Source organism: Urtica dioica, chromosome 10 (assembly GCF_054948205.1).
Source record: "Urtica dioica subsp. dioica isolate 48M chromosome 10, U.dioica_male_clone48M_v1_H2, whole genome shotgun sequence".
Lineage (NCBI taxonomy): Eukaryota > Viridiplantae > Streptophyta > Magnoliopsida > Rosales > Urticaceae > Urtica > Urtica dioica.
Window position 1 is genome coordinate 906,931 of NC_142765.1, and position 70,600 is coordinate 977,530.

Genomic DNA, 70,600 nt, shown 5'->3' on the forward strand with positions numbered 1-70,600 from the left:
AAAAACCGTTTTTCATTTTTAGTCGAAAATAATTCATTATTCGTAAAAAAAAATGTCAATAACAAGAAACTATTCCAATCTCCCTTTCCTAGTGCTCACAATATTTGTTTCACTTTCATTGGCTATCGCCCTAGACGAGTCTAAAATTAGAAAGACTCACACAACAACAAAGACAAAAGTAGTTTTAGTTATACATATATCTTCCCGGTAGAATATAATAAGAAATTTGAGACAAGCGTTCTATATATAATGACAAAAAGGTTAGTGGAGATGATTTGTATCTAATCAGACTTGCTCCCCCACTAGCATATTATAACAAGCTCCCCCACTAGCATATTATAACAAGCTATGTGACAAAATGTTAAAACAATAAGTAAAGAACTCATCTAAACTTTGTTGACCTCCACTTGATCAATCTTTTCTGTAAGCTCTCATAAGTGCTTTTGTCTGATTTTCTTTTGGAGAGATCAAGAAATCATCTTCTACAGAGCAACTTATGGTAAAAATAACATCTCAATTGCTAAAACGACGTTAAAAGGACAATTTAGTCAAACGGGCTAAAAATATGCTTGACTAAAGCCAAGCAACAAGCGACAAGCAAATTTGTAACAAGCGACGAGCGAATTTGGGACAAACGACAAACGAATTTGGGACAAGTGACAAGCGAATTAACGACAAGCGAATTTGGGACAAGCGACAAGCGAACTCGAGACAAGCGACAAGCGGATTTGCAACAAGCGATAAGCAACAAGCGAATTTGCGACAAGCGGCATGTTTTCCCTATAAATAGCTCACTCACACAAATCAAAATTGAATTCACTCTGAACTCAGAATTCACTCTGAACTCAGAATCCTCTGAACTCGGAATCCTCTTAACTCTCATTTTTCTCTCAACCTCGAAATTCTCCTAACCCATAAACGAAGATCAAGGACCCAATTGTTCTTCGAGAAAAAGAAATACAATGAGTGAAACCTGACTACCCAATATAGAGAACAAAGGAAAGACGAGAACAACAAAGAAGGCAACAAGAAGACATCTACCAATATCAGAAGCTCTCAAGAGAATAAAGATTTTTCACCACCCTCTCAAGAATTCAAGAAACACGACCCCGACAACAAAGGATCAAGACACGTCGCAAGCTCGCACCCCGACACGTGTCCCATAAATGTTATCCGAAAAATCGCATTAACAATAACCTGTGAGCAAGCAACCGTGAAAACACAGATAGATAATTCTATGAAATATGGTCTTACTCTAATTGTATCTTGTATTCGTTAGATAAGTGAGAATCTTGACCTGGGTGAGTGATAGATATGGCTGAGTTGGTTGGAAGAGCGTTTTGATTCAGCAGGGACATAGTTGTCATCTTTCTGTTTTGATTTTATTTTTGTGCTCGGATTGTAACCAGGTTTTGACAGAGTAGGATCCTGTCTGCCTATAGTTTTACTTTTATCATGGGTTTTACTGAATATGTACGTTTACGTGTATCGTATTTTAACATATTTAATCCGATGATGACAAGTACAACTCGAATTCTGTTGTCTTTTCTTAGGTTACAACGGTGGATAAATTTCAGGGTCAGCAGAACGATTTTATATTGCTGTCACTGGTGCGAACGAGATTTGTGGGTCATCTTCGAGACGTGAGAAGATTGGTGAGAAATCTTCCATTGCTCAACATCTCATTATTGTTTCCGCGTGAAAGGAAAAATCAACATCTCATTCCATTGCTCTTTGCTCACAATTCCGTTGCTGAGAATTCTAGAAATCATCTTCTTCTGAAAAACAACCTCATCTCCATGTGAGTCTTTTATTTATTTGTAAATATTGTATATAGTTCTATAAATTTTATTTTATTGTTTTGGTAGTTTGATAAGAAGGCAACTTTGGAATAAAAAATTAGTTACTCTATAAATGTTGTCTTACTTTTGATTCTATATATATATATATATATTGTAAAATAGAGAACCCTTGATCTGTTGGCAGTTAGACATGGCTGAGTTAGTTGGAGGAGCGTTGCTTTCTTCTTTTCTTCAAGTCTTGTTTGAAAGGTTGGCTCCGAAAGAGATCCCAGCCATCTTGTTCCGTGGAAACCAGCCCGTTGTTGATGTTTTGGGTGATCTGAGGAACGTCGTGAGGTCAGTGACAAAGCTGGTCGACGATGCAGAGGAAAAGCTGATCACTGACAATAATGTCAGGGAGTGGCTGGATGACCTCCAAGACATGGTGTATCGCACCGATGACTTGGTTGATACCATGAACAGCGAAGCTCAGAGGCGTGACCTGAAACCTCACCAGCCTTGTTGTTTGAGTATCCCAAGTGGTTTGTTCGCTACTATTGGATTTGATAGCATGGTCAAGAGTGAAGCTACGGAGATCCTTCATAGATTCAAGAGTCTTTTAGGCCAAAAGGATAATCTTGGTCTGAGAGACGGTCTTGGAGAAATGCCTTCCTATCAAAGGCCACCCACTCCGTTGGTTGAAGAATCTAGCGTTTACGGAAGGAAAGATGATAAAGAGGTCATTGTTGACTTGTTGCTCTCCGGCGATGGCGATGAGGAAAAGTTATCAGTCATTCCGATTGTGGGGATGGGTGGTATTGGAAAAACCACCCTTGCTCAGCTCGTTTATGACGATGATAAGGTCAATGATCATTTTGATCTAAGAGCATGGGTGACGGTATCAGATGATTTCGACATCTATAAGATTACAAAACTAATCTTGGAAAAGGTCACATCGCAAGAGTGTCGTTCAGAAGAGTTGTTTGAGATCCAACAGAAACTAAGGGATTCCTTAAGAGGGAAGAAATTTCTTATGGTTCTTGATGATGTTTGGAATGAGAATTATATTCTCTGGGACTCTTTGAAGAGCTCTTTTGAATCTGGAGCAGAAGGATGTAAGATCATTGTGACAACACGAAGCACAATAGTCGCCTCTCATATGGCAATTGGAAAGACAACTACTTATCAGTTAACTGATTTGTCGTCTGAAGATTGTTGGCTGTTATTTTCACGCCATGCTTTCAGAAACAACGAAGACGTTCATGCACATCAAGATTTGCAAGCGATTGGCAAAGAGATAGTGAAGAAGTGCAAAGGCCTTCCTTTAGCTATCAAATCTCTTGGCGGTTTATTACGTTCCGAACGAAATCCAAAGAATTGGGAAAACATTCTCGAAAGTGATGTGTGGAATGAGTTGTATAGTAAAGAAAAAAGCATCCTCCCCGCTTTGTGGTTGAGTTATCGCCGTATGCCTACACATCTAAAACGATGTTTCTCTTATTGCTCAATCTTTCCGAAAGACTATGAGTTTAAGAGAGACAGGATAATCGTGTTGTGGATGGCTGAAGGATTTTTGCAGAGTGATAAGAAAGCTATGAAAATGGAGAAAGTGGGAGAGGAGTACTTGGAAGATCTCGTTTCAAGGTCATTGTTTCAGAAGTCGAGTAAAGATGACTCAATTTTCCTCATGCACGACCTTGTTCACGATTTAGCCATGTTCGTATCCCGTGGATTTTGTTTCAGGGTTGATAAAATAAATGACTTGGACAGCCTTCAAAGTCATACTCGGCACCTCTCATTTAGCACAGAGCCTGAAGATTTTGGGCTTATACGCAAGGCTAAGTATTTGCGCACCTTTATCGGATTAGATAAACAGTCCTATTTAGTCGGTCCTGACAAAACCTTTACGACATCGCGAAGGTACTTAAGAGTGCTTGGTATAGGTGATTCAATCTCTAATTCAATTAAGAGTTTGATACATTTGAGGTACTTGGAGTTATCTAACATTACGGAGTTGCCTGCTTCAGTATGTAGTTTGTACAACTTGCAAACCTTGTTGCTATCAAAGTGTCGGAGTCTTACGACATTGCCAAAGAACATGGAAAGGCTAATCCATTTGCGGCATCTGGATATTTATGGCACAGCTATAAAAGAAATGAACTTCCAAATAAAAAATATGAAGTCTTTGCTGACATTGAGTAAAATAGTTGTTGGCTGTGGAGATAGGGGGATTAATATTAAAGAATTGAAACATGTTCAGCCTTTCATGGGAAGACTTGAGATTTGGAGTATTGAAAATGTGGGTGATGCGAATGAGGCTTTGGAGGCTGATTTGAAGAATAAGAAGGGCATTACGGATCTACGTTTGCAATGGAGTGAAGAATCTGCCGACGATGCAAATAGTTCGGAGAGAGAGAGAGAAATATTGGAATCACTTCGGCCTCATACAAATGTGAGATCTCTCGAAATAGAGTATTATAGAGGCACGATATTTCCAGATTGGGTGGGACACGATTCATTTTCCAACATAGAATTGATCCGACTAGAGAATTGTAAAAGCTGTTGCATTTTGCCTCCGCTGGGACAATTGCCATGCCTCAAATGGCTTGGAATATCTGGGTTTGATAGCGTGGTGAGTGTGGGTGATGAGTTGTACGGTGGCAGCAGTACTAGTGGCACCTCTTTCAGATCCTTAGAAAGATTATTCATATTTGATATGCCACAGTGGAAGGAGTGGTCATTTGGTGGAGATGGCACACTAGTTTTCCCCAGGCTGAGGGAACTATTCTTAGAAGAATGTCCGGAGTTGAAGATGAGGTTACCAAACACGTCGGATGCTTGTCATGTACACCCCGACTCTCTCTCTAAACTAGAAGATCTTTCTATAGGGGGTTGCGAAAAGCTTTTGGAGAGTGATCTACACAGACTCCCATCATTGAAACAATTAGATATCTGGGGTTGGAAAGGGGATTCGTTTCCTGGTGATGGAATATTGCTCCCCACCACTCTGACTTATATTACTATGTTGTGTAGTAGGAATCTGTTGGCCCTAAAGGGCGAGGCCTTTCAACAACTCACAAACCTTAAGGAGTTGACCATTAAGGGGTGCCCTCTGCTTCAGTGTTTGCCCGAACAAGGCTTGCCCGCTTCTCTCTCTGATTTAACAATCAAGGGATGCCATCCATTGTTGAAGCAACGGTGTGAGAAAGATAAAGGCCAAGATTGGCATAAGATTGCCCACATCCCTGAAATCAAAGTTCAATCAACATCTGAATCCGAATCTGATTAAAGGTAAATTATTCATTATTATTTTATAATTTTTCTGATAAAATGATATACATGCTACTATTACTACTGACGATCCCTTACCATTTAAATTTTATCAAACTCTAATGCTGGTTTCTTTGTTCGTAAAGGGACAAAGGAAGCCCGTGCCTTTGCATAGTGTTATGGTTCTTGACGTTAACCTTCGAGCACCTGGTTTCAATGATTCTCACGATCAACGATAAGGTTTGTGGAATCGATTTTGAATTGTTATTATTAAATTTGACGTGCTTGGTCCGGGAATTGAAGGACGGAAATGGTAAAATGTTAGGTTTGAGAGCTTAAGAACTGGATTTACTATTACGACTATTCTGATTTTATTATTAATTGGGTATCTTCTGTATACAGTGATTTTTAGAATTGGACTCGTCAATTGACGTTTTTGGAATCAAGTAGGGGTTGGGGTTTTACTTCAGTGTTTCTTTTGTGGAATTGATTGATTTTGGTTTTGAAGTTCAGGCTCCATATAAAGCTGAGAAACTTAATGTGTGTGGAATTGATTTGAATTGTGATTCTCGAATTTGAAGTGCTTGATCTAGGAATTGAAGGACTGGGATAAAAAAAACGTTAGGTTTGAGAGCTTAAGAACTGGGTTTATTGTTATGACCATTGTGCTCTTACTTGGGTTTCTTTTGTTAAGACTTATTTTTTAATTGGATTTGGCAATTGACATTTTTGAAATTGTTTCTCTTGCGGAATTGATTGATTTTGGTTTTTTTGAAGCTTTGTGTCTTAAGATGTGGCTCAGTCTTCAATCGTTGTGTCTGTGGAAATCAAGTCAATCGAGGACGGTGTTTGCAAAACAAAGCTCTTTTGATACCATTGAAGCAACGGTGTGAGAAAGATAAATGGAGGTACCGCCGCCCCGCCTCCGCCGGCACCGCGAAGCAGTACTTCCGCGCCGCCGCCTCCGGGAAGTACCGCAGCGTCGCTAAGACGGGGACGGCGACGGATGCGTTGTCGAGGGCCGCTTTCTTTCCGACAGAGACGAAGCCCTCGTCGGAGACGTACCGGAGGCCGTTCTCCGCCGTGTGGCCTCCGCCGCCGCAGTCGATGTGGAACTTCTTCTTGTCGTCATCATCTATTTGACGTAAAATATAAAAAATATAATCTCGGTATTTTATATACATGATGATTAATTGTTTCATGGTATTCTTACAACATATACTTCATTGATTTGACAATGATGCTGTGCTGTGGTCCTTTTTTTTTTGCTCACACGTGCTGTGGTCCATGTTTCACCTTGTCATTTTTATTCATTTCTGTGGTCTCTTCTTAACTTACTATTTTTTTTTTGTATACAAATTACAATTTATCTTAAGTAGATGTTTTACAAAGAAGTGCTTCATTTTGGCTAGCTATTTGTAGGAACATACAGAGTAATAACTGTGGATCATTCTCTCTTTAACATACAGAGGTTCAGCCATTCACAGAGTGCCACTTGGACGACACTCAGTCAGCACTGTCGACGAGATGCCCGTCGTTTTTTTTATGGTCTGAACATTTACATACCATAGTCTTTGCTCTTTTGGTTCATAGGTAAAGTGCATTGGCTTATTTAGAACAGCTTGTATGTTTAACGGTTAAGTCGGTTACCCAACGGTTTTTAATGTTTATTTTTTAATCTTTTTTAGAAAACATCACCGCATACTTTTCTTTTGCAAAAAGACGATTCTGATCGGTGTCGACCATCACCAATTGCCTTGGTGGATAGCAAATAAAGTCTCAGCTCTATCTATCAGGTACGAAAGATTTCGTATGGTCTCTGAACATATCATCTATCAGGTACATGATCATTGTGATTATCATTGTCGTAATTTTGTTTGTTTACGAAGTGGTGCCTATCACATTGCTAATCTGAACAAGTAGAAGGAAGAAAGCCCGGCGTTGATGCAGAGGCATCAAGATGATTGTGTACGCCTTAATTCTGATCGAGCATGCCACGTGGCAGAAGTCGAAAGTTTATCAAGATTTCCTTAAAAGGTAAAATGATAGTTTTTTTTTTTGTTTGTTTTGTTTTCATTTTTCTTATAAAGTATGGCATGGTATGTTATATATTTTCCTTTTCTTATAGATTTTTTTGGACAGACTTTTTTCGTAATAAATTATCTCAGGTTGATGCTTTACATCGCTCGTAGTACTTCTTTGGCATAAGTACATTGCCACCCTGGTAATTGATTTTGTATTCTTGCTGATATAGTTAATTTTAGTACATGGTATTCTGACGTTCCACTTGTATTTTCTCATCCGTTAAATTCCATACACTCTGATGTATCCGTTTTTTTTCAAGATTTCAATAAAGGTATAGTGATAATTTTTTTTTTCCCTTAAAAAATATGATATGGTATGTTATTTATTTTCTGTTTCATATACATTTTTTGGACGGACTTTTTTCTTCTTATAATAATTAACTCAAGTTGATGCTATACATCGCTCTTAGTACTTTCTTTGGCATAAGTACATAGCTGCTGCCCTTTTGAGTGTTTGTATATTCTCGCTGATAAAGGTGATTAGCTTACATATAATTAATCTCATATTCATCTTGCATTTTCTCGTCTCCTTAATTCCATACACTCTTATATATCTTTGGTCATGATCAGTAACATCATTTATTTGGAGCCAAAAGTGGCTTGGAATGGAATTGGTTGAAGAACGCTGTCAAGATTCAAACTTCCCCGCTGATTTCCCGACAAGATATTATTGTGTACACGAAATCATTGTACAAAGGTGGGTGAGAAGAAATTGGAGACTGGCGAGGAGGCTTTCACACACATATTCTAAGATCAAAATAGAGCCTCGTATCATGACTTGCCCATGAATTCACTAAAGGAGGTAACTTTTTTTTTTTTTTTTTTTTTTTTTCCTTTCTTTCTTTCAAAGCTAATGTTCTGGTTGTCGGATCACATTGTTTCATTGACTTATTATCAATTGTTTTTGAAGGTCATATTATCAACCAGTAGTCCAATCCTTGGATCCGACCATGTGGAAGAAACTGAAGCTTTCCTCAAACTTTCTGTTAGCTGTCTTCTTTGGAAGCAATTGAGACACCACCTTTTCTAGAAGAACATTGCTGAACTGGTAAGGGTTCTATGTTTAGTTTAGCTATGATAGCTTAGTAAAGAGCCTACGGAAAGAATTTAATTTCTTCGAGGACCCTGTTTTATATCGATTCAATCTTGTTCTTGAAAAAAGAGAGAATCTTGTGTTTGTGTATTCTTGCTGATCTAGTAAATTAGCGTACATAATGGTATATTCAACTTGTATTTTCTCGTCTTTAATTCCATTCACTCTTACCTGAGGTATTGGAACTAATGATCTTACTCTTGAATTATTGAAAAATGAGCTTTGGGTTGTACAACTTACAGATCTTGTTACTGTCCTTATGTCATAATTTTGGAAATGAGAAATTGGATTTTCGGGTTTCTGATCAGATTTCCAAAGAAGGCTATTCAATCACTCATTATCCATCCGCTTCACATTTCTCTCATTGGTTCACAAAACCGCTCTCCAAAGGTAAACTACATGAAATTTAACTCGTCGGTCTTATATTTGGCATATCCAAGAGACCTTCATTTCGGAGTTGTGTCAAATGGGTAATCACTTTGCAGAGGATATGTGAGATTTATCAACAAATTCCAGAAGTGGTTGAGAGCTTTGGAGTGGACACAAGAGAATACAGATATGTGCCGATTGAGAATAATGTTGTGATGTGAACTGCAAGTATATATTTTTCTCAACTTGAATTCCATTCACTCTCTTACCTTTGGTGATGATCAAGTAGTTGGACCCAAAAGCAGCTCAAAAACTTGTTCATGGAAGAAAGCTGTCGAGATTTAAACTTCTATGCCGATTCCACTAAATACCTAATGCCTCATCTCAGGTATGACCTTTCTTAACATGGTCTATGAGCATTTGAGCATCTTCTTTGTAGTTAATCGCTCTCTTGGATTACATGTAAAGTTGATGGCGTATTCAGACAATTTGGATCAGAAGAAGAAGCCAAAGTCGAGGCGCTTATTCAGAGATACTGCAATCTGCATAGCAAAACATAGCTTCCCTGGTGAGTGCGTTTTATCTCTATGGACCCTGCTTGATCTTGATTCAATCTTGATTTTGAAAGAAAAGAGAATCTTGTGTTTGTATATTCTAGCTTGTATAATTAATTAGCATACATAATAATGTCACATTAAACTTGTATATTATCCTCTCTTTAACTCCATTTACTCATATATATCTTTGGTCATTATCAGAGACATCATTTAGCTGGAGCCAAAAATGGCTTGGAACGGAACTGACGGAAGAAAAAGCCGTCGAGATTCCAACTCGTGCGATCATTTGGATTAAAGGAGTTGTATATGGAATTAGCTCAATCCTCGGGGCAAATGGAATTGGAAGAAGCCGAAGCGCCAAACACAGAAAATGAAAGCCTTGAGGAAAAACAATGGAATCATGGTTCTAACTCAGGACCAAAAAGATAATTACAATATATAATCAATGATGAGATGTTGAGTGGGTGCCAACCTAGTTGGGATGTGCTCAATGTCTCACATAATATCATTTTTTTTTATAATAAATAAGTCCATATTGATGACGATGCTGACCCGACTACAATGGAATGATCACAGATTTATCTTTCTCTTAGGACCCGAAAATATATTGTACGGATTGATAGAACCAGGAGGTTCTTCTTTATTTAAGAATATGTTTCAATATTACTTATTTCGTCGCTGGGTTGTCATTTAATCTCAAGACTATCAAGGGTGGTCCCTACCTGTAGAAGAATGACTTGGATAATGACTCGGGTTTTCCTTCACAACATCATCGGCGCTGAACTCGGGTGCTTTCCATGAATAAGGAACGATAGGTGATCCGATCATCGGAGGCTCATGCTGACATTGACCCGATGGTTCACAATGACCCGTTGGTACCGTAAACGTTTCCATAAATTCTTCATATTCTTCGGGACTGGCGAATTCTTCAAATTCTTCACCTCTACCATTGTTATCTCCGTCATATCCGTCACTATTCTCTTCATCACCATCGCTACCTTCGTTTTCATCACCTTCGCGACCTTCGTTTTCATCACATTCGCCATCTTCGTATTCATCACCATTGTGTCCATCATATTCGTCACTGTTGTGATTACAATCTCTATCACGCCTGTATACTTCGTCACCGTTTTCGACACCCTTGTACTCGTTAAACAAGTCATCGTCACAGCCACCGTCTTTGTTTTCAATTATAAAATCATTTTGTCGATCCTCGATAACAAGAGTATTCCGTCTCTTCTTCGGTTCATTGCGAGACATCATTCCAACTTCCACATCTTTCCTTTTACATACTCCTCGATACGCAATAGGTGCAATGATCTGTTTCGGTTTTAAACTTACACAAAGTGAAAATCTATTACGATATTTGTGCTTCATAAAATGCGAAACATCACCATTGTCCTTCAATACGGCACGACCCAGCGGAATTGTACCGACTGTGTATGGGACTTCGAGTTTTAATTCGAATGCGAATCTGTCTAACTCGAACTTCTCGTATAACAAATCTACTTACTCCGTGTACGTTACCTCTTTCGAAACTACGAATGCACGAAATTCTACATTGGTGAAAACCCATTGGTGTCCTTCCTTCTCCCAAGTGCCGTTAATCATGCCAAAAACTGCAAAAAACAATCAAACTATGCAAAATTAGCTTATATATCGTACAGAATCGTACAGCATCGTACAGCATCGTACAGAATCGTACAGCATCGTACATCATCGTACAGCATCGTACAGACATGCATCGTACAACATCGTACAGAATCGTACAGTATCGTACAGCATCGTACATAATCGTACAGCATCGTACAGAACGCAATTTTTTTTCTAAATTTCATCGTACAAAAAGTTAAATCTCATCCTACCACATCGTATACCATCGTACAAACAAGTTAAACCCAGATTTTGGACTTTGTTTTCAGATCTTATTGATTTTTTTTGCTACATTCTATCATATACAATCATAAACTTTGTAAAAATGATTAAGTTAGTAATCTTACTCATGATTCTTTTGAAGCCCGCTTAAGTAGAGAGGATTTAAGTGTGATTGAAATGATAAAAATGGAGTGTGAGAAATGTATAGGGTTCAGAGGTATTTTTGTCCGATTTTGGGTCAAAAGTCCATATTTAGATATTTTTAAATATTATGGTCTAATCTTGATATTTAATGGCTTATTAAGCCCAATTAATGAAATTTCTCTAACTATAATTATAATCGTAATTATAATAATAATAAACATTTAAAGTACATGGATGTTTTTCATTCTGTAGAAGACAGTTGTATCTGTAAAGCAGTCCTCAAATAAAGATACAACACCAAAAAGGTCTTCATTTCTTCTGTGATCCTAGCCTCTCTTCTACAACAAACTCAACTAAACAATCAATTTGCAAGCACAAACAAATTTACAGGTGTAATAATACACTCATTATCAAGGCTTGTAGTCGAGCATTTCCCGTATGTTTAACCGAATCGACGGTCCCATCGATGAGCACACGTGTGCACTTTTCCAGTATACCCCTTTCGCCCCCGGTGGCTTGTTTGTTTCCACAGATTTCTGTCGTGTTATATAATTAACAAACGAGTTGGTATATTTATTCAGCGCATAATATTTGGAAAAAAAAATTAAGCGCAACGGAGAACAGAACATACTATTGCGGCGAGCAAGTTGGCAATAAGATCTAAAACGTTGCGTTATGATTGGAGACCATCACCAATTGCCTCCGGTCGTGAAGAACATGGCATTCCAGAAGTACAGTCACATGGACCAGTCTCTCTTCACGAGATTCGTTCGTCTCACCATGCCTTACATTTGAGCTCAATGCCCAGGGTCGTGCTCGCCCGAGCATCGCCAAGCTCTACAATTGGAGGTACAGAGGCTTGGGAGACCTCTCGTACGTGAAGGAAAATCCCATTTTTCACAGAGCAAACGCCGGATTTTCCCATGAATACCAGTTGGTGGATGTTCCGGATTACCAAGGAAAGGGCGAGAGCGCTCCTTCACCGTGGTTTTACCAGAACGAAGGAGAGGCCGAATATATCGTCAGTGTCTATATATACATGCGTCTACTTGGATATCCCGCCAATAAGATTTCCATTTTGACGACTTACAACGGTCAGAAGCTTCTTATCCGTGATGTGATTAGCCGGCGCTGCAATCCGTACCCATTGATTGGTCCTCCAAGCAAGGCATGCCGTTAAAAATATTATCTTTCTTATGGTTTGATTGTGTTTGATTTTTGGTGACCCAAATGGGAAATTTTTGATTCAGCAGGGACATAGTTGTCATCTTTCCGTTTTGATTTTTTTTTTTGTACTCGGATTGTAACCAGGTTTTGACAGAGTAGAATCCTGTATGCCTATAGTTTTACTTTTATCTTGGGTTTTACCGAATATGTACTTTTACGTATATCGTATTTTAACATACTGAATCCGATGATGACAAGTACAACTCGAATTTTGTTGTCTTTTCTCAGGTTACGACGTTGGATAAATTTCAGGGTCAGCAGAACGATTTTATATTGCTGTCACTGGTGCGAACGAGATTTGTGGGTCATCTTCGAGACGTGAGAAGATTGGTGGTTGCGATGTCTCGTGCTCGACTCGGCCTTTATGTGTTTTGCCGTCGTTCTTTGTTCGAGCAATGCTACGAGCTTCAGCCCACTTTCAAACTCCTCCTTCAGAGGCCCGACAACCTCTGCCTCAACTTGACTGAGGTCGAGCCATTCACGGAGCGCCACGTGGACGACACCGGGCCCGTCCACCACATCGGAATTGTCGGTGAGATGACAACAATTTGCAGTGAGCTCTATCAGGTATGTCATATATATGGTCTCTGAACATGAACATATGATCATAATCGCTCTAATTTTGGATTACAGGTTTAAAGTATGCGGCTTATTCAGAACCAATAGTGGCTCAATCCTCGGAGCTTATCGAAACCACACCGCAGAGTCCCCGTCGCCATCATCGAGAGTCATGCAGCGGTATCGTCGGCGCCGTCACCGAAGACCCACACCACACAACTGCCATAGATGACGAGTCACGACACAAAACAATCGTCGACAAACCTACAACAACACCGTCGCCGGAATCGCCGGAATCGTCGACACAACTGCTCCGTTGCCGCGGCTGAAATCGTCGCCGGAATCGGCCCCTAGGGAGAAAAATAGTAGATCTAGAGATCTGAAGAAAAAAAACAAAAAGTTTTTATTTTTTTATTTTTTTTGGGAGAGAGAGAGAATACGATGTTTATTGGATGGATGACACCAATTGTTAAATTTTCATTTGAATTTTCATTTTTCACATATCCTCCGAGAGCCATTTTATTTATCCCGTAGGTCCTCTAAAAAAATGAATCCATATTCAGATATATTTTTTTTTCTCTCTCTCTATTCTCTTTAAGAATCCACGTTCTCCCATTGACTCAACAATTTGACTCTCCAGCATTTTTAATCCTTGTGTATACATCTAGCCTTCGTGCATTTTAAATTAATAAAGCAACAAGGAAAATAATTTGTATCAAACCTTCTCATGTGTATGCCTTGACGCATTTAATATGCTTTATTTTTTGCTCAAAATGACGCATTTAATTTAATGTGAATGAAGATAATTGTAACCTAATCTTTCATACCTCAATTTTTATTCTCTACCACTGAAATGATATTTCCTTTTAATTTCCACCAGCTACATGACATGGACAGCCGACAGCGCATGCATTATTGTTTCCGCGTGAAAGGAAAAATCAACATCTCATTCCATTGCTCTTTGCTCACAATTCCGTTGCTGAGAATTCTAGAAATCATCTTCTTCTGAAAAACAACCTCATCTCCATGTGAGTCTTTTATTTGTTTTTTTTTATTTGTAAATATTGTATATAGTTCTATAAATTTTATTTTATTGTTTTGGTAGTTTGATAAGAAGACAACTTTGGAATAAAAAATTAGTTACTCACTATAAATATTGTCTTACTTCTGATTTTATATATATATTGTAAAATAGAGAACCCTTGATCTGTTGGCAGTTAGACATGGCTGAGTTGATTGGAGGAGCTCTTCTCTCTGCTTTTCTTCAAGTCTTGTTTGATAGGTTGGCTCCGAAAGAGATCCCAGCCATCTTGTTCCGTGGAAACCAGCCCGTTGTTGATGTTTTGGGTGATCTGAGGAACGTCGTGAGGTCAGTGACAAAGCTGGTCGACGATGCAGAGGAAAAGCTGATCACTGACGATAATGTCAGGGAGTGGCTGGATGACCTCCAAGACATGGTGTATCGCACCGATGACTTGGTTGCTACCATGAACAGTGAAGCTCAGAGGCGTGACCTGAAACCTCACCAGCCTTGTTGTTTGAGTATCCCAAGTGGTTTGTTCACTACTATTGGATTTGATAGCATGGTCAAGAATGAAGCTACGGAGATCCTTCGTAGATTCAAGAGTCTTTTAGACCAAAAGGATAATCTTGGTCTGAGAGACGGTCTTGGAGAAATCCCTTCTTATCAAAGGCCACCCACTCCGTTGGTTGAAGAATCTAGCGTTTACGGAAGGAAAGATGATAAAGAGGTCATTGTTGACTTGTTGCTCTCCGGCGATGGTAGTGAGGAAAAACTATCAGTCATTTCGATTGTGGGGATGGGTGGTATTGGAAAAACCACCCTTGCTCAGCTCGTTTATGATGATGATAAGGTCAATGATAATTTTGATCTAAGAGTATGGGTGACGATATCAGATGATTTCGACATCGATAAGATTACAAAAATAATCTTGGAAAAGGTCACTTCGGAAGAGTGTCGTATTCGAGAGTTGTTAGAGATTCAACGGAAACTGAGGGATTCCTTAAGAGGGAAGAAATTTCTTATGGTTCTTGATGATGTTTGGAATGAGAATAATCTTCTCTGGGACTCTTTGAAGAGCTCTTTCGAATCTGGAGCAGAAGGATGTAAGATCATTGTGACAACACGAAGCACAACAGTAGCCAAGCTTATGGCAATTGGAAAGACAACTACTTATCAGTTAACTGATTTGTCGCCTAAAGATTGTTGGCTGTTATTTTCACGGCATGCTTTCGGAAACAACGAAGACGCTCATGCACATCAGGATTTGCAAGCGATTGGCAGAGAGATAGTGAAAAAGTGCAAAGGCCTTCCTTTAGCTATCAAATCTCTTGGCGGTTTATTACGTTTCGAACGAGATCCAAAGGATTGGGAAGACATTCTCGAAAGTGATGTGTGGAATGAGATGTTGTATAGTAAAGAAAAAAACATCCTCCCCGCTTTATGGTTGAGTTATCGCCGTATGCCTACACATCTAAAACGATGTTTCTCTTATTGCTCAATCTTTCCGAAAGACTATGAGTTTAAGAGAGACAGGATAATCGTGTTGTGGATGGCTGAAGGATTTTTGCAGAGTGATAAGAAAGCTATGAAAATGGAGAAAGTGGGAGAGGAGTACTTGGAAGATCTCGTTTCAAGGTCATTGTTTCAGAAGTCGAGTAAAGATGACTCAATTTTCCTCATGCACGACCTTGTTCACGATTTAGCCATGTTCGTATCCCGTGGATTTTGTTTCAGGGTTGATAAAATAAATGACTTGGACAGCCTTCAAAGTCATACTCGGCACCTCTCATTTAGCACAGAGCCTGAAGATTTTGGGCTTATACGCAAGGCTAAGTATTTGCGGACCTTTATCGGATTAGATAAACAGTCCTATTTAGTCTGTCCTGACAAAACCTTTACGACATCGCGAAGGTACTTAAGAGTGCTTGGTATAGGTGATTCAATCTCTAATTCAATTAAGAGTTTGATACATTTGAGGTACTTGGAGTTATCTAACTCTTATATTAGGGAGTTCACTACAACAAACAGTGGCAACAGCCACAAATTTTATTCTCGGGAATAGCCACGACAAGTCGTGGCTAAATAGCCGCGACATTAGATGAAACAGCCACGACTTGTCGTGGCTGTTTCTATTTTCATCTATTCAGTAGAGCGGGATTATTCTCGCGCTCATTATTTGAGATTATAGATTAGCCACGACAATTTTCGTGGCTAAATAATCAACTGCCACGACAACAGCCACGACTTGTCGTGGCTGTTACTAGTTTCAAATTTTCATTGGAGCGGGCTTGATTCTCGCGCTCAATTTTTGAGATTTTTTTACAGCCACGACAATCTTGTCGTGGCTATTAGTAGGTTTTGATTTATTTTACTCAACTTTGTCTTATATATTTTTGTTAGAAATAAGAATATACCCTCAGGAAAAAAAAAAAGCTCACCCTCGAACTCTTCTTCTCCTTTATTTCTCCTCTGAAAAACAAACATCTTTTTAACTCTAAAAATCGCAGCTCACCCTTGATTGAACCCCTGTAGAAAAGCTTGGCTCCGCCATTAGACCCAACCTCACAACCAAAACGAGCACTCAGCTCCGCCGTTCCAAATAGACCCCCAAATCCAAATCCCCGACCATGACCATGACCAACACCCAAATCCAAATCCAAATCGAAGCCCTAGAATTTTATAGACCCGAAATCAGAAACCCTAACCCCAAATCGAAGGACTCCGCGCTCGGACCAGTCGCTCGGACCGCCGCGCTCGGACCGCCGTGCTCAGACCGCCTCGCTCGGACCGCCGAGCTCGGACCACTCGTCGCCTCACTCGTTTCTGTTTTGATTCTTCTGTCGCCTCACTCGTCACTTGGACCGCCGCGCTCGAACCACTCGTCGCTCGGACCGCCGCGCTCGAACCACTCATCGCTCGGACGGCCGCGCTCGGACCGCCGCGCTCGGATTCACGAGTACGCGATTCTTCTGATTTGATTTCTGGCGTGAAATTGACCTCTGTATTGTGACCTCGAGTACAAAATGTAAGCTTGTTTGGCTCTGTATTGTGACCTCTTTGTATCGCGGAAATAGCTTAGTTTGGTGGTGTACAAACTTTATATATTTGAATGATAATATTCTGGAATGCTGGACTTGGTTATCTCGTGAACTTGTGATTCTCTATGGTTTTGATGTCTTCTTTATAATCAACGGAATTGGTTACAGGTCTGCTGTAAAAGATGGTGACGAGTGGCCTTCAAAATATTCCAAGGTTTTCATAGAAGTAAGAATTCTGTAGCTCTCTGAATTGTGGTCTTCCATTGTGCTATACTGCTATTACATTTCATATTACATAATGTTCAGAAGATGGTTTTGTGGGTTTGATCAGATTTGGGTATTTTTATTGTGCGCAGAGTTATTTGGCGAAATACTAAGAGAACAGTAGAGAGATGAGGCGAACTTGAGGTTGAACCAAGCGGAGAAGGTAAGAGAAATAATGTTACATACCACGGTTATTTTCAATTGGATGATTAAAATGAAGTTTTGTGTGACTGATATGTATATGTGTGTGTATGAGTTGTGTGTGTCTGTGTATGACTGAACGATTAAAATCAGTGTTAAAATGAAGTGTTACATATCACTGTTATTTTCAGCTGGTCGATTACATACCACTGTTATTTACATACCAGAGTGTGAAGGTTTGATTTAGTCACTGATATATATATATATATATATATATATATATATATATTTATATATATATGTGTGTGTGTGTGTGTGTGTGTGTGTGTGTGTGTGTGTGTGTGTGTGTGTGTGTAGTCACAAAGGCATAAAGACAGACCTTGCAGTTCAGCTCCTTGCTGTGAGAAGATATTCGTTCTCCTCGCTGTCCAGCTCCTCCGCCTCGTCGCCGCCATTCAGGTATTGAATCTGTGTGATGGTGTTTTGTTTGTGAATGTGTGTGCGTGACTGGAATGACTTGCTGATTAGGAAATAGGAAAAAGTATTTTGATATAAGTTGATTGCACACCTTTTGTTTTCGGTTTTATAAAACTCAAGTTACTTTTCTCTTTAATTTCTCTTGTTCTGTTTAATATGTCTTACGTGTATTTGATGAAATTGAATGCCAAATATTCATGATTTTGCATCTGTGATTAGCGAATAAAGACTGCATAATCTATGTCTCAAAATTGTAATTCATGTTGATGCTATCATTCACTTGCTGATTAGGAAATAGGAAAAAGAATTTGCATAAAACTCTGATTGTAGCAAATAAATAGTGTCTGTGAACTTGTATGACTTAACCTTAGTATTACAAGAGGAGATTATGAACTTAAACTTGTTAAAATTTTATAGCGAGTTGTATGTTTAACTTATGAACTTACAAATTAAAATTTTTAAAAACTTAAACTTGTTAGAATTCTTAGGATTTAAACTTGGAACAAATTGAAAATGTGTTTAGTCTTTGAAAGAACTGAAAATTGTTAGAATTATTAGGATTAAAACATGTTACAAATTGAAATTGTGTTTAGTGATAGGTGCGTTAATCACGCGTAAACTCCTATCTCCCGAGCTTAAATCCAACGAGTTCTCAAGGATTTTGATTATCTCTAGAGTGTTTTTGATGGATTTTCAGGTCTATATGGGTTTTACTAGTGTTTGGGGTCTCAACATGGAAAAATATGCTAATCGGAGTCAAAACGGAGCAAAAAACGAAGAAAAGAAGCGTCAAAAACATTTTTGACAACTCCGCGCGCCGCGAGGTCCATTTCGCGCGCCGCGCGGAGTGGGAATTTTGCAGCAGAAAGCCACAGAGTCCTACGCGCGAACCGCGCGGAAGCAAAATGAGGGACCGCGCGGCGCGCAGAAACAGGCGCGCGGCGCGCGGTCATTCTGGCAGGCTTCGTTTGCTTCGATTTTTGTAGCGAATCTCAGCCATTGGATGAGATTGGAAGGCTTAGATTGCTCCGAAAACAAGACCACTAAACCCTAAAAAAAGACCAATACTTTAAGAAGGGAGAGGGCAAGGGTTTTAGGGGGTGCTATCAAGAACAACTTTTCATTTTTCTCTTAGTTTTTCATTAGTTTTTCCAAAATTTCCAGACTTGTTCATATTTTTGTGGCTCCAATTTGAAGAGAAGGAGAGAGCTGCAGAATTCTACCATTGCTACATTCCTACTCAAAGTGTTCTATTCTCTAAACTCTTATATTTTTAATTCAAGTTCTACATATGCTTATGATGTTTCATGGTGTGTTGTTCTTGTGTTCATATTTAAGCATTTTCATTGTTATGGTTATTAATATGAACTAGTCTCATGTAGGGCTATGGTGTAGCGGGTTCATTACGATGTAGGATTCAAGATATTAGATTTGTTAGGTTGTTGTTTTTCTCATCACTTTTTACTTAATCCACAACTATGCTTAATGCTTGTATGAATGTCATGAACTCATGCTTATTTTATATTCAACTCTAATGCTTGAGAAAGATTAGGTTGTTGTGTTTTGTGTGGGTTACTAGAATTCATTCCTAGGCTAGATATAGCTAGGTTGTTCTAGACTCGTGATAATACTCTTGTTCTTTAATGCTAGCCGTGCTTGTTAGGAGTTGAGATCGAGAGATGATATTCCGGTATCGGTTTAGGTTGTTAGATGCTTGAGAGAGATCTATCAATTCGATTAAAGTGAGTATGAGTAGTGAAAAGTGTGAATTCCAAGAGCTTATTTCTTTTCTTAGTTCAGCGAATCCAAGTTATTTTATGAACCCGTGAACCATAGCCCTTCCCTTTGTCCAATAGAAATTTTGTGCATCAAGTTATTTAATTTTGTGACGTGTTAGTTAAATTTTGTGACAACAATCTTATCAAATATATTTAGTTCTATATTAGCTTGTGAATCTTGAATCTTCAATTTAGCTAGTCCCCGTGGGATCGACTCGTTCTTACGATTTATTACTATTGCGACCACGTGCACTTGCGTGTGCGAGAAAATTCGCAACAAGTTTTTGGCGCCGTTGCCGGGGAACTAGTTCTAAATTGCAATTCAACTCATAAGCTTTTATTTGAACTTTCTTTTATTTTTGTTTTCTCATCTATTTTCGTATTTCCTTGTGAAGGTGTATGCGAAAAGACGGTGAATCCAGCCTCCTACCGATCGATCCCGAAATCGAAAAGACGTGCAAACGAAACCGGAAGGCAAAACAACAAAGGATCGAGGGAGCCACAATGGCCGAGGAGCGACCTCTTCTCGACTACGTCCTACCTACCACAAATGGGTATCGTCCGGCCATTGTTAGTCCAGCCATAGAGAACCGGGGCTTCGAAATCAAAACCGGGATGATCAACATGATTCAACAAAACCAATTCGCTGGAGGCCCTACCGAAGACCCGAACGAGCATCTCGCCAACTTCAACGAGCTATGCGGCACATTCCACATCCAGAACATAAGCGTTGATGCAATCCGACTCCGCTTGTTCTCATTCTCCCTTCGCGACCGAGCGAAGATTTGGCTGCAATCCTTGCCCGCCGGCTCCATCACCACTTGGGAAGAACTTTGTGCCAAATTCCTTGCAAAGTTCTTCCCGTTCGAGAAGACAGCCCGGTTGAAGAATGCGATCCATAGTTTCGGGCAATGGGATGGGGAGTCTTTGCATGAGGCATGGGCGCGCTTTAAAGAAATGTTGAGGAAATGCCCTCACCATGGGATAGCCTTGCCGGACCTACTACAAACATTCTACTATGGTCTCCTCACCTCGACAAAGACCTTAGTTAACACCGCCGCGGGAGGCACGGTGCTAACTAAGACGCCTTCAGAATTCCATGACTTGCTTGAAGAATTGGCTCGTTCCAACGAGCAATGCCCGGTAGAAAGAAGACTCATGAAGCCCGGTCCCGCGACCGCACACGCCACCACATCCGGAGACAAATCGGAAGAGTTGAAAGAAGTGCTAGCACAAATGGCGGAGCTTAACAAACAGCTCAAAGAGATGAAAGTGGCAGCCAAGGTCACACAAGCCGCACCGGAGCCATGTTTTTGGTGTAATGGGGCTCATTTCACCGACGATTGCCCTCAAGCCAATGACGTACATGCCGAGCAAGCCAACTACGTCAACAACTACAATAACCGGGGCCAATATCACAACGCCAACAACAACTACAACAATGGAGGTCGAAACAACAATTACAACAATCAAGGATGGAGAGGACCTCAACAACAACAACAAGGGTTCGGGGACAATCAACCTTCACCGGCGTACCACAACCAAAATCAAGGGCAGCCACAACAACAACGGGGGTTCCAACCTCAACAACAACCAATTCAGCCCACGCCCAAGATCGAGCCAAATGACATGTTCCTAGCATTCATGAATAGGACAACGGCAATCATGCAAAATCAAGAAACCGCGCTCCAAAATCAAATGGCGTTGATCCGGAACATCGAAACACAAGTGGGTCAAATTGCTCAAGCTCAAAGCAATAGACCACAAGGGAACCTTCCAAGCAACACCAACGTCAACCCGAAGGACCAATGCAACGCAATCACTCTTCGCAGTGGGTTAGTGGTTGAGAGTTCAAACAAGGGGAAAGAAAAAGAAGGAGACGGCGCATCATCATCAACGCCACCACCGCCCATGCCTACCTCATCGACTCCTTTGCACGCCCCCGTGCCATTTCCTCAACGACTCAAGAACAACAAGCTCGACGAGCAATTCGGGCGGTTTGTTGAGATGCTCAAACAACTCCGAGTCAACATTCCGTTCGCCGACGCCATTGTACAAATGCCGAGCTATGCGAAGTTCATGAAAGACATCCTCTCCAATCGGCGCCGGATCGACGATTGTAGCACGATCACACTTTCCGAGGAGTGCAGTGCTATAATCCAAAGGAAGCTTCCACCAAAGATGAAAGATCCGGGAAGTTTCACCGTACCATGCGCCATAGGGGACCTCTACTTCGAGAAGGCGTTGTGTGACTTGGGAGCTAGCATCAACCTCATGCCATTCTCCATCTTTCAAAAGCTTGGCATCGGAGAAGTGAAATCCACGCGAGTGACGCTCCAAATGGCGGACCGATCTATCAAATACCCAAGAGGCATCATCGAAGACATCCTTGTCAAGGTGGATAAGTTCATCTTCCCCGCCGATTTCGTGGTGCTAGACATGGAGGAAGACACAAATATCCCTATCATATTGGGAAGGCCATTCCTAGCTACCGGAGGAGCCTTGATCGATGTCCAAAAAGGCGAACTCAAGTTAAGGGTGCAAGATGAGGAAGTCGTCTTCAACGTCTTCAAAACCATGAAATACCCGAAAGAAAGCGACGACATATTCCGGGTCGATTTTTGTGAGGCGGTCATTGACGACTATTCTTGCCGCTCGGATGAGCCCCTTGAGGTATGTCTTCTTAACTCGTGTGATTCCGCTAACGAAATTGTTACTTGTGCAGCCTTAGAATACGCGAATTACATGGATGGGTTCGAGCCCAATAGAAGGAAGTATTTCGAGGAGCTAGGAGAAAGCCCGAAGCCACGCAAACCATCCATCGAGGAGCCTCCGGAGATCGAGCTCAAGGAGCTGTCTTCTCACCTCCGCTACGCATTCCTTGGAGCTGAGAAGACTCTCCCGGTCATCATATCCGACCACCTCACCGGTGAGCAAGAAGACAAGTTGTTGCGAGTGTTGCGATCCCATGTGCCGGCAATTGGATGGACTCTTTCCGACATCAAAGGAATTAGTCCATCTTTTTGCACGCATCGCATCCTCATGGAAGACAACGCCCGTCCCTCCATTGAACATCAACGAAGGCTCAATCCGGCAATGAAGGAGGTGGTGCGCAAAGAGATATTGAAGTGGCTCGACGCCGGAGTAATCTACCCAATCTCCGACAGCTCGTGGGTTAGCCCGGTCCAATGCGTCCCAAAGAAAGGAGGAATGACGGTGATTCGAAACGACAACAACGAACTTATCCCGACTCGCACCGTCACCGGCTTCCGAATTTGCATGGACTACCGAAAGCTCAACACCGCCACCCGAAAGGATCACTTTCCGTTGCCCTTCATCGACCAAATGCTTGACCGCCTTGCCGGCCACGAATATTATTGCTTCCTCGACGGCTACTCCGGATACAACCAAATCGCCATCGCCCCCGAGGATCACGAGAAGACAACATTCACGTGTCCGTATGGCACATTTGCCTTCCGGCGAATGCCCTTCGGCCTATGCAACGCACCGGCTACATTCCAAAGATGCATGATGGCCATCTTCTCCGACATGGTCGAGCGCACTATAGAGGTATTCATGGACGACTTCTCTGTTTTCGGTGCTACTTACGACGTTTGCCTCGAGAATTTGTCCAAGGTGTTAGATCGATGCGTGGAAGCCAACCTCGTGCTCAATTGGGAGAAATGCCATTTCATGATGAGAGAAGGGATTGTTCTAGGCCATCGGGTCTCCGCACAAGGGCTGGAAGTAGACCGAGCAAAGATTGCCACGATCGAGAAACTACCTCCACCAATCTCGGTCAAAGGTGTGCGGAGCTTCTTGGGGCATGCGGGTTTCTACCGGAGGTTCATCAAAGACTTCTCAAAAATCACAAAACCTCTTTGTGGTCTCCTCGAGAAGGATGCAAAGTTCATATTCACCAACGAGTGCATGGAGGCATTCATCACACTCAAGAACAAGTTGAGCACCGCCCCGGTGATAGTGGCACCCGATTGGAGCGAGCCGTTCGAGATGATGACCGATGCGAGCGATTTTGCCGTAGGAGCGGTTCTTGGGCAGCGAAGAGGAAGAGCATTCCACACAATCTACTACGCAAGCCGAACCCTCAACGATGCCCAAATCAACTACACCACAACCGAGAAGGAGCTCCTTGCGGTGGTCTTTGCCTTTGACAAATTCCGACCTTATGTCATTGGCAACAAGACCATCGTCTACACCGATCATGCAGCAATCCGACACTTGATGGGGAAGAAAGATGCAAAGCCGCGACTCATTCGATGGATCCTCCTCCTCCAAGAATTCGACGTGGAGATCAAAGACAAGAAAGGGACGGAGAATCTCGTAGCCGATCACCTCTCACGCCTAGAAGACCTCACCCACATCCACGACCAAAAGGTGCCTATCGACGACAATTTCCGAGACGAAAAATTGCTAGCCGTGGAGAAGGTGGCAACGCCATGGTACGCCGACATCATCAACTTCTTGGTGAGCAACAAGATGCCTCCGGACTACAACCACCACCAGAAGAAGAAATTCCTCTCCGATGTTCGACGATACTATTGGGAAGAGCCAATCCTTTACCGGCAGTGCGCGGATTCAATAGTCCGCCGATGCGTGCCCGACGACGAGATGCTCTCCATACTCAAACATTGTCATTCTTTAGAGTGTGGAGGACATTTCGGGCACAATCGCACAGCGGCTAAGGTGCTTCAAAGCGGCTTCTTTTGGCCGAACCTCTTCCGAGATTGCCGTAACTTCGTCATGTCGTGCGACCGATGCCAACGGACGGGGAACATCTCGAACCGGAACGAGATGCCATTGAAGAATATAATGGAGATAGAGCCGTTCGATGTTTGGGGGATAGACTTCATGGGACCGTTCCCACCCTCCTATGGAAACAAGTACATCCTACTCGCGGTCGATTACGTGTCCAAATGGGTGGAAGCAAAGGCTACTCCAACGAGCGACGGGAAAGAAGTGCTCCGCTTCCTCAAGCACAACATATTCACACGCCATGGCACACCGCGAGCAATCATAAGCGACGGAGGCTCCCACTTTTGCAATCGTCAATTCGCTGCGCTCCTTGCAAAATATAGTGTCACTCACCGAAAGGCATTGGCGTATCACCCTCAATCCAACGGTCAAGCCGAAGTCTCTAACCGCGAGATAAAGAAGATCTTAGAGAAGACGGTGGGAAGCTCGCGCAAGGACTGGGCTCACAAGCTCGACGATGCTCTATGGGCGTACCGAACATCCTTCAAAACTCCAATCGGTATGTCTCCTTACAAACTAGTCTATGGCAAGGCGTGCCATCTTCCGGTAGAGCTCGAGCATAGAGCGTTGTGGGCGATGAAGATTCTCAACTTTGACCACGAGGCAGCCGGGAAACAAAGACTCCTTGAACTCAACGAACTCGACGAGTTCCGACACGAAGCATTCGAGAACGCGAGAATCTACAAGGAGAAGACGAAGGCATGGCACGACAAACATATCGTGTCAAAAGAGATCAACCCGGGACAACAAGTCCTCCTATACAACTCCCGGTTGAGACTCTTTCCCGGAAAGCTCAAGTCAAGGTGGTCCGGGCCGTTCACTATCACGAAAACATTCACATCCGGCATGTACGAGCTCGAGAGTGCGAGTGGCGAGAAATTCATGGTAAATGGGCAGAGAGTGAAGCCGTACTATGGCGGCGTATTGGACAACGAGAGAACAGTGGCGTACCTCGACTTCATCGCATGATAAATTGGTACCCCGTCAAGCTATTGACGTTAACTAAAGCGCTTCGCGGGAGGCAACCCGTGTTTTCTTTCATTGCATTAATTTGAAGTCATTTTGTTAAGAGTTTTTTTTTTATTTCTTTGTTTGTTCATAAAAATAAATAAAAAAAAAAAAAAAAAAAAAAAAAAAGGATGAAACGAATTTTTCAGCATCTTACGCGCGGTCCGCGCGCTCAAAATTTTTTGGACCGCGCGGCGCGAGGCCCATTTCGCGCGCCGCGAGGTCCAAAAAAATTTTGAAGCGTCAAATTCCCGAGTCTAACGCGCGGACCGCGCGATCTCAATTTTTTGGACCGCGCGGCGCGCAGAACCGAGCGCGCGGCGCGCGGACCCGATAAAAACTGTTTTCTAACGTGAAAAATTTCATTCCTCTCATTTCTTCTCCGAAAATTTTCTCAACCCTAACCAATTTTCTCTCCAAATCTCATTTCTTTTTCGAAATCAAACACATTTTTAGAGTTCTAATCACGTGTGCATCACATTATAATCATCATTTTCGTGATTGACTCCTTGATTTCACCCTCATTCTTCCATTCACCTCCAAGAATTTCAAGGTAACATTTCTAACTTCGAATTTTTTTTTGGATAATTCTTGATATATGGACGTTCTAGGGTGTTGTTGATGCTTGCTTGATTGTGGGAATTTAATTTGGGTGTTCAAAATTTCAAGCATTTTGTGGGAATTGGCTTGCATACTAAGTGTTCGATGAAATACCCGAGTGAAAATACTTGCACGAAACGAGACTTTTGAGCTGTGAATTTTGAAATTTGTGTTTGAGAGGAGTAGCCAAGTTCTTGATATAAGCATTAGCTCCGGCAACGTTCACTTATTACGTGCTCATTTGTGTAGATGCACCGAGCGTCATCGTCACATGCCCAACCCAAGAGAGCCCGTCGAACGGGAGTCGCATTGCCTCGACCATCGACATTGCTCGAGGGTGCGGGAGACGTGTGGGACGTCATCTCCAAGAAGGGGTTAATTCCCGAGCGCACCCTAGAGCCCACCCGACAATGCGGAGACATGGTGGCTCAAATCGAGGCTCTTGGGTGGGGAAAATTGTGCAACATCACCACCCCGGCATCACCGAAACTTGTACGGGAATTCTACTCCAATCTCTCGGTGACGGAAGGCAATGTAGTTCGGGTCCGGAACGTAAGCGTCAACATCTCGCCGGCCGCTCTCAACGCATATCTCGGCATCCCGGAACCCGAGAATGACGACTACTTCAACCTCACGATCCAACCGCAATGGGAAGAGTGGATTCGTTTGCTTGCCTACCCCGGTGCCACGTACAAGACGAAGACCGTGCACGGCCAACTAGTCCCAAGCTTCCTCCCGATCTCGAGTGTCAACCGCTTTGCCAAGGCGTGGCAATACTTCATTTGTGCCTCAATTCTCCCAAACTTGCGGCCACACCAACTCGATCATCAACGACTAGCTCTATTGGCGTGCATCGTTACGGGAAAAGGGATCAACATCGGGAGGCTCCTACGAGAAAGGTTCTTGTTCTGCGCGAGACGTGACACCGATGTCACGCTTGGCCATGGCGGGCTAATCACGAAACTCTTCCTCGACGCCAAGCTCAGAATTCCAAATTCCGAGCAACGTGCACAGCTTGGAGCCCCGATCAATGAAGAGAAGATTATGAAGCTTCCGCAATGGAAGCATGGGCAAGCGCACCCACGCGGCTGGGGATTCATCGACGTCCCGGAACGCTATCAAGTGGGCCCCAACGCCTCCATCTTTGACGAGCCCGACGTTGAACAGCCACCGCCGCCAAGCCGAGCCGAAGGACCACCGGAGGGGAACCAAGATCTAATGGCCATGATGAACAACTTTGCGCAACAATTGGGCCGCATCGACGACAATGTCCTCACCCTCGGTAACCGGACCAACGTGCTTGGGAGCTTCCTCAACGATTTCGGGGAGCGCGCACGGGAGCGGGACGAATTTCATCGGAGTGTCTACAACCAATGGACGTCTCACCAACACCAATATTACGCCCCCCCTCCCGATGCTAGTGCCGGTGTCTATCCCGACGTTCCCGTCTACCCGGCGTACCCACAACGCCTCATGGAGCCATATCCCCTCTATTTTCCATGGGTGCCAAGCCAAGACGTTCCTCACGATGACAACGATGACGAGGACGAGGACGACGAGGAGTATGACGGGAACGAGTAGGGGAGTTCGACCACCCCCGCGAGGTATGTACTTTTCTCCCATTCTATCTACATTGAGGGCAATGTGTGTTCTAAGTTTGGGGGGGGAAAGTTTTTCTTGTCTTGCGGGATGTGTTTGTACATAGATCGGATGGTTAATTTCATTTTCTTGTGTAGTTTCTAGTAGAATGTATGTTCATTTGCCAATGATCCACTTGTGATAGCCAATGATATTAAAATCTTCAATCATAGATAGTGAAAATAGACCCATGTGCTACCTTGTGTGAAAGAAGTTTAGTGAGGTAGGTTGTTGCCGACACTAGACCTAGAATTTTGTATGTCTCGAAGCTTAGGAAACCTTGAGGAGTAGTCTAGCCGAATGTTTGAAAGAGAACACCGAACACACTAGAACCTTCTCCGATCTCTAATCGAAGCGAAATTAGGTGCACATCGATCTAGCGAGGATGATTTAGGCATTAGGTATAGCCCGTCAAGCCAAAAAGCCAACCCATGTTTGTTTATCCTTTAGAACCCACTCACAAAAGGCCAAACACTATCCATTCTCGATACTTAGTTAGAAAAAGCCGAGCCGATGATTCGAAAATCCCACAAAGAACCCCATTGACTTTAGCGACTTTTGAGTGACATGAGTGAATTTTTTCTATTTTATGACTTGCTCTCCGACTAGTCTCTATGTGTTTTATAGTCCGCTAGACACCACGCCGGTCATTAGTATTTTTAATTCTATTGTTATATACCGTTTCAAAAAAAAAAAAAAAAAAAAAAAAAAAAAACAATAAACAAAAAGGAAAAGGAAAAAGAAAAATATATCTGAAAAAAAAAAAAAAAAAAAAAAAAGAGAGAGAAAAATGTGTTATGTTGGCGTGGTGTTCTATGTCTTAGAGACTTGTCGTGTGTTTTTGTTGAGTCGAAGTTTGGGGGGGAAAAACAAGGGAAATAAAAACACTAAATGTGGGGATGGGTGAGTGAGTGAACTTCATGAGAGGGTTGTATGTTTGGGTGAGATTTGAGTCGCTAAAGTTGATGTTCAAGCCACTAAAATTTCCTTTCCGTACCTTTGACCTTACCTTGAACGTTACAAGCCTTTAAGACCTAATTGACGAGCTAGAAACGAGGTGTGCACATTAGTAGAGAGAAGAGAGAAGAGGGGGCATATGGTTGTGTCAAATTGAAACTAATTCTTATTCATTTTCAATTTTGTGTTCTCTTGATGACGGTTGGAAAGACTACGAGGCTAGGATTCCGAAAGTTCACGAGATGGTAAGCATTGTAAAATAGGTCTAAGGTGACATGAGCTTACAAGATTGCTTTCACATTTGGTAGTCGGTTTAAAAACTTGAAAAGGTGGGTCCTCATGTCTATTGCAATTTGAGCTGAGGCATTGACAAGTGTTTGAGGCAATTTTTGAGCATTAGAATTCTATCCACATAGTTTATCTGTCTTTCTTCTTTCTCTTGGTTCGTGAGTGTTTCATTTTCTTTTGTTACTTGGGGACAAGTCACGGTTTAAGTTTGGGGGGATTTGATAGGTGCGTTAATCACGCGTAAACTCCTATCTCCCGAGCTTAAATCCAACGAGTTCTCAAGGATTTTGATTATCTCTAGAGTGTTTTTGATGGATTTTCAGGTCTATATGGGTTTTACTAGTGTTTGGGGTCTCAACATGGAAAAATATGCTAATCGGAGTCAAAACGGAGCAAAAAACGAAGAAAAGAAGCGTCAAAAACATTTTTGACAACTCCGCGCGCCGCGAGGTCCATTTCGCGCGCCGCGCGGAGTGGGAATTTTGCAGCAGAAAGCCACAGAGTCCTACGCGCGAACCGCGCGGAAGCAAAATGAGGGACCGCGCGGCGCGCAGAAACAGGCGCGCGGCGCGCGGTCATTCTGGCAGGCTTCGTTTGCTTCGATTTTTGTAGCGAATCTCAGCCATTGGATGAGATTGGAAGGCTTAGATTGCTCCGAAAACAAGACCACTAAACCCTAAAAAAAGACCAATACTTTAAGAAGGGAGAGGGCAAGGGTTTTAGGGGGTGCTATCAAGAACAACTTTTCATTTTTCTCTTAGTTTTTCATTAGTTTTTCCAAAATTTCCAGACTTGTTCATATTTTTGTGGCTCCAATTTGAAGAGAAGGAGAGAGCTGCAGAATTCTACCATTGCTACATTCCTACTCAAAGTGTTCTATTCTCTAAACTCTTATATTTTTAATTCAAGTTCTACATATGCTTATGATGTTTCATGGTGTGTTGTTCTTGTGTTCATATTTAAGCATTTTCATTGTTATGGTTATTAATATGAACTAGTCTCATGTAGGGCTATGGTGTAGCGGGTTCATTACGATGTAGGATTCAAGATATTAGATTTGTTAGGTTGTTGTTTTTCTCATCACTTTTTACTTAATCCACAACTATGCTTAATGCTTGTATGAATGTCATGAACTCATGCTTATTTTATATTCAACTCTAATGCTTGAGAAAGATTAGGTTGTTGTGTTTTGTGTGGGTTACTAGAATTCATTCCTAGGCTAGATATAGCTAGGTTGTTCTAGACTCGTGATAATACTCTTGTTCTTTAATGCTAGCCGTGCTTGTTAGGAGTTGAGATCGAGAGATGATATTCCGGTATCGGTTTAGGTTGTTAGATGCTTGAGAGAGATCTATCAATTCGATTAAAGTGAGTATGAGTAGTGAAAAGTGTGAATTCCAAGAGCTTATTTCTTTTCTTAGTTCAGCGAATCCAAGTTATTTTATGAACCCGTGAACCATAGCCCTTCCCTTTGTCCAATAGAAATTTTGTGCATCAAGTTATTTAATTTTGTGACGTGTTAGTTAAATTTTGTGACAACAATCTTATCAAATATATTTAGTTCTATATTAGCTTGTGAATCTTGAATCTTCAATTTAGCTAGTCCCCGTGGGATCGACTCGTTCTTACGATTTATTACTATTGCGACCACGTGCACTTGCGTGTGCGAGAAAATTCGCAACATTTAGTAATTGTATAAATTGAAAATTGTTATAATTTTTAATATTTAAACTTGTATAGGAAAATTGTTTATCACTCTTAACAGGTTTCATGACAAGTCTCTTGATAGCATTGTAACATGTATGTATCTGTAGGAAGGTCCATATTTGTATGCGAATTGTTGATCACTCTTAACAGGTTTCATTACAAGTCTCTTGTTACCATAAATATATAGGAAGGTCCATAGTTGTCTGCAAATTGTTGTTCACTCTTAACAGGTTTCATGACAAGTCTCTTCAAACCACTATGATGTACATGTGTAAATATAGGAATATATGGATACCGACGCGAAGAGGTGGTAGAGGAAGAAAAAGAAGAAGCCGATGATAGCAATGAAGTCAAGGAGACTATCGACACTGAAGAGGCCACGGAGGAGAAGAAAGACGAGAAGCCTTCGGGGCGGACAATCACCGCCGAAATGGTGGACGCGTGGGCCGAATCGGTGCGAGCGGAGGCGAGGCTGTCTTCGGTGCGGTGTCTCATGAGAGGGTTTCGGATGGCGTGCCACTACGGAGACGACAGCGGGGACGACCCGGCGAGCAAGTTCGGGACGATGTCGAGCAGTATGTTATATTTTGGTTTAGTAGCGTTGCGAGCGTTATTTTATTTTAGTATTGTATTTTAGTTTATTAGTATGAGATATTTTATAAGTACAATCATGAATTCATCATGAAATATATTATTTTGGTTAATAAGATTTTATTTGTGTAATTATTTTACATTTGAAACATTTAAAAATTGGCGGGAAAAATTACTCAAAAAAAGGGCGAGAAAAAATGGTGGGAAATGGCTGGAAAACATGACGGGAAAAAATTTGGCGGGAATAATTGGAGGGGAAAAGGTTTCCCGGCAAAATTATGTGGTCGAAATCAGCCGCGACAACAGCCACGACTAGTCGCGGCTGTTTTGTCGCGGCTGATTTTAGCCACGACAAGTCGTGGCTGTTGGTCAACAGCAACGGAGCAACAGCCACGGCTTTTGTCGTGGCTGTTGTCGCGGCTGAAGTACCAACAGCCACGACTTTGATAGAAACAGCCACGACTTTTGTCGCGGCTGTTGCCAGTTTTTGTTGTAGTGGTTGCCTGCTACAATATGTAGTTTGTACAACTTGCAGACCTTGTTGCTATCAAAGTGTCCTAATCTTACGACATTGCCAAAGAACATGGAAAGGCTTGTCAATTTGCGGCATCTGGATATTTTTGAAACACCTCTAAAAGAAATGAACTTCCAAATAAAAAATATGAAGTCTTTGGTGACATTGAGTAAAATAGTTGTTGGCTGTGGAGATAGGGGGAATAATATTAAAGAAGTGAAACATGTTCAGCCTTTCATAGGTTGGTGAGTGTGGGTGATGAGTTGTACGGTGGCAGCAGTACTAGTGGCACCTCTTTCAGATCCTTAGAGATATTACAGATATCTGATATGCCACAGTGGAAGGAGTGGTCATTTGGTGGAGATGGCACACTAGTTTTCCCCAGGCTGAGGATTCTAGAGTTATGGAGATGTCCGGAGTTGAAGATGAGCTTACCAAACACGTCGGATGCTTGTCATGTACACCCCGACTCTCTCTCTAAACTAGAAAATCTTGAGATATGGGATTGCAAAAAGCTTTTGGAGAGTGATCTACACAGACTCCCATCGTTGAAACGCTTGTCCATCGGTTGTTGGGAAGGGGATTCGTTTCCTGGTGATGGAATATTGCTCCCCACCACTCTGACTGAGATTACTATCCGGAATTGTAGGAATCTGTTGGCCCTAAACGGCGAGGCCTTTCAACAACTCACCAACCTTAAGGAGTTGACCATTCAGTGGTGCCGTCAGCTTCAGTGTTTGCCCGAACAAGGCTTGCCCGCTTCTCTCTCTGTTTTAAGAATCGAGGAATGCCATCCATTGTTGAAGCAACGGTGTGAGGAAGATAAAGGGCAAGATTGGCATAAGATTGCCCACATCCCTGAAATCGAAGTTCAATCAACTCACCGAATCCGAATCTGATTAAAGGTAAATTATTCATTTATTATTTTATAATTTTTCTGATAAAATGATATACATGATACTATTACTACTAACGATCCCTTACCATTTAAATTTTAGTAAACTCTAATGCTGGTTTCTTTGTTCGTAAAGGGACAAAGGAAGCCGGTGCCTTTGCATAGTGTTATGGTTCTTGAGAGTCAACCTTCGAGCACCTGGTGTCGATGATTCTCATGATCAACGATAAGGTTTGTGGAATCGATTTTGAATTGTTATTATTAAATTTGACGTGCTTGGTCCGGGAATTGAAGGATGGGAATGGTAAAATGTTAGGTTTGAGAGCTTAAGAACTGGATTTACTATTACGACTACACTGATTTTATTATTAAGTGGGTATCTTCTGTATACAGTGATTTTTAGAATTGGACTCGTCAATTGACGTTTTTGGAATCAAGTATGGGTTATGATTCGTACACTACTTCGTTGTCCCTTTGCATAGTGATATGGTTCTTGAGGTCAACCTTCGAGCACGTGATGTCGACGATCCTCACCATTAGCGATAAGGTTTGTGCAATTGATTTTGAACTGTTATAATTACATTTGACGTGCTTGGTCTGGGAATTGAAGGATGGGAATGGTAAAATGTTAGGTTTGCGAGCTTAAGAACTGGGTTTATCAATTGGGTATCTTCTGTATATAGTGATTATTTTAATTGGACTCGTCAATTGTCGTTTTTGGAAGCAAGTATGGGTTTACTCAAGTGTTTTTGTTGAATTGATTGAGTTTTGTTTTGAAGTTCAGGTTCTATCAGTAAAGCTGAGAAACTTACAGGGTATTTTAAGTTACGAAGTGAAGGATTGAAATTAGGAAAACAGTAAGACCATCTTGAACATAGATATTTATTTTACAAGGAAATTTTCGAATTGTGAACTATTAGGTGTGGACAGAAGAAAAGAAACTTATGGTTTTATATGGTGTTTTCTCTTCAGACAGATTTTAGGCCGTAATTCGTAGCCAAGGAGTTCACTCTGTATATTCCCAGCCATTCAGAGCAGCAATATCATTGTATCATCTGGATCTTAATGTAAAATATATTTTCCAGTCTTTAGTTCTGTTAATCACTCTTTATCTTTGGTGACGATCAGGTGGTTGTTGGACCCAAAACTTGTTGATGGAAGAAAGCTGTCAAGATTGAATCTTTCATGCTGTTACTGCAACAAAATGACTCTGTGCGTCTTGATTCTGATGATCGGTGACTATCATCGATTAGCCTCGTGGATTGTATTTAAAATGCCTCGCGGCTCATAGAATGCAATGTGGACTTGGTTCTGTACCGAGATTTATCAGGTATGTAGGCCTTTGTGGAAATATATATCATCAAGGTTTTATGATCATTACTAATCGGCTAAAAGGTAAAGTATGACAGCTTATTCAGATCGAGTTCATGCAAAGGCTCGAGATTTTGTGTCCAATAGAGGAAAATCTTGATGAAGGCTTTGCTGTGGAGGCATTAATGGGATCATTCTCTCGGGACTGGAAAACATATTGCTTCGAACCGGTCAAGCTTAATCCTCATTTCTTTGAAGGTGAATTACATTTTATTTTTCTTTTCATGGTATTCTTACAACATATACTTCATTGATTTGACAATGATGCTGTGCTGTGGTCCTTTTTTTTTTGCTCACAACGTGCTGTGGTCCATGTTTCACCTTGTCATTTTTATTCATTTCTGTGGTCTCTTCTTAACTTACTATTTTTTTTTTGTATACTACTTATAATTTATCTTAAGTAGATGTTTTACAAAGAAGTGCTTCATTTTGGCTAGCTATTTGTAGGAACATACAGAGTAATAACTGTGGATCATTCTCTCTTTAACATACAGAGGTTCAGCCATTCACAGAGTGCCACTTGGACGACACTCAGTCAGCACTGTCGACGAGATGCCCGTCGTTTTTTTTTATGGTCTGAACATTTACATACCATAGTCTTTGCTCTTTTGGTTCATAGGTAAAGTGCATTGGCTTATTTAGAACAGCTTGTATGTTTAACGGTTAAGTCGGTTACCCAACGGTTTTTAATGTTTATTTTTTAATCTTTTTTAGAAAACATCACCGCATACTTTTCTTTTGCTAAAAGACGATTCTGATCGGTGTCGACCATCACCAATTGCCTTGGTGGATAGCAAATAAAGTCTCAGCTCTATCTATCAGGTACGAAAGATTTCGTATGGTCTCTGAACATATCATCTATCAGGTACATGATCATTGTGATTATCATTGTCGTAATTTTGTTTGTTTACGAAGTGGTGCCTATCACATTGTGATTATAGCAGAGGCATCAAGATGATTGTGTACGCCTTAATTCTGATCGATCGAGCATGCCACGTGGCAGAAGCCGGAGCACTGAACACAGAGAATGGTGAGACAGACGTCGACGATCTTTGATGATAGTGATGCTGACCCGACACCACATCCCTGAAGTCGAAATTTTATCAAGATTTCCTAAAAAGGTAAAATGATAATTTTTTTTTTTTTTTTTTTTTTTTTCATTTTTCTTATAAAGTATGGCATGGTATGTTATATATTTTCCTTTGCTTATAGATTTTTTTGGACAGACTTTATTCGTAATAAATTATCTCAAGTTGATGCTTTACATCACTCGTAGTACTTCTTTGGCATAAGTACATTGCCACCCTGGTAATTGATTTTGTATTCTTGCTTATATAGTTAATTTTAGTACATGATATTCTGACGTTTTTCTCATCCGTTATATTCCATACACTCTGATGTATCTTTGGTCATGATCAGTAACATCATTTATTTGGAGCCAAAAGTGCATCAGAACGGAACTGATGGAAGAATGCTGTCGAGATTCAAACTCGATTTCGCAACACCACATCCCCCAAGTTGAGTTTTTTTTCAAGATTTCAATAAAGGTATAGTGATAATTTTTTTTTTCCTTATAAAATATGATATGGTATGTTATTTATTTTCTGTTTCATATAGATTTTTTGGACGGACTTTTTTTTTTCTTATAATAATTAACTCGATATGATGCTATATATTGCTCTTAGTACTTTCTTTGGCATAAGTACATCGCTGCTGCCCTTTTGAGTGTTTGTATATTCTCGCTGATATAGGTGATTAGCTTACATATAATTAATCTCATATTCAGCTTGCATTTTCTCGTCTCCTTAATTCCATACACTCTTATATATCTTTGGTCATGATCAGTAACATCATTTAGTTGGAGCCAAAAGTGGCTGGGAACGGAATTGGTTGAAGAACGCTATCGAGATTCAAACTTCCCCGCTGATTTCCCGTCAAGATATTTTTTTTTTTTTTAAGAAACAGCTGACTTTATCCCGTCAAGATATTATTGTGTACACGAAATCATTGTACAAAGGTGGGTGAGAAGAAATTGGAGACTGGCGAGCACATATTCTAAGATCAAAATAGAGCCTCGTATCATGAGTTGCCCATGAATTCACTAAAGGAGGTAACTGTTTTTTTTTCTTTCTTTCAAAGCTAATGTTCTGGTTGTCGGATCACATTGTTTCATTGACTTATTATCAATTGTTTTTGAAGGTCATATTATCAACCAGTAGCCCAATCCTTGGATCCGACCATGCGGAAGAAACTGAAGCTTTCCTCAAACTTTCTGTTAGCTGTCTTCTTTGGAAGCAATTGAGACACTACCTTTTCTAGAAGAACATTGCTGAACTGGTAAGGGTTCTATGTTTAGTTTAGCTATGATAGCTTAGTAAAGAGCCTACGGAAAAGAATTTAATTTCTTCGAGGACCCTGTTTTATATCGATTCAATCTTGTTTTTGAAAAAAGAGAGAATCTTGTGTTTGTGTATTCTTGCTGATCTAGTAAATTAGCGTACATAATGTTATATTCAACTTGTATTTTCTCGTCTTTAATTCCATTCACTCTTACCTGAGGTATTGGAACTAATGATCTTACTCTTGAATTATTGAAAAAAGAGCTTTGGGTTGTACAACTTACAGATCTTGTTACTGTCCTTATGTCATAATTTTGGAAATGAGAAATTGGATTTTCGGGTTTCTGATCAGATTTCCAAAGAAGGCTATTCAATCACTCATTATCCATCCGCTTCACATTCCCTTCTCTCATTGGTTCACAAAACCGCTCTCCAAAGGTAAACTACATGAAATTTAACTCGTCGGTCTTATATTTGGCATATCCAAGAGACCTTCATTTCGGAGTTGTGTCGAATGGGTAATCACTTTGCAGAGGATATGTGAGATTTATCAACAAATTCCAGAAGTGGTTGAGAGCTTTGGAGTGGACACAAGAGAATACAGATATGTGCCGATTGAGAATAATGTTGTGATGTGAACTGCAAGTATATATTTTTCTCAACTTGAATTCCATTCACTCTCTTACCTTTGGTGATGATCAAGTAGTTGGACCCAAAAGCAGCTCAAAAACTTGTTCATGGAAGAAAGCTGTCGAGATTTAAACTTCTATGCCGATTCCACTAAATACCTAATGCCTCATCTCAGGTATGACCTTTCTTAACATGGTCTATGAACATTTGAGCATCTTCTTTGTAGTTAATCGCTCTCTTGGATTACATGTAAAGTTGATGGCGTATTCAGACAATTTGGATCAGAAGAAGAAGCCAAAGTCGAGGTGCTTATTCAGAGATACTGCAATCTGCATAGCAAAACATAGCTTCCCTGGTGAGTGCGTTTTATCTCTATGGACCCTGCTTGATCTTGATTCAATCTTGATTTTGAAAGAAAAGAGAATCTTGTGTTTGTATATTCTAGCTTGTATAATTAATTAGCATACATAATAATGTCACATTAAACTTGTATATTATCCTCTCTTTAACTCCATTTACTCATATATATCTTTGGTCATTATCAGTGACATCATTTAGCTGGAGCCAAAAATGGCTTGGAACGGAACTGACGGAAGAAAAAGCCGTCGAGATTCCAACTCGTGCGATCATTTGGATTAAAGGAGTTGTATATGGAATTAGCTCAATCCTCGGGGCAAATGGAATTGGAAGAAGCCGAAGCGCCAAACACAGAAAATCAAAGCCTTGAGGAAGAACAATGGAATCATGGTTCTAACTCAGGACCAAAAAGACAATTACAATATATAATCAATGATGAGATGTTGAGTGGGTGCCAACCTAGTTGGGATGTGCTCAATGTCTCACATAATATCATTTTTTTTTATAATAAATAAGTCCATATTGATGATGACGATGCTGACCCGACTACAATGGAATGATCACAGATTTATCTTTCTCTCAGGACCCGAAAATATATTGTACGGATTGAAAGAACCAGGAGGTTCTTCTTTATTTAAGAATATGTTTCAATATTACTTATTTCGGCGCTGGGTTGTCATTTAATCTCAGGACTATCAAGGGTGGTCCCTTTCTTTGACATTCATTTTGTGATCAAGTAAAAAACAATGGCTCACAAGTACTTAACTTTTTATTGCCGTTTAGTCTCTGTAAACGATCAACCTAACATTTGATGATAACAGTTTATAGGCAAAGAGTTACAACTACATTATGAATCGCTATAAATTTCTGATTAAAAAAAAAAAAAAAAAAACTAGGCCGGATTAGTGCTTGTTTTTTCATGATTCAAAAATCAAGTCAATCTCTGATTCAATCAATTATTTTATACACCTGAGGTACTTGGACTTATCCTACTCTGAGATTATAGAATTACCTGATTCTATAATCTCAGACATTATTGTTGTCAATGTGCCTTAATCTAACGACATTACCAAAGAACATGGAAAGACTAATCAATTTGCGGCATCTGGATATTGACTGAACATCTCTAAAAGAAATGAACTTCTAAATAAAAAAATATGAAGTCTTTGCTGACATTGAGTAAAATATTTCATTTGACATGATTAGCTGTACCTGATTAGAAAGAGAAATATATTCAAAACAAAAGCAACCTTTGTCAAGTTAATTTTATCCTCCAAAACAATAGCAAAGAAAGAAAATGGAGAGAGAGATTAGCAACTTCATAAAGGTATGGCTTTTGGCTTTACCATCTCAAAGGACTCACCGCCATTTTCCTCGCCAGCTTTCAAACTCTTGGTCTTCTCATTCCACAAAGGCCCTTTGAAAAACTCCACTTTCGCTCTCTCTCAATCTTCCTACCAATCTCTTGCCTTCATATCGATATCGCAACCGAAACCAGTCCCCGAAAAAAGAGAGCACCCGCGAAAAAACTAGGGAAATTTGCGTCAATGTCACAAATTCGTCAGTTTTTTGCATTTGTATCACAAAGTTGTCAAAATTGCATTTGTGTCACGTATTTACATTCGTGTCACATGTGCAAATTTCAAATTATTCTCACTCATCATTTAATCTTTTTATTGATAGATTTTCCATGGTCATCTTCATCATCACCATCATGAGCTATATAGCCTCCTCTTTTGCTACCTCAGCTTTTCAGAGCTTCAAGGTATTCTTCTTTTTCATCTTCAAGGTTTAATTTTTCAGAGCCTTATCCGACGATATTTCTAAATCTCAGCCCTGACTCCGTCTATCGTCATCCCCGGGCTCCAATCCTGGAGATTGTGTTCCTCCACCTCGCGCTAGAGCTATGGTGTCCGCTGGAAACACTCCGTTCAACGTCTTCTCTCAGATCAAAGCTGTCACTCGGGTGATCGAACAGTTTTTGAGGAAGATCACTTCCATAACATGGAAAGGCTATCAATTTGCGGCATCTGGATATTTATGGAACACCTCTAAAAGAAATGAACTGCCACATACAAAATATGAAGGCTTTGGTGGCATTGAGTCAAATAGTTGTTGGCGATGGAGATACGTGCAATAAAATTAAAGTAGTGAAACAAGTTCAACCTTTTAAGGGAAGACTTGAAATTTCGAGTATTGAAAATGTGGGAGATGCAATCGAGGCTTTGGAGGCTAATTTAAAGAATAAGAAGGGAATTACGGTTTTGTGTTTGATATGGAGTGGTGAATATGGCTGCACTTCAAATAGTGAGAGAAATATTGGATTCACTTCAACCTCATACAAATGTGAAAATCTCCGGTTCTACCATTACAGAGGCATGATATTAATTTCCAGATTGGGTGGGATACAGTTCATATTCTAACATAGAATTGATCTGCCTAGTGAATTGTAGAAGGATTTGATCACGTGACTATCTGAGAGTGCTCCTCTGAAAATGAGGACGTCCTCCAACTCATTATTTCTGAGCTTTCACGCAGCAACTTTTAACCCTTGTGTTCGTGTTATCGATTTATTAAAATGAAATTTCACTGTGGTAACAGTATGGTGTGTATGTGAACTGACATTTTTTTTATAATCAAAGATTTTTTTAATTTTCCTTTTTAAATCATTGACTTGTTTGAGTACTCATCAATTTGACGTAATGTCGTGATTATCTCATCAATTTTAGTAAACATCACTAACAGTTTTCCATTTAAACGTTCATTTATTAAAAATTCTTAATGTGGTCGACACAGCTATCTAGCCAATTTAAAGTTTGAGTTTGGCAAAATAGTCTAATTTTAAAAAATTGAGGCAAAAGTCGGGTCTGCTTGACTCTGCTTGTAGTCGCATCGCTTGAGCACATTGGTGAATTTTCTGAACCACGCTCGAGGAGACTGCTTTAGCCCGTATAGTGACTTTTTGAGTTTGCAGACTTTGTTGGCACCTTGATTATTGTCGAATCCTGGTGGGAGTTGCATGTAGACTTCCTCTTCCAGTTCACCATTCAGGAAGGCATTCTTCACATCGAGCTGAATGAGGGGCCAATCTTAGTCGGTTGCTAGTGAAAGAAGGATTCTGATGGTGTTGAACTTCGCGACTGGAGCGAACGTCTCTTGATTATCGATGCCATATGCCCGAGTGTATGCTTTTGCGACAAGACGAGCTTTGAATCTCTCCACTGTGCCGTCTGGATTGTGTTTGATGGTGAAGAGCCATCTACATCCCACAGTTTGCTTACATGATGGTAGTTCGGTGATGTCCCACGTTTCATTCTGTTCGAGGGCTTGAATCTCGGCATGACTAGCATCTCGCCATGCTTGAATCTGAAGAGCTCCCTCGATGGATTGTGGCACTTTCTCTTCATCCAGTTTCGCCACGTAGGCCTGATAACCCGCAGAAAGGTTCCCATAGTACACGTAATCCTCCATTCTGTATTGGCCACATGATCGAGTAGGTTTTCTCAATGCAATAGGTAAGTCAGGAGATGAAGTGTTACCTTGCTCATTAGTGTCAAGGTTCAGGTCTGGGGGGATTTCATGGTCGCGAGCTTGTACCGGACTCTGGGTCAGTTAGTAAGGACGCAGTGGGCCGGAGTCTGATGGTTCAGTATTTGGTGAACTAATGATGGGAGTTTGTGACGAGCTGGGTATATAGAGTATTTCAGGTGACGAACTTGGAGATGAGGTCGAACTTAGGATGAGTGGCTAGTTCGATGTCGAAGACAGACTCGGAGACGAGGTCGAACTTGGGATGAGTGGCGAAGTCGAGGTCGGTCTCGAGGTAGAGGTCGGTATTGGAGACGAGGTCGGACTCTGAGAAGAGGTTGAATTTGGGATGGGTGGCGAGCTAAAGACCAGATTGATGATAAGCCAATTTGGGAAGTCATTGTCGGTATTCTCCCCCTGTCGAGCTGAATTGGCGAAGTAAGGACTCAGCTCATGAAATGAGACATCCATAGAGACTAAGAACTTTTGAGACCGGGGTTCATAACATTTATAGCCTTTCTGAGTTGTTGAATAACCAAGGAAGATACATTTAAGGATTTTGGTTCTAGTTTACCTTGGTTATATGAATGGGTGAAGACTGAGCAGCCGAATACCTTTGCAGGTAATGTGGAAATGAGACGAGAATGAGGGTATGTCTCGAGAAGAACTTGAGTTGGGATTTTGTAACCAAGAATGTGAGATGACATTCTGTTTATGAGGTAGGTGGCTGTGATGACTGCTTCTCCCCAGAAGTGGGATGAGACATTGGAGGAGAACATGATTGCTCGGGTGACCTTGAGAATATGCCGATTTTTCCGCTCGGCTATTCCATTTTGTTGCGGGGTGTGAACGCATGAGCTGGAGTGAATTATTCCATGGTTTTTAAAGAAACTGTTGAGCTATGAGTTGAAGTAATCTCGAGCATTGTCAGTATGGACGATTTGGATAGAGGTATCGAACTGTGTTAGGACCATTTTGTGGAAAATTTTGAACAGTTCGGCTGTTTCTGATTTGTTTCATCATGTATATCCAACTGAGTCTAGTGTGGTCGTCAACAAATAGAAGAAACCATCGAACTCCAGTGATATTGAGAATTTTTTAGGGACCCCATATATCATTGTGAATTGTGGCAAAGGGGCGAGATGGTTTGTACGAGGTTGGACGATATGAACTTCGGGTATGTTTAGTGAACTCACACATATCACATTGAATGGAATTGATATTTTTATTGATAAACAAGGATGGGAACAGTCTTTTGAGATACATGAAATTTGGATGTCCTAGTCTAAAGTGATTGAGCATGATCTCTTTGTATTAGGGCGAAGTTTGGACCATTTGACACTGGAGAGAAATAACGGGTTGGTTTTGCTTGATGACATAGAGTCCGGTACTCAGCTCGGCATTACCAATCTGTCTCCCCGTGACATGTTCCTGAAACACACATGAACTTTCATAAAAAAAGTTCGGCACTTAGAATCTCTATTGATCTTGTGTACAGATCAAGGAAAAAAATGCCGTTTTTGTTGCCGTTTCGAGGCTCATGATTTACGGAAAATCGTCATGCCGATGGAAAATCGAATGGAAAAAATGTGGAAAAGGGCAAGTATAATGCCGTTTTCCATGGAAAACCGATGTGCCGATGGAAAACCGAACGGAAAAATGTGGTAAAATATATTTAAAATATATACATGTAATACATACATATATTTTTCAATTTTTAAACATATATAAAAAAAATACATTATGTATATAATCTTTTTTAATAGAAAATTGTATATATATATATATATATATATTATTTTATAAATGTGTGCTATTAATAATATTTAATATATATAATTTATAAATGTGTGATATTATCTATTAGAATTGTCTATTATTAAAATACTTGTCCTTTATATATATATATATATATATATATATATATATATATATATATATATTTGGTAAACACACACACGCTTTCATATATATATAAAGTATATATCGTTTAAATATATATATATATATATATATATATATATATATATATATATTAGGTAATATATATATATATTTGGTAAACACACACACGCTTTCATATATATATATAAAGTATATATCGTTTAAATATATATATATATATATATATATATATATATACACCCTATATATACCTGACACTAGCTAATATATATATATATATATATATATATATATATATATATATATACACCCTATATATACCTGACCTTGCTTTTTCCACGAATTTCGCTCGGCAAAAAACGACGAAACGATACAACACACTGTCGTCGGCCGCTGACCCACCGGAAACGAATTTCCCGGCGAAAATCCAGAAAATTCGCCGGGATTTAAATCCTTGGTACAGATAGGAGGTTGCACTGTAGCTGAGGGACAAAGAACACAGACTCTAGCCTCATGGACTTCGACAAGACCACGGTGCCAATGCCAATAACTTGAGTTTTGGCTTCGTTTGCAATGGTGACTGATATGCTTCTATTACACATAAAGTTATTCGTGAATAGACTTCGATTACCAGTCATGTGGCCTGAGGCACCGGAGTCGACAATCCACGCTGAAGGATTCGCCGCACTTACATGAAGGGCTCTAGGGGAGTTGCCTAGAGGTCCAATGCCTGAGCTTTCACCACCGAGTTGGACTTGTTGAATAAGTCTCTGGAGCATGGCAAGCTGCTCGTTGCTGAATGGAGAGGGATCCGAGGTCGAAGTTGAGGCAGCAGACGAGGTGGATACCAAGTTTCCGATTGAGTTCGGATCTTTAGTATTTTGAGTCGACTTCGAACTTGGTTTTCCATGCAACTTCCAGCATGTTTCTCGAAGATAACCAGGTCGTCTGCAATGGTCGCAGTAGGGACGAGCTTTGCGAGGTTTCTCTGTTGAGATGCGAGCTGCGAGGACTTCATCTCCATGCGAGGTGAGAGCGGACGAGTCTGAGGATGGGCTCGGATTTGAGCTCGTATAAGGTAGATTTCCTCCGAGCATGAGTTTCTCCTACTTTCCTCTTGTCTTACCGCGGAGAAGGCTTCCCGGAGAGATGGTAGTGGTTTTGTACTGAGTATACGAACTCTGACCTCGTCGAGGTCTTTGTTGAGTCCGGATAACAATTTAAACACACGCTTGGTCTCCACGATCCTGCGTAGAACTTCGAGTCCTCAGGGCAGGTCCACTGGTGATGTTTGTAGAGATCGATCTTCTGCCATAGATGTGTGAGCGAGCTGAAGAAATGAGTAACAGACATCTCTCCTTGACGTAGGTCGTGGAGATTGTTCTCAGTTTCAAACAACTCGGACACGTCTTCGGAGTTGGAGAAGATTTCTCTAGCTGCTTGTCAGATTTCCACCGATGTGGAGTAGAGAATGAAGGTTTCCCCGATTTCGGGGTGCATGGAGTTTATAAGTCAGGACATCACCATATTATTTTCAGCCTTCCAACTTTTGAACGCTGGATCTTCGCACTTCGGAGCTGTAGCTACGCTAGTGAGATAGTCATCCTTACTTCGTCCCGAGATGAACATGAGTACAGATTGAGACTACTGTAGAAAGTTGTGACCATTGAGTTTGTGACTTGTTATATGTTAGGAGAATGAGTCGTGGTTTGACTGAGTGGGCATAGTTTGTGAAGTGGTGTTGAATGCGGATGGGTTTTCGAAGGTGTTCATGGTGATTGAATTTCTGAGCTCTGATACCATGTAGAAATATGAATTCAAGCTAGAGAGAATATGGAGAATGAATCTTTCATATTTCATACTTGTTATGAGAGGTGAAACCTCTATTTATACATATAATGAAGATAAGTAAACATGATTACATTACATGGAAACAAGGAAGAGTTAATCTATGAACTATACAAAAATACATGGGAAATAGAGTGTTGCAATTTCCAAGGATGATGGACCTTCCAAGGTTATGCATGGACATTGTCTTTCTCCATTTATGTTTTCAACATACTCCTCTCCAACTTCCTCCATCGTAAAAGATTTCTTTTCACTCTGCAAAAATCCTTCAGCCATCCATAGCAAGATTATCCTTTCTCTCTCAAATGCATAGCCTTTTGGAAAGATGGATCAATAAGAAAAGCATCGTTTTGGATGTGTAGGCATACGACAATAACTCAACCATAAAACGAGAAGAATATTTTTTTATTTGCTATACAACTCATTCCACACATCACTTTTGAGTATAATTTCCCATTTCCTTGGATTTCTTTTGGAGCGTAATAGACCACCAAGAAATTTGATAGCTAAAGGAAGGCCTTTGGACTTGGTCACGGTCTCTCTTCCAATTGCTTGCAAATCTTGATGTGCATGAGCATGTAGACAAAATAACAACTAGCAATCTTTAGGTGACAAACCGGCCAATTGATAAGTAATAGTTGCGCCAATAGCTGTAACAGAGGAAACAATTGTACTTCGTGCCGTCACAATCATCTTACTTCCTTCTTCTCCAGATATGAAAGAGCTCTTGAAGCAATCCCAAAGCTGATAATTCTCATTCCAAACATCATCAAGAACTATGAGAAATTTATTTCCTCCCAAGGCATCTCTCGATCAGTTTCCGTTGAGACTCACTAAAGTCTCCAATAGGACATTCTTCCGATGTGACCTTCTCCAAGATTAGTTTTGTAATCTTATCAATGTCAAAATCATTTGACACCGTCACCCATGCTCTAAGATCAAATGATCTTTGACTCTATCATCGTCGTAAACGAGCTGAGCAAGGGTTGGTTTGCCGATACCACCCATTCCGAAAATCGGAATGACGGATAGTATTTCCTTATAATCATCACATGAGAACAACAAGTCAATGATAGCCTCTTTGTCACCCTTCCTTCCGTAGACAATGGATTCTTTGGCTAAAGGAGTGGGTAGACTTTGAGAGGGAGGTATTTTGCCAAAACCGTCTCTCAGACCAAGGTCATCCTTTTGCTCTATAAGACTCTTGAATCTACAAAGGATCTCTGTGGCTTCATTCTCGACCATGTCATTAAATCGCGTAGTGAAAAAATTAGTTATGATATTAAAACTTGAAGGCTGGTCAGGTTCCATCTTTATCCTTAGAGCTTCGGTGTTGATAGAATCGAGCAAGTCATCAGCGCAGTACACCACGTCATTGAGGTCGTCGAGCCAATCTCTGACATCACCGTCCGAGATCTGCTTCTCCTCCGCATCGTTGACCAGCCTCGTTACCGATTTGACCACACTCCTCACTTCTCGCAAAACATCCTCAATTGGTTGGTTTCCACAGAACATCATGGCCGAGATGCCTTTTGGAGCCAACCTCTGGAACAAGACTTGAAGAAAAGAAGAAAGCAACGCTCCTCCAACCAACTCATCCATATCTATCACTCACCCAGGTCAAGATTCTCACTCATCTAACGAATACAGCATACAATTACAGTAAGACCATATTTCATAGAATTATTTGTCCGTGTTTTCACGGTTGCTTGCTCACAAGTTATTATAGCAAAAAAATTAAAATTAATAAAAGAAGGGTTATTAAGTTATATAGCCACACGAATATAGTGGATTGAGATATAACCCACATTTGGTTAATTTCTTGTAAATAACCAAGTAAACTTATTAACAAATTAATAAAAGCCTTATTTAACACAACCAAACATATATTTTAGGTAGTTAATAGGCTGCCACGTATGCAAGTTGATTATTTACAAATTATTTACCAAAGGTTGGCTAATTTATAATTCTTATAGTTTAGGTGGTTTACGTAGCCAATTTTTTGATAAAAGAATATACTCACCAGGAAAACAACGTTGCTCTGTAGAAGATGATTTCTTGATCTCTCCAAAAGAAAATCAGACAAAAGCACTTATGGGAGCTTAGAGAAAAGATTGATCAAGTGGAGGTCAACAAAGTTTAGATGAGTTCTCTACTTATTGTTTTAAAATTTTGTCGCATAGCTTGTTATAATATGCTAGTGGGGGAGCAAGTATGATTAGATACAAATCATCTCCACTAAACTTTTTGTCATTATATATAAAACGCTTGTCTCAAATTTTTTATTATATTCTACCGGGAAGACATATGCATAACTAAAACTACTTTTGTCTTTGTTGTTGTTGTTGTTTTTTTTTTTTTTTTTTTTTTTTTTTTTTTACAATAAAAACAATAGTTTTGTTTGCAATTTTGCGTCAGCATATGGATAGGATGACGAGAGAATTTCAGCAAAAATCAATTACATTTTTTTGCGTCTTCGTATGCAAATCAAGAGAGAATCTGAAATCTTGCATATAAACGGCAAAAAAACCAGTCCAAAATTGATTATTGGACCCAATAGCCAATACCACAGAAATATATCGTTTAGAATATTATTAAATAAAAAGATTTTTTTTTTTGGTATGAACTAGCCATTTCAAATTTTGTTTTTAGCACAATAGTCAAAGTTTCATAAGTTAGTGAATTTAAATCATTTATAATGTAAAAGTACTAATATACCCTTAATTATTAAGTTTCCAAAATTTAATCTACTGCCCTTTCTGCATTAATCCACTATTCGATAAACCAGAAGAAGAAGATGTCAAACAATTTAATCCTACTTTCAAAATATTAAATCCACTCTTTTATTAACCAGACGTAGAAAAAGAAGAAGAAGATGTCAAAATATTTAATCTCGCTTTCAAAAAATTTAATCTAATGTTTAACAAAAATACTCGAAACCGAAAACGGAAGAAGAAGAAGAAAATGCGTGTCAAAATATTTAATCATACTTTCTAAAGAAAATGCTTGTCAAAATATTTAATCATACTTTCAATAAATTTAAGGGTTATATAGCTATATAGCCACCCAGCAAAAGCGATTTTGGATTTGGCCATCATTTGGTTAATTTTCGGTTAATAGCCACACCCATTTATTTACAGTATAACTAAATACCAATGACCTCAACTGTTCCCGCCCATTTACATACCGAAAATAAAAACATTTAAAACAAATATACGGATAATAACTAGTTATTAATGTCAGTAACTGGTCCCGCTATTCAGGGTAAGGAAATTAAAAGACTTTAACGAGATAACCAAAACTTCTCTCTCTCACAATCTCACCGCTGAAAAAAAAAAGAAAAAAAAATCGCTCATTTCTCTGCCCCAAAACACACGACGAAGAAGAAGAATCCCGAAGGTCAATGACCATCTCCGATGAATATTCAAGAAAACCCAGGCACGCAAATTTTCTGCAGTTATCGAAAGAAGAAGGCGTCAGAAATTTTCAGAGAACAAGTTCAAGGTATTTTTCCGAGTTTCTGTTACAATTATTTTTTCCTAAAATGGCGATTCTACCATTTTTGCTCGGGATTTTCTGAAAAACTGTTTGTTTTTGGACTGATTTAAAAAAAACTGTTAATGAGGCATCACCAAAGTCGGAGCGAAGGGGGATCCGGATCTGACGCCGGTCCTGAGTTCTCGCGGAGCAAAAGTCTGGCCACCATGATTCGAGGTTGTTACATTGTCGGGATTGCAAAAGCCTGCGAGAAGGCTCCGACGCCAAAGTAAGATGGGTCGGTGATTTGCGTGACGAGGAAGACGAGTTTCAATGGTTATTTGGTTGTACAGTATATTCGTGTAAATACAAAGCATATTTACAGTATATCCGTGTAAATACAAAGCATATTTACAGTATAGCCGTGTAAATACAAAGCATATTTACAGTATATTCATTGTACATACAAAGTTTATTTACAGTATATTCGTGTAAATAAAACTGAAAAAAATGGAAATATTTTGGACGTTATATGAAAGACAAAATAATATCAATAAATGAAGAATATATTTACAGATTTTATCCGTAATGAATTACCACGAAAATAGAAACTAATTAACTAAAGTCAACGCTGAAAACTTCCAAATACATAACAATAAATACGCTGGAAACTTTCAAAATCTGCAGGAAATTTCAAATTTGAAAACTTCCCTAATCGGTTTCATTATTTGATTCGAAATTTGAAAAAAACAAATTTCCTAATTAAAAAAATCTGCCGAATTAAATAAGGGCAAAAGGGTAAACCTAATTCAATTAATAAGCTGCCACGTAAGCAATATGGCTATTTACAGGAAATTATTGAAAGGTTGGCTAAAACCAAATTGCTAGTGTTTAAGATGGCTACGCAGTCAATTATTTGTAAATTTAATCCACTGTTCGACAAAGCAAAAGAAAAAAAATAGAAGAAGAAGAAGAAGAAGAAGAAGAAGGTGGTGATGACGATTGACGATGAAACCACCTTCCAATTGTCATAAACGACCAATATCAACAATCTCCAGAGCGACACGGACGACGGAGATGACGGCTACGGATTTAGAGCTTCTTCGAGCTCGATTCCAGACCACGACCTTGCTGGAGCCGCCATGGATGACGACAACGACCGCGACCAAATTATTGTGGATTCGAAAGCAAATTTAGAGATGAAGTCCAAAACTTCACTGATTTTTCCTCGGCGTTCAAGCTCAGATTTTGGTTCTCTGAGAATGTCATGGATTCTTCTCTGGATTCCAATTGCCTCAGCCAGTTTTGGACTCGAATTAGATTACCGAGGTTTCTGCGCCGGAGCCGCCATGAACGACGGGCGATCGATGGAGGCCACGACAGAAATCGAATGGCGAATTTGGCGATCAAGAGCTTTTTTAAGGGGATTGATGGAAGTGTATGTGTATGCGTGTGTAGGTAATTTGGGGGTTTTGTCAAATTTACTGACATCTCGGTTATTAATAATTGATAAATTATCCAGCATTGGAAGCTTAGGAGTTGGGAATTCAGAAGCTGAAGTTTCGAACGTGTTTGTGAAGAGAGTCAAATTCACAGGAACCACCAATGGAGTAAGAATTAAGACTTGGCAGGTACGCAAATAATATTTCTACAAATTAAATTTTATTTATAACCAATAAGGATCATTTTATTAAATGTCACTTTTTTTCAGGGAGGTTCTGGATATGCGAAGAACATAATATTTCAAAACATATTAATGAGAAATGTTAGCAACCCAATTATCATTGACCAAAACTATTGTGACCTGAAGGAACCATGTCACCAACAGGTAATTAGTCAATTAATTATACCAAATATAATCTCTTTTTTTGCAACCCTAATATATTAGGTATATATAATCAGTATAAATACAAAATTTTAACGTTATTTTGTAATTATAATATAGGCCTCAGCCGTAGAGATAAGCAACATTAAATACATAAATATAAAAGGGACAAGTAATTCAAAAGTGGCTGTGAAGTTGGAGTGTAGCAAAAGCGTGCCATGCAAAGGCGTTTCTCTTCACAACGTCGGTTTCGAGCGCGAAGGAGATAGCGATCTCGTCGAAGCTTCTTGCCAAAACGTGAAGCTCAACAGAATTGCAAGTGTTTTTCCCAAATGCTCTTGATTTTATTTATTTGATAATCATTATCATTAGCTTTATTCATATCCTATTGGCCCTATAGTATTGTTACCTATAAGTGGCCTCGTCTCTTTCTTTTTTTTTTCCTTTCCCTTAGTTTTTTCTTCATTCTTAAATATATGTGTATACATAGTAATCCATTCTTTTTACACATTTTATTCCTTTTTTGGGAATTTAATCAATTTTTTATTGGTTCATGCAATTTGAGTGTTAGATCAGCATCTGAAACAACTATTTGGGAGTTTCAGAATTTAGTGAATAAAGGTTTCGAGAATTAAGTATCAAGGAATTGGTTGGTTGGTTTATAAACGAATTCATGTGTATATTGAGTTTTATTAATCTTTTGAATTTTTGGATTCCACACTTATTTGAAACAACTACGGCTCAAAAACAAAAATGTTGTTTTAATTTGTACCTACGTGTTAATTGTGTTAGCGTTACTTTAATTTTTTGAAAATTTACATGAATTAGCCACCATTTCACGTTGCAATTGCAAATTAGCCAACATTTCACTTTTTTTTTTGTTTAAATAGCAAATCTTTTTTTTTGTGGCAATTAAACCAATTTTTTTATTCCAATTTTGCCCTTTTTAATATCTATCTTTGAAATAAAAAATATTATTAATGAAAGTCAAATCTGGAAATTGATATACATATGATATATCTATTTGATTGCTCAATGTAAATGATTAAGGTTATAATATGTAGTGGTATTTATGTAATTTCAAAAACTTAAATAGTATTTATGTAATTTTGGAAATTAAATAGTATTTATGTAATTTTGGAAATTAAATGGCCATTCTCGTCGCCGTACCGTAACATGCTCGTTCTCTCTTTTTATATATGTATAATAATATGGGATTATTCCTATTCTATGACTATTACAATTGTTTTGGACCAAAATCAAATAAGTCAAATTTAATCCTAAAATATGACTACCTAAATTGAGCTATTACATTTATATCCTTTCAGTTTAATTTAACCTTTTCCTATTAATTTTATTACGTATGTCAATTTGGAATTAATTTTTGAAACTGTCCAAAATTCCTCATTTCTTCTTCTGCGTTTTCTTTTCTTCTTCTTCTTCTTCTTCGTCCAAAATCTCTCTCTCTCTCGCGTCCAAAGTCTCTCTCTCTCTCTCTCTCCATATCGCTCACCATCTCTCTCCATTTCGCTCTCTCTCACCGAAACCTTAAACAAACCCACCGCACCTCTCTCCCACTCCAGTTCATCTTCCACGTTTCTTCGGTCGAAACCCACCACGCCTCTGACCCAGACCTCACTGACACCACCGCGCCTCTTTCGCTCTCTCTTTCTCTCTCCAGTTCTTCTCCATTTCTTTGGCAAAAACCACCCAAAATGACGAATACCCAGACCCCTAACGACGAACACCCATACCAAAACCCTAAAACCACACCCATTTTGGCCGAAACTCAAACCCAAATACCGGACCCAAACTCAAACCCAAAGAAGAAATCCCCTGCGAAGAAACCCAAACCCTCGCCTGAGAAATCTCCCCCGGTGGTGCGTAGAAGTCCTCGCGTTTCCCATCCCTTGCCTGAGAAATCTCCTCCGAGCGTGGCGAAGAAGAATCCGAGCGCTGCGAAGAAGAAGCCGAAGCCGAGTGTTGCAAAGAAGAAGAGGAAGACGACCATCTCAAAGTCGCTGAAGTCTCCGGCCAAGCGACCAAAAATAGATACCAATGTGGTATCCGAAGATGATTCCTTTGACGATTTCGTCATAAAAAAACCATCCTCTAAGCCCAGAATCACAAAGTCATCCAATAAAAATCAAAAGGTTAGTGATTATGTTTTATGTTGATTATAGTGTTGATGTTGATTATAGTTTTATGTTGTTGAAGAAAGATCATTGGCGCCCAAATGTGAGATGTTAATTATAGTTTTAATCCGTTGACGTTGATGTTAGTTTCTCATGTGTTTGGTGTTGCCGGGGTCGTTGACAGTAGCTGGTTTATTCACATTGATGTCAATAAACCGTCTGTTTTATTGACATTGATGTCAATAAACCGTCTGTTTTATTGACATTGATGTCAATAAATCGTCTGTTTTGCTGTCAATAAACCGGCAGGTTTGACAATGGTACTTCATACTTCAACGATATCATGTTCTAAGTAATGTTTTTTTCATTTAGGGATGGAGCAGAGTCTTGGACGATGACCAAATTGCCGGGGTTACGTTCAACTTTTTGGGCGGTATTCAAAAGTTCAATGAGGTCATGAAGAAATCAATGTCCGAGGAAGAGACCAATATATTCAGGCAGTCTTGTTTTGGGCATTTCCTTGACGTTCCCGAGATAGCCAATTCTTCGGCGATAGTCAACCATATTATCTCGCGGGCTGGACAATACAAGGACTCATCTTCTGATGCTTTGTTTTTTGAAATTGACGGTGAACCTCGATCATTCAGTAAGGAGAATTTTGCGGAGATCACCGGCTTACGGTTTGTTGACGACTACACTAAATGTTCTTATTCGGAAGTTGTTAAGGATGGTCTATACGAAACTGCCTTCCACAAGGGAGCCTTAAATAAGAGGGACGTCGTGCAGTCCTTGGTCTCTGAGAGCGAAGAATGGCGGACTGAGAAGAAGGCGAAGTTTAAAATACTATATTTTTTGCTGAACGTGCTCATCCCCGACAACTCGAACTGTTTGGTAATCATAGTAATTATGAGTATTGCATTTTGATAAACCTTTTTGTATGTCTAACATGATAATGTTTTGTTTAGGTACCGAACATGAACTATGTCAAGATGGTGGATAACTTGGACGAGTTCAACCGATACCCGTGGGGAAATGTGACTTGGAATTTCCTCCATGAAAAGATTACAACCTTCATTGAGAAATCAAGGTCGAGGGACACAGGTAAAGTGAGACTGCCGGGTTTCTTTTTGCCTCTTCAAATTTGGGCATTCGAGTCTTTTCCCATCCTCTCGGAGCAAAAAATCTGCCACAAAATCTCCGACACGGTCATTCCTCTCATGCTCGGATGGAAATCTACATTTAAGGTTTCTGCGCTAAAGATGCGAGAAATCGATTTCTCAAGCTCGCAGGTAAATCTAGTAACATGTCCTTTGATTAATGTATCACCATTGTTTACTCATCATGTTCTTGAATTAATGTACCAGATTGTTTACACTCCAATTCGCTCATCCACTCTGACGGCGAAAGCAAGAGTTGTCGAAAGTCGTGAAAAAAGTCAATAAAAAGTCACAGTGAGTTATTGAAAAATAATGAATTCCTGTTCTTTTTTATTTATATTAATGTCAATAAACACTGGAACTTATTGGTATTAATGCCAATAAAAAGTCACAGTGAGTTATTGAAATTTTTTTTTCCAGAAAGAGCACATTATATTAGTATAGATCTTACCAGCATTAAAGTAGAAAGAGCATGAGAGTCATCCATTCGCTTTTGAAATTTTGGAGTAAGCACCTTCGTTGAAGCCGTTGCTAATTCTCTTCGGTCGTAGAACCACTTTTGCATTCTCTCTCTCAACCAATCAATCAACTTCGAAATTGGAAAATCTCTAGCTTTGGAGTCCATTGCATTCATAGACTCAGCATTGTTTGAGGTCATGATTGAGTACCTTGTACTGGTAATGTAGCAACGAGCCCATTTTTCATGTCCCACTTCATTCTCAAGGTATTGTCGAATTTCAATATTTTCCCGGTTGATCATGCGCATATACTTTTCAAATTCCATACGCGTATATGCCTTTGCTGCACCATAAAACTTCCAGTTGAAACTCTTGGTGAGACCCTTGAAATTGTTCTTCACGTTTCCAAGAAGATGATGCGCGCAATACCCATGTGCCGAATTTGGAAAAACCTTTGCCACAGCATTACATATTCCATTGTTCCTGTCAGATACAATGACTTGACGAGGCCTCTCCCCTATCGCTGCCTTTAACGTGCTCAAAAAATTCAACCATGACTCATTCGATTCAGAGTCTCCAACACCGAAGGCGAGAGGAAAACATTGTTCATTTGCATCCATCGCTATCGCTGTAAACAAAGTTCCACGATGATAGTTCTTCAAGAACGTAGCGTCGATAATGATGATAGGCCGACAAAACTTCCATCCTCTTATGAAGGGACTAAGAGACATAAAAAAATTTATAAATCTGTGTTCACGGTCAGCGGTAAGCTCCAGAACAGACCCTGGATTTGTTGTCTCAATCATATACTTTAAGGTGGGCAGAAATGCGTACGACTCAGTGTCAGTTCCGTATAACAACCCAAGGGCCTTTTCTTTTGCCCTCTAAGCCTTCTTATACGTCATACGAACTCCATAATCTGTCTCCATGTAACCAAGGATTTCTTTCGGTTTACAATTCATTTGTCGAGGATCCACAAACTTGTGTTTCACAACATCTCCTGTGAATAGCGCCGTGGCTTTTGGATTCTTTCTAGACTCTACGGAACATGTATGCTCAGAATCAAACCTATATTAAGAATAAATGAATGTCAGTTAATAGATCACAAACCTATAAAATAAGATTGTTAATAAATCACGGTATTTAGTTACATTAAAGTCAATAAATCATAGTCTTTATTGACATTGAAGTCAATAAATCACAGTGTTTATTGATATCAAAGTAAATAAATCAGTGTTTGTTGAATTTAATATCAATAAATACTGTGCATTAAGGTTCGTGAATATAACTAAATAATGATGTAAAAAAGAGAAAGGTAGGGAAAAACACATACCTCCTGATCTGGAAAACCTCGGTCTCCCTTAATCTAACCGCACGAATTGCCCACGCACAATTGTCACCCGGGCAAACGACGTGGAGATACTTCTTACAAGAACTCTTTGTCGTGAATGCAAAGTGTTTACTTATCGCATACATGTTCAAATGCTTCTTCAAGGCATGTTTGGTAGCATATAGCGCTCCTAGCTCGACTCTTATAGGCGAGTTCAAATCCATCACTTCATTCTCCCCAATGTGCTCACGCCCAATCCTGGACGGTTTGGTAGGGGGCTGTGGAGGTCGTTGTGTCAAGGGAGTGGGTTGAGAGGGTCCTTGTGTAGAGGAATGAGGTCGTTGTGGAGATGGTTTATGTGTCGGTGGAGTTGGCTGAGACGGTCTCTGTGGCGGAGAAGGGGGCTGTGATGCCAACGCACGCGGCTGTTCAAATGTGTATTCTTCCAATCCAAGTGTGGACGGAGATGCAAACTCTTCAAATCTAGACTCCCCCCTTCATTGGACTTGATTCTAGGCGAGACGAGGACTACTGATTTGCTGCCTCATCAGGCGTTAGCTTAACTATCTCAATAACAAGATGATAATTTGACATGGAAAGGTCTCGGCTCCTCAAATACAAGTAACTTTTGACGTGGCTATCGTTTGTAATCTTTATTGGCAATGCCGAAAATGGTGTCTCATATTTGACCACAATGGAATGAGTGGACGGTAAGAGCCCCATCTCAGCATACAAGGCGTCCATGAGATGGTTGTACTCAAAACCATCTGAAAGCACAAGTACAAACGATGCACCCTCCACTACTACAAATTAACATATTGGGTGCGGAAGGGTATTAGGTGCGACATGTCGCACCTAAATGTCGCACCTAAGAACATATTAGGTGCGACATGTCGCACCTGATAGTCTTCCATGCGCCTAAAAATTTCGCTGATGTTTATGGCTATCCGGTGCGACGTTGTCGCACCTGATATGAAATTGTCGCACCGGATACTATTAGGTGCGACACCAGTCGCACCCAATGGTATTAGGTGCGACATATGTCGCACCTAATGGGTTAAAAAATTTAAAACGGTCAGAAGTTCCCCCCGAATGTTTTGGGTTCTGGAATTTCACATTGGGTGCGACAGTGTCGCACCTAAAAGTCATATTAGGTGCGACACTTATGACTATTAGGTGCGACAATGTCGCACCTAATAGTTTTAGGGTATTTATATACCCGAGCGTCTTCTTCTTCGCCCAACCTCACTCTCTCACTCTCTAACTCTGTCTTCTCTCTCTCTCTCTCCGACGCTCGTCCCCGGCGCCACCAGCCCCGCCTCCAGCCCGACGCTCGTCCCCGGCGCCACCAGCCCCGCCTCCAGCGCCCGACGCTCGTCCCTGGCGCCACCAGCCCCGCCTCCAGCCCGACGCTCGTCCCGGCGCGACCAGCCCGCCTCCAGCCCGCCACGCCGTGAAGCTCGCCGTCCTCCAGGTACGCCTCACTCTCTCCCTCTCTCTCTCTGTCTCACTCTCTCTCCGTCAATCTCACTCTGTCTCTCTCCGACCAGGCCCGACTCTCTCTCCGACGCTCGTCCCCGGCGCGACCATCCCCGCCTCTAGCCCGCCACGCCGTGAAGCCCGCGACGCCGTGAAGCTCGCCGTCCTCCAGGTACGTCGCGCCATTTAGGGTTTCTTAGTTTTCCTTATAAAAAAAAATTGGTTTCTTTGATTTCGAAAATTGTTTCTACGATTTTGAAAAATGGTTATCCGATTTTACACTCGTTTCTTAGGTAATTTTGAACGAAATGGTTGTTTTAACATGAAATATTTTAGAATGGTGGTTTTGAAATGTTTCAGCTTCGGTGGTTTATTTGAACGTAATGGTTGTTTAAAAATTTTCTTCTTTGAAATGTTTCAGCTTCGGTGGTTTCTTTGAACGCTCGTCCCCGGCGCGACCAGCCCCGTCGCCGCAGCCCCGTTGTCTCGCAGCCCCGTCGTCTCAGTGCCTCGTCGTCGCCTCGGAAAAACGTTAGTTATTTGTAATTATTAATATTTATAGATTATTTAATATTTTTAGATTATTTCATATAGATTAATTAGTAATATATATGAAAATATAACTTTGATTAGGTGTTAACACGTTTAATTAATTAATTAATTAGTAATATGTTTAGTTAGATTAATTAGTAATATATATAAAAATAGTAACATTACATCGAGTGACAACGATGAATGACTAACACCATGTAATAACCGTAGTCGTCGAATAGTAATTACATAGTAATTAAAAATACTAACTACAATTCATTTTGCAGGATGTCTACTTCAGGTCAGGACCCATCAGGAGGAGAGCATGACCCCCCGCAGATGCCGAGGAAGAAGCGGGGACCAACGACTGGCGTCGTTTCTGCGAGAGCTCGTGTTGGGACCCCTGGAGCGAACACAGTTCGCTACGATCAGAATGCGCAGGCGTTCTACCAAGACGTCAGGGAGCAAAATCCGTTGATCGGGACGTTCCAAAACCGATTAGGAAACCTGATCAAGAGTACCATTCCAGTCGACCTCCCAGACTGGAATCATGTGCCTGCGCAGAGTGTGGCGGCTCTTATGAACTCGATTCATAACGAGTATAACTTCGTTTATGCACATCCCGAGAGTGGCGAGCTTGTGCCTGCAGATCCTATTCGCAACGAGATTGATATGGCTATCATTCGCGATGCGAAGAGGATGCGTCGTGGCCAGAAGTCGAGGTTGTCGCAGCTCTTCTTCAAAACATTTTGCGGGAGTAAGGACCTCGCTAAAAGTGAAACTCCCGATGGCTACAACCAGGAAGCCTGGTTGAAAGCAATAGAGGTGTTCGACTCGCCAGAGCATAAGGTATGAGTTGAACTTCCGATGATTATTCGAATTTCTTAAAATTAAACTTCACGTATTTATGTCTTGCAGGCGAAATCTCTCCGCAACCGGGAAAATTCGAAGATGAAGAAGACGAAGGCGAGGCAAGGCTCGCTTAGTTTTTTTGGTCATCGCTCGAGGAACGTAAGTCTCTTAAAATTAATATGTAATATATATGTGATTTATATTTTAATGTTGAAAAATTACAGCGAAGAGAAGATGGGAGTATAGGCTCGGCTTTAGCGATATGGTTAGAAAAACACCAGGACGCTAAGGGATCGTGGACGACGGACTTCGCGAAGACGCAATACGTAAGTTAATTTTTTTTATTTACTATATTTAATTACTTTATTTCTTCTTATCTTATAAGTTTTTTGTGGTTTTATTTTGAAGGATCAAGTCACCGCCCAGACGATAGATATTTTGCGGCAAGCGGAGGAGCAAAACATCGTGATCTCCCAAGAAGATGCGGAGATGTACGCGATGCGCGATGTTTTGGGAGTGCGCAGAGACTGGGAAGTCGGTTTAGGGCCTTCGATCCCAAGGTCATCGTTGGGTGTTGCCCAAACGCTAGATGGAGGCTCGTCAAGTTCGTCATCTCAGACCGATCCATTGGTTGCCGAGATGCGAGCGCAGATGGATGCCCAACAAGCTGAGCTGCAACTGATGCGGCAACAGATCGCCTTCCTCAGCCAGCAGCACAACCAGCCTCCCACGACTCCTCAACCTCCGCCTGCATCGCAACCAGGTGGGACGGATCAGCAGACGCCAGGTTCCACGCCAGGTTCCACGCCAGGTTCTATGGATTACTTGCGAGATCGTCCTTACGGAAGCGGCGGAACGAGCGGCAGCGCGTCAGGCAGCGGTGGACGAGGACGAGGAAGCGGTTCTCGAAGTTCTGGCAACTTATTCGGCAGAGGAAATTCTACTATCGATAAGTTTTATAAGAAAAAAAAATAGGAATTCATTTTTTACGTTTTTTGTAAAGAATTTGTATTTTTAATTAAGAATTCTATTTTTAGAATATTATTTCTAATTCATTTAGAATTTTGTTTAATTAATATTATTTTGTTAATTTACTTTTTTTAATTTTGTATTTTTTTTAATTAAACAAACGTATTGGGTGCGACATTGTCGCACCGAATACCATGGCGCGAAAACTTTCAGGTGCGACATGTCGCACCCGATATGCCATTACCCGCCAATTCTATAAAATTTGGCAGGAAAATAACTTGGGCATTAGGTGCGATTAGTCGCACCTGAAAATGTCGCACCTAATGGGGTACCTATTAGGTGCGACATGTCGCACCCAATACCTTCTGCGACGGGTTATCAGGTGCGACAGTGTCGCACCTATTGTCGCACCTAATAAACCATTAGGTGCGACATTTGAGCCATTAGGTGCGACATTCGTCGCACCGGATAACGTCTTTTGTCCTAGTGTTTGTCCTAGTGCTCATTGTATACACATGGTTTAACCCATGTACCACTATGCTTGACATACACTAAAATATCACCCATTACTGCATAAAAAGAGTGTAATAGGGATGTTAATTTCATATATTAAACGTTTAAAATTCCTTTATAAACATTTAAAATCATAACAAAAAAAATTAAAAAACTGTGAAGATTTATTGACATTGATGTCAATAAAATTGCATTTTTATTGACATTGTTGTCAATAAATCTTCAAAGAAATTTTCCAGAACGTTGAAGATTTATCGACATTAATGTCAATAAAAATGCAACAATGTCAATAAATCTTCAACGATTCCCAGAAATTTTTCCAGATTTTTTGTGCTTCCAAAGCTCGTTCTTTCATTGTTTTTTTAACTTCAAAGACCACAAAAACGTTTTTTTTTCATGAAAACCATTAAACCCTAATCAAAGTGACGAACTTTTTTTCATGACAAAGCTTTTCCTCAATCAAAGTGGTATAGATGAACGAAAATGATAACAAACCTTCTTTCCACGAGCATGAACCCACTGAAAAACGAGTTGAAGATGATAAACAGAGACACGAGATGAGACAGAGTTGAGAGAGCGAGAGAGACGAACATGAAAACAGAGGAAAATATGTAAACACGAGAGAGAGAGAGAGAGAGAGGAAGAGAGAGAGAGAAGTCTGACTAAATAAAAGTCAAATACTAAAATAAAAAATAAAACAAAATGTCAATAAAAGTGGGGTTATTTTTGTAATTAAAGAAAATAGGTAGTCATATTTTAGGATTAAATTTGACTTATTTGATTTTGGTCCAAAACAATTGTAATAGTCATAGAATAGAAATAATCCCTAATAATATTTTCTATTAAACTAATACCGTTGGAAATAATAAAAGTAAAGAGAATATATTTTTATTGATTAGCTGAGTGCAAAAGCTTGAACTGCCGGTTGTCGATTTTGTGCCGATGTTCCGAAAAAGCGAAAATTATGGTAGTCGATGAAAATTACGACGGAAATAATAAATTTTTTACAATTAATCAATCCTCTATTTTTTTAAATTTCTTTTTTGACAAAGTTTCATTTTATTAAGAAAATAGTCATCGAGCCCGAAGTAAATTAAATTAACTCAAACAATTAATTTAATTTATTTCGGTCAGATAAAAATAAATTAAATTAACTCAAATAGTTAATTTAATTTATTTCGATAAGGAAATTTAACAATATTATATCGACGGAAATTGCGGTGGCTGACAAAAATTTCGGTAAAACACTGAAATTGCGACGAAAATAATGCGGCACAATTTCAAATATAAAAAATAAGTTTCATACACACATAAGAAGTTCTATACATACATGATAAGTTTCAATTGTAACCATACATAATACACAAACATAATAAGTTCAAATTTCAAAGTCAAATACATATAATAAACAAATAATTGGCTGCTTAAGCCACGGAATGTGTAGCAATTTATTTTTGGCCAACGTTTTGTTAATAATCCGTAAATAGCCTAGTTGCTTACGTGGCTGCACATTTATGAAGGATTTTTTTACAGATTTGCCCATGTATACTCGGATTAGTAACTTCTTTTTTTAGGCAGTTTTTTTGTTTAAAATTTGAAAATGAATTCGGCAAGTATTTGAATTTTTGGACGTGTATGGAGAAATTTCAGCGTTGACTTAACTAATTTGTTTCATTTAGGCAGTTTTTTTTTTTTAAATTTTGAATCAAACCGATTAGGAAAGTAGTTAACCTGGTTTTTTGAATTTTTGGACGTGTGGATTTGTAAAATATTCTTCATTTATTGATATTATTTTGTTTTCCATATATTCATAATTTTACAACGTCCAAAATATTTCCAGAATTTTTTCCAGTTTATTTACACGAATATACTGTAAATATGCTTTGTATTTACAATGAATATACTGTAAATATGTTTTTGTATTTACAATGAATATACTGTAAATATGCTTCTTATTTACACGAATATACTGTATATATGTTTTCTATTTACACGAACATACTATTAATGTGAGCAACAAAAAAAAACTGTTCTTCGCGGTGTCCATGATTCCGATCGGGACCTTGGACGCAGATCGCGGAGAGGAGAACGAAGTGACGCTTGACGGCGGTGGTGATGTGGTGGTGGTCGTGATTAGAAGTGGTGGCGGCGGCCTGAAGGAGGTGCTGCGTCTCGCGAAGCTTGGAGGCGGGGAGAACCATTTCACACGCACGCACGACCAGAACCATTTCACACATGAAGAAGATTTGGAGATGAAGATTTATCACCTTTATGGCTGTGAAATCAACTCTCCGGTGCTCTCTGCGTCGTTTCCCGGTGTCTCCTCTCGGTCCGGCATCCTCGGTGGCTCGTGGCTGTCCTCGTCTTCTCGGCTGGAACACGCGCGGGTGGTGCTCGGTCTCGGCCATTGATGGCGCGCAAGGAATGAAAAAGAAGATAGGAGAAGGAGATGAAGGAGACGATGACGATGAGAGAGAGGAGGGGGGTGCTCGGGCTCGGCCATTGATAGCGGCCAAATCCTTTTTTTTTTTTTTTTTTTTTTTTTTTTCTGAAAAGCAGTAAATAGCGTGTGAATGCAGAGATACGGTTATAATGACCTTCCTCGATTTTCGCCATCATTAATGACCAAATATTTGAGCTGATGATATTTAATAACCGTGATCACAAAATGGGCGGGAATAACAAAGGGCAATCCCGTCCCATTTTGACCGTAAATAAATCCCAATGGCTATTTACCATTAATTAACTAAATGTGGGCTAAAAATAAATTGCTTATTTTCGAGAGGCCATTTAGCTTAATTACCCTATAATAAATGGTGTTGTAGATTTGTAGTAAAAAATAAATTATAAAATTAGGATGTAGCCAACGTTTGCAAACGTTTAGAAAAATAGTCAATGAAAATTATGTTTAACTTAAATATCCTCATATTAAACATGCTATAATTAACAAAAATAAATGCAAATAATTTTAAAAATTCGAAAATTAATGACAAGTGTTATCGGCTTCGAATTTCTAGAAAAATTTCAACATACTTTCTTAATTAAAAATAAATTTTTTAAAATTTCATTTCTTTTAGCTTTTCTCTGTAAACCCAAAAACCCAGACTAATCTTCATTAAATTTCATTTATTCCCAAAAAAAATTCCAGAAATTCCAATTATTTCCCAAAAAAAAAAAAAAATACATAAATTTATAGTTTTTCATAGAAGAAGCTTGGAGTATCATTGAGAAGAATAGACGATGATAATGAACCTAAAGTTTTATTATGCATTGGTCTTGAAAATGCGGATCAAAAACCACCTCTCACCGGTGAACGGAAAACGTACAATTGGTGGACTCTGGCGGTATTCTACAGTTGTAGACAAGACCGTTCATCCAACCAATTATGTATTTTTGAATCTCTCCTTGCTATAAATCCATAAGATTTGGAATCACTCAATTTCGAGTTGATATGAGGAAGATGTGGATTTTTGAAGTTTTGATGAGAGAAAAAAAAAACTGTATGAGAGAGAGAGAGAGAGAAAGAGTGACGAACTTAGAAAAAAAAAACTGATTTTAAACGAGGGACAAAATATAAAATTCAAATGGCTTATTAAAGTGCCATCACATCCGTTTGACTATTTTTTTAATAAGTTTCCAAGCATTGGCTATATCCAAAACGTGATGTTTGAAATGACCTACTAAATTACAAATGTCTATAATAACACACATAATAAGTTGAAAATATCGAAGTCAAGCATAATATGAGAAACACACATGATAAGTTCTAAGCACATCATAATTTCATGGACTACCCCAAATATGAATTAATTCACTAACAATTTCTCATTTTTCATATTTTCAAAAACTTGTTTACAATACATACATATATATATATATACCTATAATTTTCTAATAATTAACATCAATTTAAAATTTGTAACCTCTCCAAAAATGTTAAAACAATAATATATTCAATATGAAATAAGTACAAACAACATCCAATTAAAAACCCCTAAAATTTATACTTTATATGCTGAAAAACACAAATAAACGTATTTTCCACACAATTTTTTGAAATATTGTTGAATTTGCACTAGCTTGGTCGGCTTTGGACGACGCGACCGAAATTGCGGCGTGAAATGCGACGAAAATGATACGTTTTTGTGTGTTTTATACCATGGGCTAAACGAGATTAATGGACGCAACAACATGAAAATTTCAACACAATACCCGCGACACAAAATGACGAAAACGAAATGCACACATGGTCGTAAATATGTCGGGCTTCTCAAATTACCGTAATTTCGGCGTAATTTTCGCGCAATTTTCCAAAATTTTAAACCTTGACTGAGTGGTAACAATTATTCGAGTCCACTCTAAAACCTAGCGTATTTCTATTCTTCGTTATGAATGGTATAGAATTATTTATATGTTAAAACTAGGCTAATGACAAACTGATACTCAAAGATTTAGTGAACAATATCCACAGATTGATGAAGTGAAATTAAATGCAAAAAATGAAAGTGCAATAAAAGTCCTACGTACATAAGTGAGAAACTCACTCTGTCCTTATAAAAAGTCCTCATACATCTTAAGAGGCTTTTACCCATCGAATTTACCACTCTGTGAGGGAGTGAAACTAAGCTTCAAAAAAACAGCCCAAGCCTCGACGCTTTCTTTTGTTTATTTTCTGATTTTCTGTTACCTTTGAGGTTTATGATTATTTGTATTCTTCTTATATTATTACTATGTTTACAATTTTGTATTTTCATTTTCATCAAATATTGAATTAAATTATTTGCAAATTGTCTATACGTTTCCACGTATATATATACACTATAATATATGTAACATATATACGACCATCTGATTAGTCTATAATCGTTAGAAATCAGTCCAAGCCAGATGCCACGTCAGCCAGTCAATAATCAGTTGTAAAGTTGTTAAGTACTTGGTTAGAAAGATTAGTTAGATACACGAAATCAACGTAACAATATTTATACCGGTCATGAACTCATAGTATGGAGGTTCTCAGTTAATGAGAATAACTTGAAAATCAGAGAAGAAAGGTTATTCTCTGCAATACGTTATTCATTAACCCAATAAATTTTGAATAAGACAAGAAAATAAGGGTTTCGAAAAGAAAAGAAAAGTCATTTCTATCACTAAAAATTGTCGGAACAGTATACAAGTGTTTGTATACTGTGAATTTCGTATCTCATGCAAACCCACATTCGGATTGTCCAGAAAATTAATACATGATCACGTGTTAACAATAAACAATTAAACTTTAATATGAATCAATTGACCATGTACGTGTGAAAATATGAGAAACAAAACTCGCAAAGAATAGTAATATATGTTAGAACCGAATATCACGGGTGAAAACCATCACCTAATTCCATGACCGAATCATGTTGAATAATTAAGAAAACCTAAATCAATAGCGAAAGCGTACCTGATGAATCCATGACGGTTGGTCTTCCAGATCAACACGTATTTCTTTGAGAGTCCCTTTAGTTCTCTTTGGCTCACTCCGAAGACGGGATATCAGGAATGACCAGAATGTTACGTGTGACCTGGGGACCAGCCGTATTTATAGAGAAACCCTAGGTTACCCTAGTGGGCTTCCTATTTCAACCCATCACTGAAATAGAATCCCATAATGAGTCTACACATTAAAGGCCCACAACCTGTTAGATACATTAAAGCTCAATAACCGTACACCAAATTAGATCACTTTTAACGGGCCATCTTTATTAACAGTTTACAACACATAATTATTTAACATATAAACCCAACGTTGGATTAAAGATCCAACATATTGGATCAAAGATCCAACAATCTCCCACTTGGGCTATATGTTTAACCTTATAATTATGTATCGCAAAAATAACCGAAAGAGCTCAACTTTACTGTCATTACCAAAATGTATCTCATAACCAATCCGGTCCATCAACCATATCTACATAGGATCAAAGCGACATTCGCTACATCTATCGTAGTTATACCCATCAATGGTCACGTATATCGATACAACTGAACGACATGGATCATGAAGTGGATGTGTAGTATGGAAATTTCATGTTATGTGACCTCAACATGTCTATTTCCATTTGGTCCTCCTTAAACCTTAGTGAGATCAAACCATATACTAGAAAAACAGAGTCTAAATAAACCAAAACTTAATTTCTGCAGAAAACCTCAATAATCATAAATAAAACCAAATATGTCTATAACATAAAAGCACTAAAAATAGCAAAACAACAAACTCCCACTAGAACTGAATATCCTGAGCTGAAATAACACCCATATGAGCAGTGTGCTCGTGAAACACTTTGGGTGGTAGTCCCTTAGTAAGCGGATCCGCAATCATGGAGTTTGTTCCGATGTGCTCGATAGACAACTGTCTACTCTGAATTCTTACTTTCACAACCAGAAACTTGATGTCGATGTGTTTCCACTTCGTGGAGCTCCTGTTGTTGTTGGAGTATAGTACAGCGGATTTGTTGTCACAATATAACTTGAGTGGTCTATCAACACCATCTATTATGCGCAGCCCAGTGACAAAATTCCGCAACCATATCCCCTGATTGGACGCCTCATAACAAGCTACAAATTCTGCTGCCATGGTAGAAGAAGCTATAAGAGACTGTTTAGCACTCTTCCAGGAGATAGCACCTCCAGCCAACAAATAAATATAGCCTGATGTAGATTTCATACTGTCTTGGCATCCAGCAAAATCAGAGTCAGTATACCCGATGATCTCGATCTGATCTGACCTCCGATATGTGAGAATGTAGTCTTTTGTTCTTTGTAAGTACCGCAGGACCCGTTTAGCTGCTTTCCAATGGTCCATCCCTGGGTTGCTTAAATATCTGCCTAACATCCCCGTAATGTACGCAATATCCGGACGCGTACAAACCTGAGCATACATTAGACTTCCTACTGCCGAAGCGTAGGGAATCGTCTGCATTTCCTTTTCTTCAAAATCATTCTTAGGGCACTGATTGAGACTGAATTTGTCTCCCTTAGCCACAGGAGTATCACCTGGTTTACATTCCTGCATGCCATATCTTTTTAGAACCTTTTCGATATAGCTCTTTTGTGATAATCCAAGAATCCCCCGAGAGCGATCTCGAGATATCTGGATTCCTAATACAAAAGAGGCGTCACCAAGATCTTTCATCTCAAAATTCTTAGCTAGAAATCTCTTGGTTTCGTGCAATAAGCCTATATCGTTGCTGGCAAGCAAAATGTCATCAACATATAAAACCAGAAAAATACACTTACTCCCACAGAACTTATGGTATATACATTCATCCACCAAATTCATTTCAAAACCGAACGAAATAATCACTTGGTGAAATTTGAAATACCATTGTCGAGATGCTTGTTTGAGTCCATAGATGGATTTTTTAAGTTTGCAGACCAAATCATTTGCGTCTTTGGACACATAATTTTCTGGTTGCACCATATAGATTGTTTCCTCGATGTCACCATTAAGGAACGCAGTCTTCACATCCATCTGATGTAACTCAAGATCAAAATGCGCCACTAATGCCATTATAATTCTAAAAGAGTCTTTCGTGGAAACCGGAGAGAAAGTCTCTTTATAGTCGATGCCTTCTTTCTGTGTGAAACCTTTTGCAACAAGACGAACTTTGTACCTTTCCACATCACCTTTCGAATCCCTTTTGGTCTTAAATATCGATTTGCAACCAATGAGTTTCGCACCTTCTGGTAATGGTACAAGGTCCCAAACGTCATTATCCTTCATAGATTTCATCTCTTCATTCATGGCATCGATCCACATTTGAGAATCAGAACTTTTCATGGCTTGAAGGAAGTTGATAGGATCATCTTCGTTCACTCCAATGTCATCCTCTGTTCTTGAAGAAATACAACATAATCATCTGGTATTGCACTTCTTCTTTCTCTGGTGGATCTTCTTAATGGCATATGTTCTTGAGGTGGTAGAGTTTGTTCTTCTGGCTTTGAGCAAGGGGCTCTCTAATATTGTCTTGAATTGGGTCTTGAACAATGTCAGGAGTTAAGTCATGATCATTGTCAATACCACCAATGGGAATATTAACATATTTCTCTTCCAAGACAAATTTTCTTACCGTATCTCCCCCTGCAAACTCGACATCCTCAAAGAATTGAGCATTTCCTGTCTCGAAAATTGACCTAATTGTGGGATCATAAAACTTGTACCCTCGGGATCTCTCAGCGTATCCAACAAAATAGCAGCTCACAGTCTTTGAGTCCAGTTTCTTTTCATTAGGCTTATAAGGCCTTGCCTCAGCTGGACATCCCCAAACGTGCATATGTTTTAGACTAGGCTTTTTGCCCGTCCAAAGTTCGTAAGGTGTTTTGCTCGCTGCCTTAGTTGGAATCCTGTTAAGGATATATGCTGCAGTCTTTAATGCTTCTCCCCAGAGCGATTCAGGTAAAGTAGAATGACAAATCATACTTCTTACCATGTCTTTAAGCGTTCTGTTTCGTCTTTCAGCAACACCGTTCATAGTGGGCGAACCCGGCATAGTGTACTGTGGGACGATACCGCATTCCTCTAGGAATTTAGCAAACGGTCATGGACGTTGTTCACCTGAACCATCATATCTACCGTAGTACTCACCACCACGATCAGATCTGACGATTTTAATTCTTTTACTGAGTTGATTTTCAACTTCAGCTTTGAACTTCTTGAACACGTCTAGTGACTGTGACTTTTCATGAATGAGATATATGTAGCCATATCTTGAAAAATCGTCTATGAACGTTATAAAATACTGCTGACCATTCCAAGCAGATGTTGGAAAAGGTCCACAAATGTCTGTATGAATAAGTTCTAAGACGTCCAAAGTCCTGTTGGCTTCAAATCTCCTTTTATTGGTTTGTTTTCCTTTTATGCAATTTACACAGATGTTGAAATCCGTGAAATCTAAGGGATTTAGAATTTCGCATGACACAAGTCTCTCTATTCTCCTTTGAGAGATGTGACCTAATCGTTTGTGCCATAACGCGCCCGAATTCTCGCTAGTTAATTTTCTCTTTACACCTCGAGTACTTAAATGCAAGGATTCATTAAATGAAGCATTTATCTCAACGGAATATAGATTATCGTATCCTGATAAAGAACCGGAACCAACCATATTTGAACTGTGAAACAAACTAAATTTTCCATTCTCAAATGAAGAAGAATAACCAAATTTGTCCAAACAAGAAACAGAAATCAAGTTCCGTCTAAAAGACGGTACCACAAAAGTTTCATCAAGATCCAAATAAAATCCAGTCTTTAACAATAATCTAAATTTTCCAATTGCTTCAACTTCAACCTTCTTGCCATCGCCCACATAGATGTATCTTTCAGCATCATTTGGCTTTCGACAATGGAGGCAACCCTGCATAGACACACTGATGTGAGTGGTTGCACCAGAATCCATCCACCAGGTGTCCTTAGGTACCGAAGCTAAATTAACATCAGAACAAACCAAATTAAGAAGCATACCTTTCTTAGCACGCGAAGCGTGATAATTAGCACAGTGCTTCTTTACATGCCCTTCAGCTCGACAGAAGAAGCAACCAGTCTCCTCAGGGTTATCTGGTTGCTTTTGATGTTTCTTCTGAGGTGCTGTATTCGCAGCTTCCTTATCCTTCTTTCTTTTCTTTCCCTTGTCCCTGCTCTTAGAGGTTGTGGCTAGGTGAGCACTTTCTGTCTTATCTTGCTGCAACCTTTCCTCTTCCTGAACACAATATGAGATGAGCTCATTAAGAGACCAAGTCTCTTTCTGACAGTTGTAGCTCACCTTAAACTGGCTAAATTGTGTTGGAAGAGATATCAGAACTAGATGCACTAGCAAGTCCTCAGAGAGTTCAAGCTTAAGTGCTTTCAGCTTTGAAGTAAGATGAGACATCTCTAGTATGTACTCCCTAATATTGCCTTTACCCTTATACTTCATTGAAATCAGACTTGTCAAGAGCATACCGATTTCAAACTTTTCATTCTTGACAAACCTTTTCTCAATATCAGCAAGGAACGCCATAGCAGTTTTGATACTATCGAACATTGTGCCCCTGAATGCTTCTGGAATGGCCTTCTTCATGATCATCATGCACATGCGATTCGATCTCTCCCACTTTTCCATCTCCCTCTTCTCATCAGAGGTACTCTTGTCCGTAAGTGCCGGAGGAGCTTCAGTTCGTATCACCAGGTCAAGATCCATGACCCCGAGAACAATCAGCAAGTTCTCCTTCCATGACTTGAAGTTAGAGCCATTCAGCAAAGGAATTGAATTGATGTTGGCAGAAATATTTCCAGGAGTCGTAACTGATACAAAGAACAATAAACAAATAAACAAACAAGCTCAGATAAAAACCTAATCCGAAACTCAAAAAATTCAAATTCAAATATGGTAAAACCCATCTCAAGATACCGTGCACTCCATCAATATTATGTCTTTGGACAAAAATAGTGACTTGTAAGTGATATCTTGGTGCACTAATCAAATACTGATAATAATGAACATATCAAATAATAAATCTTCCTTTGGGCCGATTTACTATTCATATGTAAAACCGAAGAATCATCACGTATTTATTAGCGCAAACATACATGCAATCAAGTTAAACATTTACCTTCCTTTGGGCCGATAAATATTCACAATAATTACAAGTACAAAACCTTTTATATTTTAAAATAAATAAATTTCCACCAGAGAGGCCACTTTGGTGACATGTTGCTTCAATTAACTTATTTTAAAATACATATATATACTAAATAATACCAATATTTGAATTTAATTTAACTCTTTTTTTTTATGTGGGCTAAACCCACAATTTAAATAACCAAAGCCCATTAGGGTTTCAGGCTGTAAAACCTGATGAACATGAGTCTAATACAAATTCGAACGAAACTGATGTATATGCGACATGTATTTCTCATTTGATCTGATGAATCTTCAAAAGAAATTGATATCAAGCACACCTATATTTATTCTAGATAAAACCTATATGCTGATGAGTCCAAAAAAAACAATAACCTGAGGTTATCAATTAAAAAAAAAAAAAAAAGACCATAAACAGATGAATCCAATAGCCTCCAAACTGAGAATCAGAACACATGTATATGTATATAACACATGCATATGTATATATGCGATGATATATCCAAAGACACAAATAAATAAAGGCTGATCTATGTTAACCATAATACTTTTGCACAGTTTTCTAGAGAAACATAAACGCACAGAAAACCATA

General features: G+C 39.6%; 5 protein-coding genes, 2 long non-coding RNA genes and 2 pseudogenes across 25 annotated transcripts; 5 read left to right on the forward strand and 4 right to left on the reverse strand.

Annotated features, from left to right (window-relative positions):
• Positions 1–1,730: 1,730 nt before the first annotated feature.
• On the forward strand, positions 1,731–9,833 carry LOC149382854 (putative disease resistance RPP13-like protein 1). 9 transcript variants are annotated; one of them, XM_089628220.1, is made up of 14 exons: positions 1,731–1,801; positions 1,987–5,072; positions 5,198–5,291; positions 5,829–6,195; positions 6,521–6,644; positions 6,740–6,847; positions 6,941–7,088; positions 7,180–7,275; positions 7,706–7,937; positions 8,046–8,183; positions 8,537–8,618; positions 8,714–8,985; positions 9,066–9,165; positions 9,356–9,833. In XM_089628220.1, the coding sequence occupies exon 2, from the start codon at positions 1,993–1,995 to the stop codon at positions 5,068–5,070; it is 3,078 nt and encodes a 1,025-aa protein (XP_089484346.1). In that variant the 5' UTR covers positions 1,731–1,801; positions 1,987–1,992; the 3' UTR covers positions 5,071–5,072; positions 5,198–5,291; positions 5,829–6,195; positions 6,521–6,644; positions 6,740–6,847; positions 6,941–7,088; positions 7,180–7,275; positions 7,706–7,937; positions 8,046–8,183; positions 8,537–8,618; positions 8,714–8,985; positions 9,066–9,165; positions 9,356–9,833. The 9 variants fall into 9 exon arrangements, with proteins under 9 accessions (XP_089484346.1, XP_089484345.1, XP_089484348.1 ...); XM_089628219.1 differs by having other exon boundaries at positions 7,194–7,275; XM_089628222.1 differs by having other exon boundaries at positions 7,220–7,275.
• Positions 9,834–11,348: 1,515 nt separating this feature from the next.
• On the reverse strand, positions 11,349–11,835 carry LOC149382855 (uncharacterized). Its single transcript, XR_016301866.1, has 2 exons — positions 11,805–11,835; positions 11,349–11,709 (listed from the first exon to the last, which is right to left on the reverse strand). It is a non-coding gene; the product is annotated as an uncharacterized LOC149382855 (long non-coding RNA).
• Positions 11,836–11,848: 13 nt separating this feature from the next.
• On the forward strand, positions 11,849–13,287 carry LOC149382856 (uncharacterized). Its single transcript, XM_089628848.1, has 4 exons — positions 11,849–11,893; positions 11,982–12,341; positions 12,629–12,932; positions 13,034–13,287. The coding sequence occupies exons 1-4, from the start codon at positions 11,849–11,851 to the stop codon at positions 13,285–13,287; spliced, it is 963 nt and encodes a 320-aa protein (XP_089484974.1).
• Positions 13,288–13,922: 635 nt separating this feature from the next.
• LOC149382857 (putative disease resistance RPP13-like protein 1) lies at positions 13,923–16,044 on the forward strand. The gene is made up of 2 exons (XM_089628849.1): positions 13,923–13,986; positions 14,154–16,044. The coding sequence occupies exon 2, from the start codon at positions 14,182–14,184 to the stop codon at positions 16,042–16,044; it is 1,863 nt and encodes a 620-aa protein (XP_089484975.1). The 5' UTR covers positions 13,923–13,986; positions 14,154–14,181.
• A 377-nt stretch (positions 16,045–16,421) lies between these two features.
• Positions 16,422–31,308, forward strand: LOC149382858 (uncharacterized). Its single transcript, XR_016301827.1, has 5 exons — positions 16,422–17,007; positions 17,189–17,246; positions 17,377–17,447; positions 17,783–17,884; positions 30,933–31,308. It is a non-coding gene; the product is annotated as an uncharacterized LOC149382858 (long non-coding RNA).
• Positions 20,556–20,666, reverse strand: LOC149382859 (small nucleolar RNA R71; annotated as a pseudogene).
• Positions 31,309–31,745: 437 nt separating the features above from the next.
• Positions 31,746–37,782, forward strand: LOC149382860 (uncharacterized). Of its 11 annotated transcripts, XR_016301622.1 has the most exons (17): positions 31,746–32,661; positions 32,788–32,882; positions 33,134–33,198; positions 33,624–33,699; positions 33,780–33,981; positions 34,061–34,220; positions 34,517–34,641; positions 34,737–34,844; positions 34,977–35,143; positions 35,249–35,330; positions 35,442–35,569; positions 35,868–36,132; positions 36,222–36,359; positions 36,714–36,799; positions 36,895–37,166; positions 37,247–37,346; positions 37,537–37,782. XR_016301622.1 is itself a non-coding variant. In XM_089628226.1 (11 exons), exons 4-6 carry the CDS (start codon positions 33,949–33,951, stop codon positions 34,600–34,602), a joined length of 279 nt encoding a protein of 92 aa, XP_089484352.1. In that variant the 5' UTR covers positions 31,746–32,661; positions 32,788–32,882; positions 33,045–33,198; positions 33,780–33,948; the 3' UTR covers positions 34,603–34,641; positions 34,737–34,844; positions 34,977–35,143; positions 35,249–35,330; positions 35,442–35,569; positions 35,868–35,980. The 11 variants fall into 11 exon arrangements, 1 of the variants encoding a protein (XP_089484352.1); XR_016301621.1 differs by lacking the exon at positions 33,624–33,699; XR_016301623.1 differs by lacking the exons at positions 31,746–32,661; positions 32,788–32,882; positions 33,624–33,699 and having other exon boundaries at positions 33,093–33,198; positions 34,047–34,220.
• A 15,871-nt stretch (positions 37,783–53,653) lies between these two features.
• On the reverse strand, positions 53,654–55,157 carry LOC149382861 (protein FAR-RED IMPAIRED RESPONSE 1-like). The gene is made up of 3 exons (XM_089628850.1): positions 55,015–55,157; positions 54,663–54,749; positions 53,654–54,401 (listed from the first exon to the last, which is right to left on the reverse strand). The coding sequence occupies exons 1-3, from the start codon at positions 55,155–55,157 to the stop codon at positions 53,654–53,656; spliced, it is 978 nt and encodes a 325-aa protein (XP_089484976.1).
• Positions 55,158–65,614: 10,457 nt separating this feature from the next.
• On the reverse strand, positions 65,615–66,313 carry LOC149382862 (secreted RxLR effector protein 161 pseudogene; annotated as a pseudogene).
• Positions 66,314–70,600: the final 4,287 nt, after the last annotated feature.

What these genes read in the sequence shown, in the direction of transcription:
- LOC149382854 (XM_089628221.1), top strand. Translation starts at nt 1,993, where the DNA reads ATGGCTGAGTTAGTTGGAGGAGCGTTGCTTTCTTCTTTTCTTCAAGTC.
- LOC149382856 (XM_089628848.1), top strand. Translation starts at nt 11,849, where the DNA reads ATGATTGGAGACCATCACCAATTGCCTCCGGTCGTGAAGAACATG. An exon ending in TGATTGGTCCTCCAAGCAAG is followed by an intron (nt 12,342 to 12,628) that starts GCATGCCGTTAA and finishes GTCTTTTCTCAG; the next exon opens with GTTACGACGTTGGATAAATT. An exon ending in CCACCACATCGGAATTGTCG is followed by an intron (nt 12,933 to 13,033) that starts GTGAGATGACAA and finishes TTTGGATTACAG; the next exon opens with GTTTAAAGTATGCGGCTTAT.
- LOC149382857 (XM_089628849.1), top strand. Translation starts at nt 14,182, where the DNA reads ATGGCTGAGTTGATTGGAGGAGCTCTTCTCTCTGCTTTTCTTCAAGTC.
- LOC149382860 (XM_089628226.1), top strand. Translation starts at nt 33,949, where the DNA reads ATGTGGACTTGGTTCTGTACCGAGATTTATCAG. An exon ending in TCTGTACCGAGATTTATCAG is followed by an intron (nt 33,982 to 34,060) that starts GTATGTAGGCCT and finishes AAAGTATGACAG; the next exon opens with CTTATTCAGATCGAGTTCAT. An exon ending in TAATCCTCATTTCTTTGAAG is followed by an intron (nt 34,221 to 34,516) that starts GTGAATTACATT and finishes TTTAACATACAG; the next exon opens with AGGTTCAGCCATTCACAGAG.
- LOC149382861 (XM_089628850.1), bottom strand. Translation starts at nt 55,157, where the DNA reads ATGTATGCGATAAGTAAACACTTTGCATTCACGACAAAGAGTTCTTGT. An exon ending in GAGGTTTTCCAGATCAGGAG is followed by an intron (nt 54,750 to 55,014) that starts GTATGTGTTTTT and finishes TTCTTAATATAG; the next exon opens with GTTTGATTCTGAGCATACAT. An exon ending in GGAGATGTTGTGAAACACAA is followed by an intron (nt 54,402 to 54,662) that starts GTTTGTGGATCC and finishes TATGTCTCTTAG; the next exon opens with TCCCTTCATAAGAGGATGGA.